At 46.3% G+C, this 71,379-nt stretch overlaps 1 protein-coding gene across 3 annotated transcripts; it reads left to right on the top strand.

The window, feature by feature from the left end:
* Nucleotides 1–14,746: 14,746 nt before the first annotated feature.
* On the top strand, nt 14,747–30,982 carry CBLN4 (cerebellin 4 precursor). Of its 3 annotated transcripts, XM_043480454.1 has the most exons (5): nt 15,693–15,973; nt 16,019–16,054; nt 18,953–19,069; nt 21,418–21,553; nt 29,936–30,982. In XM_043480454.1, exons 1-5 carry the CDS (start codon nt 15,764–15,766, stop codon nt 30,016–30,018), a joined length of 582 nt encoding a protein of 193 aa, XP_043336389.1. In that variant the 5' UTR covers nt 15,693–15,763; the 3' UTR covers nt 30,019–30,982. The 3 variants fall into 3 exon arrangements, with proteins under 3 accessions (XP_043336388.1, XP_043336389.1, XP_043336387.1); XM_043480452.1 differs by having other exon boundaries at nt 15,693–16,054; XM_043480453.1 differs by lacking the exon at nt 29,936–30,982 and having other exon boundaries at nt 14,747–16,054; nt 21,418–22,726.
* The last annotated feature ends 40,397 nt before the right edge of the window (nt 30,983–71,379 follow it).

The following is a 71,379-nucleotide window of genomic DNA, read 5'->3' as shown; positions in this document are numbered from 1 at the left end:
GGAGAAATAGCAATAACTTCATATATGCAGATGACACCACTCTTATGGCAGAAAGCGAAGAAGAACTAAAAAGCCTCTTGATGAAAATGAAAGAGGAGGGGGAAAAAACTGGCTTAAAGCTCAACATTAAAAAAACCAAGATCATGGCATTCAGTTTCATCACTTCATGACAAATAGATGGGGAAAGAATGGAAACAGTTAGAGACTTTATTTTTTTGGGCTCCAAAATCACTGCAGATGGTGACTGCAGCCATGAAATTAAAAGATGCTTGCTCCTTGGAAGAAAAGTTATGGTCAACCTAGACAGCATATTAAAAAGCAGAGACATTACTTTGCCAACAAAGGTCCATCTAGTCAAAGCTGTGGTTTTTCCAGTAGTCATGTATGGATGTGAGAGTTGGACTCTAAAGAAAGCTGAGTGCCGAAGAATTGATGCTTTTGAACTGTGGTGTTGGAATAGACTCTTGAGAGTCCCTTGGACTGTAAGGAGATCCAACTAGTCCATCCTAAAGGAGATCAGTCCTGAATATTCATTGGAAGGACTGATGCTGAAGCTGAAACTCCAGTACTTTGACCACCTGATGCAAAGAACTGACTCATTTGAAAAGACCCTGATGCTGGGAAAGATTGAGGGCAGGAGGAGAAGGGGCTGACAGAGGATGAGATGGTTGGAAGGCATCACTGACTCAATGGACATGAGTTTGAGTAAACTCCGGGAGTTGGTGATGGACAGGGACGCCTGGTGTGCTGCAGTCCATGGAGTTGCAAAGAGTCAGACACAACTGAGCGACTGAACTGAACTGAACTGAGATGCTTTAGGCTTCCCAGGTGACTCAGTGGTAAAGCATCTGCTGGCAATGCAGAAGATACAGGATATGCAGGAGACATGGTTTCGATCCCTGGGTTGGGAAGATGCCCTGGAGAAGGAAACAGCAACCCACTCCAGTATTCTTGCCTGGGAAATCCCATGAACAGAGGAGCTTGGTGGGCTACAGTCCGTGGGGTCACAAACAGTCAGACACGACTGAACGACTGAGCACAGCACATGCGTTCCCAAGCCAGCCAAGAAGCCCAAAGTCAAGTCAGACCCGAGGCCCAGATGTGCTGAGTGCAGTGAAGGGGCTCCACACAAGTTGCTGTCAGTCTTTGGAGAAGGCGAGAGGAACTCTGGCCAAGGAATCGAGGAAACCCCAGGGAATGAAGTCCAGCCCAACAAGGCTTGTCAGAGTCAGCACTCATGTCCCTAATGCGCTTTCTGGGTACTAAGTGAACTCCATGCCCCAGTTTGAATTTTTCATTCCTGGATTTAGTTCTGAACTGCTTGTTACAAAGCTCTTCTCCACTCGCAGATGGACCAAATGTGCTATTCATCCTCCCATATTGTGCCTGAACTTGTACTGCGGTTGTGCCCTGAGATCCTGCTGCTGTGACCTTGACTGCCTTTGCCAAGGTCAAGTCTACTTCAAGCTGTCTTGCCTAACATCTGTCTTGATGTGATCTCCAGGACATTTCAGTCTCGGTTCTTAAGTCCTTCTCCAAAGGTATCTTTTCCTCCTCATTTATTCCCTGCACCTGCTTTCCCCTGCCCCCATCTTGAGGGCAGAGGGCTGGATAATATTAATCTGGGGCCTAACAGACACTTACATTTTGGATAAGTAGAGATCTGTTTTTGTCATGCAGATTTATACTTGTACACTGAACAACACAGCAGGCTGAAGCACCAAGGAGTTTTCCTTTAAGGGGTTTACAGCTAGACCATCAGTTTCCAGAACCTATTTGTTAATTCACTCATTTACTCAACACAAAATTATTGAATTCCTACTGTATGGTAGGTATTGTGCAGAGTAGAGGAATTATCATTCTAAACAAGACAGATGTGATCCTAGGTCTTACAGAGTTTGTAAACTATCAGAAAGTAAAATATACTGATGAGTGGTAATTGTGGCAGTCAACAAGAAAACCAAACCGAGTATGTCTGGGAGGTGCGGGCACTCCAGGGGTGGTGAGTGGACTGGTGAGGACTTCCGGTTTTATCTCAGAGGTAAGGGGCTTCCCTGGTGGCTCAGTGGTAAAGAATCCACCTGCCAATGCAGGAGTCACAGGTTTGATCCCTGGCTCAGGAAAGTACCCTGGAGAAGGAAATGGCAATATACTTGCCTGGGAAATCCCACAGAAAGAGGGGCCTGGTGGGCTACTGTCCACGAGGTCACAAAGAGTCGGACATGACATGGCAGCTAACGGGCAAGTGAGACGGTCTCATCAGGGGATGAAACCGTCAGACTTTGGTCTTCTGTCATCAGCGGGGGAATGGCAGAGGGGGCCACCCTGGATTCAGGCCAACCAGTTAGAAAGCCTCTCAGTACCCAGTTGGGAGACTTTGGTGGCTTAACCAGAATGATGGGGATGAAGACAAAACATAGGTGAGGACCTGTCTTCAAGAAGAAAGTCTAGGGGACCCTTAGAAATCAAGTGCCCACCCCTACTTCTAGAAAAGGCAAATGTTTCAGTTCTGCCCACGTTTCATCACAGCATTAGACACTCTCTTGTGGAACTATAATGCAGATACCTTATTTAGTCCCAAGAAAGTTACAATTTCAGAACTTTCTGACAAAGAAAAGAAAAAAGGGAAAGGAGACTTCAAGTGCTTGAGAAGGAGGGGGTGTTCAAGGGAAGGGGGAGAGTGCTGAAGCCAGGAAGGGAACTGGGAGGGGTTCCTCCCTGAAAGACCACAGCACGCTTCCTGGCGCTTTTTCTCCTCCGCATCTCATCTGTCAAACGAGAAATGACTTCTGTAGCTCCCCTTCATGGAGATGTGGTTAGCCATTTCCTTTTGGAAAAAGCTATTTCACGTAAATCTGCAGTCCAGAGGATGAGCATCTGCATGCTTCTCCCAGGATGTGTGTGGTGTGTGTCTGTGTGTGCATGTGTGTGCACCTGCACGCGTGCTCACACATGGTCATGCAGGTACAGATGTAACAATTTGTATAGAACTTGAGAGTCACTCCTGTGGTTTTCTTTCTGTTTGACAGGAGAGTGTTTCCATAGCAATGTGAACAATGTGAACTTGAGTTTTCGAGAGGCTATTCGATGGGGCTCTGGCAAGCCATGTAAAATCACTAATTGCACGCACGTCTGGCTTCTTCAGCATCCACTTGTTGGGGGAAGCTCGCGGGAGGCTGGGTTTGTGTCTGTGTCCCATGTGCAACTGGAAACGCGTTCTTTCTCCCTTCAGTATCTAAGGCTCAGCTTCTTCTGTCCTCGCTGCCCTTGCCAGCCTCAGAGCCACTGGGATTTGAGCAGAAGGATTGGCTTCTTCTGTCAAAGATTCAGTAAATAAGGGTTCTTTCAGGGCTTCTTATTGATTCAGTCTCATCATTTTAATTGCCTTTGTTAAGAGCAGTTTTTTCACAGCTCATTTGGACTGAAGTCCTCACTGAGTCATCCTCAAAAGGTCCTGGACACACAGCTCCTTCTCATCACTCATTGCATTGGTTCCTCTGTTAATACTTTCCTTGTGCTTAATACTTAAAATTTTTTTATCTATTTATTTTATTTTTGGCTGCACTGGGTCTTCACTGCTGCTCAAGCTTTTCTCTAGGAGCAGTGAGGGGGCTCCTCCCCCATTGCAGGGCTTGTTATTGCAGTGGCTTCTCTTGTTGCCGAGCATGGGCTCCAGGGTGCTCGGGCTTAGTAGTCGCAGCACATGGGACCCTAGAGCACAGGCTCAGCACTTGTGATGCACGGGCTTGGTTGCTCCACAGCATGTGGGCTCTTCCTGGACCAGGGATGGGACTCGAATCTCCTGCACTGGCAGGTGGATTCTTTACCACTGAGCCTTAATCCTTAATTGAAGCATCTTCTTAGGTAGAGCTGAGAGTCATAAAACGTTAGTAGGCAAATGTGTATTTCACATTGGTTACCAAAATACAGAAATTTTATTTGCCCTTGTCACCTTTTACTGTTTTCTGTTGAAAGCAAAAGACAACCCTGTTATTTGGGAGGTCTTGGTTGGCACAGGCAGACATTCAGCCTGATCTGCTCTGAGTCTCAGAAGGACATATGGGCTTTGTTGAACAAGTGGCCTCAGTTGCCTGTCCCCAGGAGCAGAAGGCCAAGAGGAAGGATTATCTTCCATTTTAAAGGCTAAAGATGCCAGGAATGCATAGTCCAGCCTCTCTTGCATTTCCTGAACCTGTTCTGTGAGGCTGGGACAGTAAAGGGCATGGCCCGTGGCCGGTGAGAGCCAGGCGTCCCAGCTGGAGCAGGCACATCGGGAGGAGGCTCAGATGTTTCCCTGAGTCAGAGGTGATGTCTGAGCTGGAGAGGTCATGCGAGTCTAACCTCTGACCAGGCGGGTGGTGGGTGTGAGCGGGGCCACCTGGGCAGCTGTGATGGTTTGGAACCAGCACTGTTACTTCCCCTTCAAACCAGCCTACTCCCCAACAGTTTTCTGTCTGTGAGGTAGGGCTTCCCTGTTGGCCACGAATGCACCTGCCAATGCAGGAGACACGGGTTGGATCCCTGGTCCAGGGAGATCCCACATGAAACTAAGCCTGTGCACCACGACTACTGACCCTGACTCGAGAGCCCCTGAGGCACACCTACCAAAGCCCGCATGCCTAGAGCCCCTGCTCCACACCAAGAGAAGCCACACAGTGAGGAGCCTGGGCATCCTCATAAAAAAGAGAACATCCTCGCCATCAGAGAGCAGCCCCCGCTCACAACCAGAGAAAACCCAGCAAGGAAGACCCAGCACAGGCAATAAATAAATCTGTGAGCTAGTCGAGCGCCTGTAAAGTGTAGAGTTTGAGTGGGAAATAAGAACATTACAAAACTTCCCTGACGGACCAGCGGTTATGACTCAGCACTTTCACTGCTGGGGGTGCAAGTTTGATCCTTGGTTGGGGAACTAAGATCCTACAAGCTGCTCAGTGAGGCCAAAAATCAAGGTTTTTAAAAAAGCACTGCACTTCAAAAAAGGAATATTACTTCAAAGAAGCCTCTCCGTCAGATATTCTGAAATGTTTCTTAAAAATAAAAAACAGAACAAAACAAAAAGCAAAACCAAAAACACCACAAACACATAAATGACAAAAATACAAAGTAAAGAGAATGCAGACTGGCAGTTCTGGAGCTATTTGTAGCATACAGTCATGTTTGTGTACCTCCCAAACATTTTTGGACGAGTTGCTAACATCTAAAAGTGAAAGTTTCACCAAAAAATCAGAACTTATCTTTTTTTTGAAAAATCAAACATCTGGCATTGAACCAGGTTTACTAGCAGCTGCCTGTTCAAGATGAGGTGGAAATGATCTACCTTTCCATGATTCCCTCCTTCTGACATCACCCATTTATGGCTCCTGATTAGCCCCAGTGTCCATCTGGACTCACACTTGCAAGCAATAAGAGCTGACTGACTGATTTGGTAGAAAAGGAATCTATTAGAGTATACTCAGTGGTTTGATACTTCCCAGGTGGCTCAATGGTAAAAAATCCTCCTGCCAATGCAAAAGACACAGGAGACAGGAGACATGAGTTCGATTTCTGGGTCAGGAAGATCCCCTGGAGGAGGAAATAGCAACCCACTCCAGTATTCCTGCCTGGGAAATCTCATGGACAGAGGAGCCTGGTGGGCTGCAGTCCTATGGGGTCGCAGAGGCAGACAGGACCGAGTGCTGAGCACTCGCATCCAGTGGCTCATAGGCTCTTAGAGAACGGAAGCCTGGGGTTGGGACTGATGCACGCAGAGGGGCACACAGCTCTTCCCCCTCAGCTGAGGCTGCTGAGACCTGGCCGCAGCCGTGGCTGCCTCCCGCAGACCCAGACATGGCCGCCTGTGCATGTGTCACCTGCTCCAGGCCCGAGGTGCTGTTTCTGCCCCAGAACAGTGGCGCCAGCTTCCTCTCTCCCCAGAAGGGGTTCCGTGAGTTCCCTGCTGCCCCGTGCAGACTTGTAATTCAATGGCGGCTGGGGGTGTCTGACTGGCAGAATTTAGGTCACGAGCTTGTACCCTAGCTGCAAGGGAAGCTGGACACAACTATCTGGTGCTCTCAGCTCTGCTCCTTGAGGAGAAGGGTCCCAGAGGTGAGAAGGGGTTTCTACCCTTGAGTAACCAGAAAGAGTTGCAGATGCCGGCCACAGCCCTGACAGCACTGGAGTTTCCACCCTCGCCCTAATCAACGCCCTGTGTAAGCCCTAATTACCTACTGGCTGAGTGGAGTGTAAGACTGGGAACTTGAGAAAAAAAATATAGGAAGAGAGTTAGAAAAGCAGAAAAGTGGAGGATGTGTGGATGGTAAAAGGGAGACAGAATGAGACACAGCTACAAGGGGAGTGCGGTGACCCATGCTGCACAAAGCCGTGCTCTGAAGCACAGCCCATCTATTTCCTCATTCACTTTGCTTTTCTTATCTCTTTTGCTTTATAAAGACTCCACAAAGCTCATTCAAAGCCCTGTGAATTCTTTTTTTTTTTTTTTTTTTTTTGTGGTCAGGAAATATTGGACCCAACCCAGAAGCTGTTCAGCTCAGTCAATCTCTCAAACACCAGCTGCCTCAGTGATAAGTTGGTTTATCCAAGAGGTAGTTATTTAGCCAACAGACAGATGGCCAAGAGTGTCAAGTTAGTTGGTGTATTGTTTGTCGTTCAGGATGCCCACAGCCAGCCCAGACAGCCAGAAGCCAGAAGCCAACGGATTCAGAAGCCATAGCCTCTCACCTTGGAACTGTTCCTAGAATCCTGCAGGTACCCAATTAGTAGGCAAAGGGCAGATTTTGCTTCATTGAGCCCACAATCTAACAAAGAGGAGGCATTATCAGAACCCCAGGGGCAGAAAAGAAAGTGGCTGAGCCAGTAGCTTGGCCAAAACTGAGACACTCACGACCCAGCATGAGGAAGGGAAAGCATGGCAGAGCTGTGAAGACGGGTGTCCAGGGAAAGGAAGGGCCACTGAACGTTTTCCCTGAAATGCATCAGATTTCCAGTACAGAGGGTGGGTTATTACAGATCATGAAGAACGCATGAGGATTAGAGAAAATGTAAGTAAATTTTTGAAACTAGTGTTGTAATTGGAAATACACTCAGAGAAGGTAGCCAAAGTTAGAATCTATGCCACATCGCTTTATTCTTTAACTTCAACAAATATCTAACACATGTGTACTATGCGCCAGGAACTGTTGTGAGAAATCAGCTATATTATGGTGAGCAAAAAGCAGTTCTTTTCTGCCCTCTTGGAACTTACAGCACGATGGGGAAGAGCATTTGAGTCACATGAAAAGACAGTGAATGTGAAATTGCAACCCTGGGGATCACTGTAAATGAAACGCACACAAAACTCTGAGGTCATGAGCTGATCTGACCATGTATCTAATGACAATATCTAATGTATCTAATGACACATATAAACATTTGTTATTTAATTCATTATATATGTTTATACACACACATATACCTATACCTCTCCACCTTGGGCTTATGGTCAATAGCTTTTATTAGAATTCTGTGATTTGAGATCTGTCTTCTTATTCCTTAAGTTTCATCCTTGTTTGTTCTCTACTGATATTAATACTTCTATAGATACAGTCAGTTTCTCTTCTGAATTTGGTTCATCACAGGCAAAAAATTAGTTCTGAACATACCAAAAGCTCCATTGCCCTTTCTTTTCAACCTTTCTTATATGGTCTTATGGGAAAGACATGAAGACAGGTGTCCTGCAATCAAATCCACCCCTTCTGCAGCAGCCTCTCAGACCCTCTCTTTCCTCATCTGTGAAATCAGGGTGGTAACATATCTCAGATAAAGATATAGATAAAGATCTATATCTCAGTTAAATGGGAGAATTTATCAGCAATTGAGGCTTCTTCAGACATAGAGGGGAACCAATGGAGTTGCAATGTATTGCAGGGTTAGACTCTAAACTCAGCACACAAAGGGAATATTGTACATGCGTGCATGCTAAGTTGCTTCAGCCATGTACTTTCTGTGACCCCATGGACTGTGGCCCACCAGGCTCCTCTCTCCATAGGATTCTCCAGGCAAGGATACTGGAGTGGACTGTCATGCCCTCCTCCAGGGGATCCTCCCGACCCAGGGACCAAACCCATGTCTCCTGCGTTGGCAGGCGGGTTCTTCACCACTAGCGCCACTCGGGAGGCCCTGAGGGGAGCACTGTTCAGATCAAGTGCTCCTGGAACTCTGACAGTGGCAGCTGACACAGCTGCTCCCAGGGAGCCCACCACCAGTACATTTTCCGTCAGAGTCAAAACAGATTGCCGTTTTTTCAGCTGGGAGCCAGACAAAGTGGTTGGCTTGCTTTCAGCGGCTGTGTTGTAGGAAGATACCTCTCTTTAAACACGAGGTCACATGCAGCCATGAGAGAGGCTCATCTGAGAGACGCAATGGGGGTGCAGCCAGTCTGCTCCCCGCCAGTTCAGGCCGCCTTCCCCACACTGCCCCCAGGCAGGTGCTGTGAAGGGCAGTAGAGATGAGGGTGACCTTGTGGACTGAAGCTTTCTCCCTCTTCCCCCTCAAGATGGATAGAGAAGCTCAGGGAAATGAAAAGCTTCTAGGACCTTCAACTGCCAAGTAAGTAGTTGGATGACCAGCTCCTCAGGACACCTCTGTCTGGTTCCCATCCCCACATGGCTTTCCGGTTCCTCTGACCTTGATGGCTGTTTCCCACCACCCGTGCTTGACTTTCATTTTCACTAAACGCATCTCTCAGATACTCTGAGTGATGAGACCCCATGATTAAGAGAATGGGGAAGGAAGAAATAAAAAAGAAATCAAAACTCTTTGACCATTCTTGCAGGAAGCTCACAAGTTGCCTGGTGCCTTAATTTTACCTAAGAGCTTTGTGGTTGTTGTTCAGTCACTAAGTCGTGTCCGACTCTCTGTGACCCCACAGACGACAGCACGCCAGCCTCCTCTGTCCTTCACTGTCTCCAGGAGTTTGCTCAAATTCATGTCCATTGAGTCAGTTATACTATCTGACCATCTCATCCTCTGTCGTCCCCTTCTCCTCCCGCCTTCAATCCTTCCCAGCATCAGGGGCTTTCCCAATGAGTCAGTTTTTCACATCAGGTGGCCAAAGTATTGGAGTTTCAGCTTCCACATCAGTCCTTCCAATGAATATTCAAGGTTGATTTCTTTTAGGATGTACTGGTTGGATCTCCTTGCAGTCCAAGGGACTCTCAAGAGTCTTCTCCAGCACCACAGTTCAAAATCATCAATTCTTCAACACTCAGCCTTCTTAAGTTGGGCTTTAGCCAGGTAGAATTATTGCAGCTTAACTCTTGTCAGCCTCATCGCTCTAAAACTCAGGCACTCATCTAATGGCAAAAGCTTGCCCATAGATTGACTTTGGTTATTGTGTCTGCACTGGGCATCTGGAACTTGAGTCTCTCCTCTGCTTGGGGAAGCTGTGTTCTCTCCTGTTATAATGTCAGTGAGGTTCAACTGTGACCGCTTCTCGCCAACAGTCAATGAGCCTTGGTCCAGGGTGCTGTGGTGCACCCTTGCCTTTAGTCATGAATAGATACCAGAAATTAATGATAACAGTCACTACTCTTAATTAAGCACTTCTTGTGTTCCCAATACTGAGCTAAGCACCCTGCTTATGCTTCCTTGTTCAATCCCCACCATGAACTATGGACTGAGTATTTTTTTTTTTTTTATAACTGCAGTTTTCCTGACTGAAAGAAGGTCTGTAACTTCCCCTGTGGTCATAGAGCCAGTAGAAGATGAAGCTGATCTAAGTGCCCTATTTTCAACCAAAGGAATAATAACCTGACTGCATAAGGACCCTTGGGGGATGTACCCCACCAGTGGCATCTACAAAGTCACAGTGCCATCTGCTTCAGGTTCACCCAGGTGTTGGTTAAGAAACAGATTTCCAATTTGTGAGAAGAACCACCATCTCAGACTAGGGCCAGAGGATCTGCACTGAAGATAAGCCTCCCAGCAGATTCTTATGAGCAGCCACTGATTTGGACGCTACATCCAGATCCTCCTTGTGTCTGCGACAGAAATAAACATGACCAGCACAGGCTGTGGTTGTTCTCAGGTGCTGACACGTTCTATGAGGAGCTGGGCTCAACCAAAACGTAATCAGCTATTTTGATACTACTCATGAGCTTACCAGTTGCAATGTAATTTTTTTTCTTAAATGTGGACTGGGAGGCTTTATATGTCTGGGTGTCTTCCTAGACTTTGAGTGAGTTATTTTTTAGAGTTGGATCAATATGACAAAAGAAAGGAAATTGTAGTTCAACCAATTCAGCTTATGAAAAAGAATGTTAGTTCTTTTTCTCTCCAAACTTTAATTAAGTTTAAATTATAAAAAAAAAAGTCAATGTAGTAGATTTCTATTGGGCATTCTTTCCAGCACCCTTTTCCTTTAAAAAAACAATATTAAATGTGAAACACGAGGTAATATATGATTGCTGTGGCCATTCAAATCATAAACTGATGAAGTAAAATTTATTTTCCTTTTACTTTGTTTCTCTACTGTTAACAATTTGCCATCTACTTTTTCATATTTTTCCTTTGAATAACAAAAATATCCATATCTATATACACTTGCAGTCTGCTAACATGGAATCACACATTACAGACTAGTCTGTCTCTGGCTCCTTTTCCCTTCATCACGCATTACTTGCAGGAGTTTTCAGGAACTGTACTCTCCTCTGGAGCCTGCTCCCGTTCTGCACACACCTAGCTATGAGAATCACCGTGCGTGCACTACGAGGGGTGCGCATGGTCCCAGGGGCAGGGCGTCTGTTCCCTGAGATTCGGGGGCCCCTCTGGGGGGTTGGATCTGTCATGTCTACAGTTTGGGGGTGTCAGTGGCCACTGTCTACTATGTAAGCTTCAGAGAAAGCTGGATTGCAGTGAGCAAAACCTGGGAAGTTGTGCCAGAAAGAGAGAGACATGGAGATATAGATAGATGATAGACAGATAGGTAGATGATAGATCTAGATATTTAGTAGTAGACAGTAGATAAGTTGATAGATAGATGCTAGATAGACAGAGGAAAGGCAACATTCTGGGTTATCCACAAGGCTTTGCTACATTCCCAAGGCTCAGTTTTGCCCTTAGACTTGTGACATATAGCCCTTCCACTAAATCCCCTTTGTCTCATTAGCCTCCCTTTCTTGGACCTAAGCATGGATCAAAATTTTCAAGATCTCTCTTAAAAAAGCAAACAACTCAATCAAAAGATGGGCAGAAGACTTAAATAGACATTTTTCCAAAGAAGATAAGCAGATGGCCAATAGGCACATGAAAAGATGTTCAACATCACTAATTATTAAAAGAAAGAAAGTGATAGTCACTCAATTGTATCCAACTCTTTGAGACCCCATGGACTGTAGCTGCCAGGCTCCTCTGTCCATGGGATTCTCCAGGCAAGAATACCACAGTGGGTTGCCATGCCTTTCTCCAGGGGATCTTCCCAACCCAAGGATCGAACCAGGGTCTCCCGCATTGCAGACAGACATTTTATTAGAGTGGATTTGATCCTGATGATTTATCGTTAATTATTAGAGAAATGCAAATCAAACTACAATGAGGTATCACCTCACACCAGTCAGAATGGCCACCATCAAAATATCTACAAATAATAAATGCTGGAGAGGGTGTGGAGAAAAAAGGGAACCCTCCTACACTGATGCTGGGAAGGTAAAGTGGTATAGCCACTATGGAGAACAGTATGGAGGTGCCTTAAAAAACTAAAAATAGAGCTACCATATGACCCAGCAATCCTACTCCTGGATATATACCCAGAAAGTGGAAAACTCTAATTTGGAAAGATACCAGTGTTTGGAAAGCACCCCAGGATTCCCAGTGGCACTATTCACAGTAGCCGAGACATTGGAAGCAACCCGAATGTCCGTGAATGTATGGATGAATGGATAAAGAAAACAAGGTACATAAATGTAATGGAATGTTACTGACCACAGGAGTATTACTGTCCTATGCAAGAATAGTTCAGGTTTTAATACTTCTAATAATTTACTTTACGATGTGCACAGATGCAGAGAAGTGAAATTGCTAAAGGTCTAGCAACAGAATTCCTAGAATCAAATGCAGCCTGGGAATCTCAGAAAAGTGACACATTTGTGTCACAGTCACAACTAGGATTTTTAACAGTACATCTGCAACAAGAAAGAAAGAGAAAGGAGGTAGGTAGAGAGGGAAGGAAGAAGCAGATGTGTGTTGTGGCTGGAATGAAACTTGGATTTGATCCTGTTTCTTTCCTCCTGGGGATGCTGGGGCTGGAGAAAGCTTGGGGAGCAGGCGATGCTTCTGTTCCCCAAATGTTAGGAAAACATGTCCCATAGGCAGGGAATTGGATTTGGTAATGTCTTTTGGCAGGAGATGCAAGGGCTTGTGTGGTATGATTTCTGGGATGTAGTTCTAATGAGGATCCTGAATGGTGAGGAACAGTAGTAGGTTACTATAACCAGCTCAAGTGAAATGAGTTTTATTACAAGGATGCAGGAGCCTCTCAAAAAACTCAAGGTTGCTGGATGTCTTGTGACTAGGAGTGAACAAGCTGGAGACAGTTCGCTCCGTCACTCCTTCCGTGTCTCAGAAGTGCAGAGAACTGGCTTCTGTCCACCAGAGTGGTCACCTCCTGTTTCCTCCAGCATGCCCATCTGCTTAAACTTGCACATGGCCCGTGGAAAGCCAGCTCAGGAGACGACAGGCCTCTCCTCCGCAGGACCCAGCGCTTACTGGAGACCATCTGTGCCCCACTCAGATCCCAGAGAAAAGCACCAGCCCCACTTTATCTGGTGGAATCAGGACACAGAAGCATAGGCTTCTGGTACCGAATGGACTAACAGCCCTAGAACCCAGGGCCTCCCCTTGTTCAATCACCTGTGATGGGAACGGGAGACAAGGCCCTGTGATTTACCATGTCAGATTGCTTCTCCAGTAGGAGTCAAAAGAAAATGCAGTGTTCCACATCTTTAGAACCCCCTAAATAGGGGACCATCTGTTAGTAAGGAACCAAGACTTTCATCTCCAGTTACCTAGGAGGCATTGCATTTAAATTTTACTGAGAGAGATTCATTTAAGCCAGTTTATATTATAAGGTGAATGGCTGATACTGACATTCTCTCTGGCGGAGTCAGTCATTTCACAATCAATTTCTGAGTCCCTAATATGATCACTACGCTGGATTTGGGGGCTACAAAATGAGTACTTTGTAGAGAGGAAAAGAGGGAGGGAAGAAGTTTCTTTAAACCCCGAGTTCTTGGAGGAAGAAAGACACCCAGAGAAGACAAGGATGCTGGGAGAATATACTGGGGTTGCAGGGAAGACAACTTAATTGACTATTTAAAACTGTTGTAGTCAACAGAGCTTTTTTTCCTCAAAGTTCTTCCAGCCTGAAATTGAACAGCCCAGGTCTTAGTTACTAAAGAACTGTTTTGGACCAGAAAGGCAGAGTACTCCTACAGGAGGCAAAGGGGAACCACATTAGATCCAGTCCCTGTCCTCAAAAGGCAGCATCAAATGAGAAGAAGCTGCGGTGGCTCTCGCAGCAGATTGTGCTAAAAGCCAGGAGGGAGGTGCAAAGTGCAGCCAGGGTTCAGGTGAAAAGCTCCGCTAGGCTTGGGGTGGCTCAGTGACTCGACAGCTGACAAACAGCAGGGCACCGGGCCCCACGCTCAGAGCTGATACTGGCCTCGCTGGAGCACCCTCTGCGGGCCCCTTTGGCTCCAGGAACCTTAGTTGCAAGATTATATGGAGGTAGGGGCTGGGGATGTACCAATTGGTAAAAGTATTTCTGATTTTAACAATTGGAGCTGCAGTGCGATGCTTGTGGCTCAACACATAGCCCTCTGGAAGGACCTGATGAGGGGACAAGCCTGGAGACACAGGTCTGACTTCTGTTTGGAGCAGCTTGAATTCAGGCTGAAGAGGGTGTTCTTCGTTCAGGAAGGAGTAGGACGCCATCCACCTGGGGAACATTGCTCAATAAACACTTTCTGTTTGATTAAAGACCTAGGGCCTGTCCTCTGGGACACCTGGGCAGTTGGGAGTCTGAAAGGAATTTGGGAGGGGAGTGATGACCCCAAAGCGTCACAGAAGTGGAGGGCCCGTGGGGCCTTGATTAGTGGAGCCCCTCCGTCTCAGAAAGATGAGTGACTTGGTCAAGTTCAGGCAGCGGGTCACCAGACAAGCCTTTCCCTCCCAGCGGGGGCTGCAGAGGAGGCCGCTAAACCGTGCCAATCAGAGGCCAAGATGGCACTGGGCAGGCACAGGGCGAGGGCGGCACACGGAGAGGTGCAGTGTTCTCGGGGGGGGGGGGTTGCCTGTTGGAGGGCTAAGGCTCCGAGGACTGATTCTTGCTGAGTTAACTCCCTTTCTCTCCTGGTCTTGCCTGGGATGGACTGGCGGTGTGGGGGGAAGGTGCACCCAGAGGCTTGTGAGGCCCCCCTTTCCAGAGCAGGAGGCCTCGGGCGCCTGCTCCCAGCGGCTCCGGCTTACCCCAAGGCTCCCCGGAGGTCTCCGGGCCCTCGGGCTTGGCGAGACCCGCGCTGCGCTGGGCGCGGTCGGGCCGGCGGCGCGGGCCCCTCCCTGGGTCCCCAGCCGCGCGCCGCCGCTGCCGCCCTTCGCTCCGCGGGCGGGGCTGGTAGCGCCGCGCTCCTCTCGGCGGCGAAGTCCCGGGTCGCCTCGGCCCTCTCCGCCAGCCCGCACCGAGGAGGGGGCTAGCGGGCGCGGAAGCTGGGCGGGCGCGGGGCGCTGGGCGCCTGTCCCTCGCACAGTCTAGGTGCCGCGCGCCCCCGGGGCTGGGGGCCCTCAGACCTCGGCGGCCAGCAGAGCCGTGCGCCTCGAGTGCCGGGAGTCTGTTCCAGGCCAGGCGGGAGCTGCTTAGCTAGGGTCCCCGGCCGTCTTCCCCTTCCCGGGGGGTCGGCGGGCTGAGAGGCGAGCCAAGCCCAGCCCGCGTGCGCTCCTATAAATAGCGCGCGTGTGCCCGCCTCGCGCCCCCCGGCTGCGCGAGGACACGGAAAGTTGTGCGCGGGGGCTCGCGGCGCGCGGCGGCGGCGGGCAAGGGCTCTGGGGCCAGCCGCCCGTCGCCGTGCAGCGGATCCCGCGGATTTTTGCCTCCTTGCTGAGGACCCGGCTAGCCGCTGTCGCCCTGCCGCCTTCCGAGAGACGCCAAGCTCTGGGGAATTTTTTGACCAAGCGAGATCGAGAGTCGCTAGAGACCTGGCCATGAACACAGCCGCGGGTTCTTCCCGCTCCGGGAAACACCTTCGGCTTCTGTAATCCGTCCCCGCCGCCAGCCGGAGACGAACCGGGACGACCCTGGCCCCGACCGCGGGGCTTCTCCGAGTCCCCTTGGTTTTTCCTGCTGCGCGCTTCACCTGGGGGAGCTTAGGTTTGGGGTGAGGATTTCTGATCATTTTCCTCTTTGAGGGGTGAACGGGAGGGTTCGGCGACTTAGATGTCTAGGAACAAGGGTGGGTGCGGGGGTCCCAGGCAGGGCTGATCTCGGGCGGAGGAGGGCGGGGGAGGGGGTTCTGCATGAGCTCCTTAAAGGACGAAGGTAGCAGAGCCAGCGAGACAGCGCGAGGGGGAACTCTGACTTCAAACCACGGAGCTGCCGGAGGTGTGCGCGCCGCCGCCGGCCCCGCCGCGTGGTGCATCTAGCCGCCCGCACCGTCCCCAGCGCCGGGGTCCCGGGGAGGAGGCCACGCGGGCGCGAGGGAACGCCGGCGGGCTGCGGCGGCCCCCAGCCTCGCTCGCCATGGGCCCCGGGCGCCGGCCGCCGGCCGCCCTGCCGGCCCTGCTGCTGGCCCTCACCCTGCCGGGGCTGCGCGTCTGGGCGCAGAACGACACGGAGCCCATCGTGCTGGAGGGCAAGTGCCTCGTGGTGTGCGACTCGAACCCGGCCACGGACTCCAAGGGCTCCTCCTCCTCGCCCCTGGGGATCTCGGTCCGGGCGGCCAACTCCAAGGTCGCCTTCTCGGCGGTGCGCAGCACCAACCACGAGCCGTCCGAGATGAGCAACAAGACGCGCATCATTTACTTCGACCAGGTCAGAGCCCCGGGGGCGCGGGAGGCCAGGGCTCGGGTAGCGGGAGGGGCGACGTGCAGGCGGCTGAGCCCCGGGTCGTCTGGTCAGGCCGAGCCGCCCTGATTGCGGTGCAGGGAGCCTGGTCTGCACTGGCGTCTCCGTGCGTCGGGATGTGAAACTTCTGAGGTCTCCCCCGCCCCAGCCCGCCACCACTCCCTCCTGGCCTCCGGAGAGCTGCTGGGGCGATGGGAGAGGGGCTGGCAGCGCAGAGCCGCAGGGAGAGCTTGGGACACGCTGAGCAGCAACAGGTCTGCCAGAGCCAGCGGGTCCTGGTCCCTGCACCTCGCAGTCTCTGGGCGCGAGCCTGGCGCCCAGCCTCCACTCCTTGGCGGTGGCCGCGGAGGCAGTCCCCCGGCAGGCAGGGGACTCTTTGCAGGGCCGAACAGATGATAGTGTTCCTCCCGGATGGAGAAGCTTCTCCCTAGAGGGAGCCCTGGGCGGGGTGGGTTGGGAGGGGTCCACACTCTGCACAGACCCCGCAGGGGGCTGCGGAGGCGGCAGCGGGGGCCCGGGTCAGATCTCGCCCCCTGTTCGGTCCCAGGCGCGGCTGCCGCAGAAAGCCCTCCTCCGCTACTTGGAGAAAAGTTGAGAGGAGGAGAGAAGCAATGGGCAGCGGCGCTGAGCTCCTGTAGGGAAGTGCCAGGAAGCCTTTCTCCGTCCCCCGCTCCTGCCCTTTCAGAGACCCGGGAAGTAGTGGGGAGAGAGGGCTGGGGGCTGAGGACAGGGGACAGGGAGCGACTGATGGCCACTGGAGCTTCATCTTCGCGATCGGAGCTCGGGGGTCTAGCTGCTGAGAAACCCCAGGATATCGGCTGAGGAAGGAGTCTTAAAACTGAAAACAGACTCCAGGCTGATCATTTCAGCCTCTGCTGCACCCGAGTCTTTTAAATTCTGAAGTCCTGTGTGTGTGGTTCACAGTGGCATGCCTCATGGGCACGGGCATGGGTTAAGTGGCGCTGCAGGATGTGCCTGGGGAGCGGTGAGGTGACATTTCTCTTCCTTACTTAATTGTTACTAAGTAATGTACTCTCCAGCAGGTCAAAGACAGAGAATGCCTCTCTGGGGCTTCCTATGGAAAAGCCATCATTTTAAAAGAATTAAGCAACCCCTTTGGGTTTTGGTGCAGTATTTTTCATCTTGATGGAAATAAAGTCTAGCACGACCCCTGGTCTGTATTTCAGTGCATTAATTAAATACTGTGGACCCTGCACGGTCCTCTGTACAGTGCATTATGTTCAGTGACCTTTCTGTCATTTAGAAGAGGAGAAGGGTTTGCTCTCCTGTTCTGGGTCCTCTTGCATCTTAGAGACAATAAGACACATTTGGTAATAAATCTCGAGGTGCCTGGGCGCTCTAATTACAATGTACAGTCAACATTCAGTCTTATGTGTAGTCAACACTAATCAGCTAGCTCCATTATTGCTAATGAATTATGCTACTTGCATCTGATTCAGGAAGTCCCTGCTAAGTACCTCAAATTATTTTAAATGTGCCTAAAGAAATCTTTGTAAAACCTCTGTTGGGAAGTATTGCATAGCTGGTGATCTGTTGCTGAAAGACTGTCGATCATAGGGTCAGGGAAAGAAATCTGATGCTTACTTGGAAAAAGGAGTAATCGCAGAATAAAATGATATACACATATGCATTTTAAGTTGGGGGTTGAGCGTGGTACATCTACCTGACCGTCACCATATTATGATACATTGCTCACAGGTAATAGTATGTCTAGGGAATTACGCAAAGGGCTTAATATTAGCCTGAATGTAGTGTTTAAAAGAAACAGTAGCGGATTGCCATTGATATGACGGAAATGTATTTTTGTAAGGACATCTGATTTTTCTGAATGCCACTTCTAGATTTATTTCTGGGAGAGAAATGGAAGAAACCTTAGTTATACCCTGCCTGCTACCCCCATCCCCAATACGCACACACACACACACACACACATTCTCTCACTCTGTCACATGTGGCATTTAGTTTAAGAGGTCATCTATTGAAATGCAGAGTTAATTTCATAATCAGTAGAACAAAGCTGAACATCTCAGAATATAGAATGCACTGCTGTTTTCTTGGGAACCAGCACTTTATTTCAGTCTTCCTTTTTGTCCCTTGAACTTTTAAACAAATAGCAGGCAATTGATCAGGGCACGGATGCTGACTAACACTGGGGAGAACAGAGAATGCCACCTGTTTCACAGTCTCTACTCCTTGGCAGCCTGCAAAGGCTCCATCATGGCCAAAATATTTACAGTTAAGACCTGGGTGGCATAGGAAGGGAACGCGTGGCTGTGGATCTGAGCTGAGGCTTGGCGGAGGCTCAGAGGAGGGCCAGGCATTCGCATTACTTGGGCACCAGCTGTTCAGTGTCACGGATCACGCCGCCTGGTGGAGGGGGCATCCAGACCTCTGTGTGCGCATCCAGGAGGGCCTGTAGAGAGCCTGGATGCAATTGGCTGGCCTGGGAACGCCATCTCTGGACATGTGAAGGCTCCAGAGGGTGGGCATGTAGAAGTGGGGCTGATGCCTTTTTCTGACTCTGAAGGTACAGCCAGTATTTATAAGCCCCACATGTTCAAAGCCAGCCGGCCTTGCTGGAAATCGAGGCATGAATACAAAGCTCTGACTTTATTCTTTTCTTCTAACATTAAAAAGACCAACCTTCCAACATACAAATCTGTTTTCCAAGTCACTAAAGAAAAAGGGAATATAACTCCATGTTTTATTTTCTGTGGTTTTTTAAAGCTAGTTTTCTTTGTTAAGAAAGAAAATAGGAAGGAAAAGAAAAGGGAAGGAAGAACACTGATTTTATTTACAGAGAGTATTGTAATAGTTGACTGTGTTTATTCTTTTTATTTGTAGATTCTAGTAAACGTGGGTAATTTTTTCACCCTGGAGTCTGTCTTTGTAGCACCCAGAAAAGGAATTTACAGTTTCAGTTTTCACGTAATTAAAGTATACCAGAGCCAAACAATACAGGTATGTCTTTTGACCTGTTCCCTCTCTGAAATGACACTGTTTATCTATAGTGGGCTATGTATTTAAGTATTTATGTGTTATCATTGTAAAAATAGCCATCTTCATAGTAGTTTATTTTTAAAACATGTAATTTCAGTAACGCCTTCTATGAAGCATAGAAGCATGTAGAAAAATATGTGACAAGAAGCATATAGAAAAATACACAGTTGAACTTATTACCTTAATAACAACAAATCACTTAAAAAGCATAGTTTTTAAAGCTACTTTTCTTTGTTAAAAAAGAAAATAGGGAGGAAGGAAGGAAATAGTAAAAATTCAGTGGCACAAATCTCTTTATAAGACCTTGGTTGCTTTTAATGCATGTGCAAAAATTACCTGAATTTTTAACAACAACAACAAAAAATACTAAGACTATTAGAGTTTTACAAGTACCTACTAAATAAAACAAATTTGCTGTCATTGTTAAAAATTATGAACTGCAGTTAACAACTAAGAGAAAATAAATTGCTGAAGGAACAATTATTCAATATACTTTTAAAGAAAGGATATGCTATGTTTATCTTCTAAGTAGTTTATCCTCAGTTACTCTGAAATTAGTGAATTCTTACCAATTGCAATTCCACAGTTAATATATTTTGTGCTGTGCTTTCTTTTTTTTTTTTTTTATTGCTTATATTTTTTTTTTTTTTTAATTTTTTTATTAGTTGGAGGCTAATTACTTCACAACATTTCAGTGGGTTTTGTCATACTGTGCTGTGCTTTCTAAGGAACAAGCTTGAACTCACACTCAAGTACAATGATGGAGCTAATTCCTATAATATTCAAATATGCGGACACTCAGTAATACCAGTATATGTCTATGGAATTCTGGGATACTTTTTAAATTATCTGTTCAATGTTTGTATTGTATATTGGTGATGGTGGTTTAGTTGCTAAGTTGTGTATGAACTCTTGTGACCCCATGGACTGTAGCCCGCCAGGCTCCTCTGTCCATAGGATCCTCCAGGCAAGAATACTGGAGTGAGTTGCCATTTCATTCTCCAGGGGATCTTCCCAACCCCGGGATCAAACCCACGTCTCCTGCATTGCAGGCAGATTCTTTACCACTGAGTCACATCGTGTCCAGATGAATGTTAGATTACACGTCTACCACTTTTACATATCTTAGTGAATGGATAAATTGATCAGCCTCATAATTTATTCAATATTAATTTTTGACATAAAAGGAATGAATATCTAGTAAACAAATCTACTCCCATGGAAAAGCTTTTCCCAAACTCCAATATTTAGAAATTTAGGTAATATTTGACGGAGTATAATCAAAATTTTACTATGGAGTGAAGGTAATAAATTTGATTTGTTGCTAATTATCCATCATTAAACTCTTCAGTGGTAGTAGTGATTATTATTTTTAATGTACATTTCTTATCAGGGAAAATACAAGAAGAAATCACAGTGGACACTCAAATTCTATAATTTCAGCTGATGTTTATCTAGCACTATGCATGTCTCAGCTGCACAGTCAACCTGCAGAGATGTTAGTAGAGCCTTGCTGTCCCCGAACTTCTCAGAGCAAAGGGCGGGGTAATTCTCACTAATGCACTGGGAAGCCACAGGCATGTGTCCTCACCGAAAACTTGCTGTTGAATATGAGAGATAAATAAAGTAGGAGGCCTGATTTATGTCCTGAGGGGAAGTCAGGTTTCACATGGCTCGATTTTTCTCTATGGATGGTGATCTTCTGTGAGCATTTAAGGAAATTTTTGTGGGAGAAATTAATTTTTTTCAAGTTAAAAAGATCAGCTCAGTAAGATCACACTAAGCCTAGCCGTCACAGCTAGCTAATTTGAAAGGAAAGGGATGTATTCACTGGACATCAGATACGTTACCAGGTTGATCATCTTAGACATGGCTTCCTCCCTTGACCCTGGACCCTTGTAGATGTTTTGTAGAAAGATGCTTTCTTTCTTCCTTCCTTCCCTCCCACTCCCCCCTCCCTTCTTTTCCTTGTTTCTTTCTTTCTATTGCAGAATAGTTGATTCGCAATATTGTTAGTTTCAGGTGAACAACATAGCGATTCAATATTTTTATAGATTACACTCCATTTAAAGCGATTATAAAATAATGACTGTGTCTCCCTGTGCTGTACACATATATCCTTGGAGCCTGTTCATTTGCTACACAGCCAGTGTTACCTCCTAATCCCCTCCCCCTGTCTTTCCTTCCCCCTTCCTTCCCCTCGCTGGTAACCCTAGTTGGTTCTCTATAACCGTGAATCTGTTTCATTCATTCATTCATTCATTTGACTTTAGAGAGAGCTCTTCGGTGTCTTGTTTTCTTCCTTATAGGTTAACCTGATGTTAAACGGAAAACCAGTCATATCTGCCTTCGCCGGGGATAAAGACGTGACACGTGAGGCTGCCACGAACGGGGTCCTGCTCTACCTGGATAAGGAGGATAAGGTTTACCTAAAACTGGAGAAAGGTAACTTGGTCGGAGGCTGGCAGTACTCCACGTTCTCTGGCTTCCTGGTGTTCCCCCTATAGGATTCGAGGTCTCCGTGATGCTCGTCCGGGGAGGGGCGGCCTGCCCCGACTTCCTAAGGATCACTTCCGCTTCACGGGATTCATGTCTTTCACTGGTTTCTCATGGGCGAATGTGGATTCTCTGTAAGGATGCTAGGCCTGTCTGAACCAGTACCGAGCTCCACAGATTATTTTTGTGTGTGTTTCAGTGTACTCGGATTGGGACTCAACACAGTTGATACCCATCTATGCTTCAGTGTAACAATTCAAAGCTGTCTGCAAGGTTTATTCTGAGTTTAATTTCCTGGAATCACTGAATTTGTTGCAGATGTGGCATTTTATTTAGTCAGTTTTCAAAGACCGGCAACCGGGTCTGATAATTAGAGAACTCTATATATATAAAGTTCTGACTTCAATCAATGATTCGTGTGATCCTGCCAAAGAATTGTGTGCTGTGTCCATATACTGGTTACACTTGTTTTTATTCCTTTGAGATTAGTTTGTTTGGTTCTCTTAAGGTAATTTCTGACTCTGTGTCTTCTCGACAAATAGGGTAATGGCTTGCCCGCAAATTTACTCTATGAGATCACCCACACGACTTCCCTTAAAAAAAAAAAGAATGCTTCATAGTTGTATTTTAATTATATATGTGAAAGAGTCATATTTTCCAAATTATATTTTCTAGTAGGAAGAATAGATCATAAATCTAACACAGAAAAAGTTGCATATCCGAATTCTTCAGTGCTCAATCCTCAAACCTGCACAAAACAGCTCTCCTCCATGGGAAATCTTATACTTTATTGCTCATTTTAATTAACATGATTGATAATAGCCACTTTATTAAAACCTAAGGGATTTTTTTTTCCTCAGACATGACTACTTTATTAACTGGAGATGGGATGCCCTTGTTTTTAATTATACCTATTTTTCAAACCTTCTGTTGTGTTTGAAGTATCATCTGGTTTTTGCCTTAACTCCTAAGATTGTTTAGATTTATCTGTTCAGCTAATAGTGAATCCAAATATTCCATATCTGAACTTAGTGTAATATCTTATTTTGTCTTTTGTACAGGTCATATGAATTCATAAAGTTATTTATGTCTCTGTTACAGAATAAAGATTAATATATGTTAGTTGAATTGTTTGGTCCTTTCAGTTTTGGAAATATGGATCTTACATGATTTATTCCCTCTCTCTTACCAACCCTCTCTCCCTCCCTCACCCCTGTCCTTTCTTTCTTTCTTTCATTTCTTGGTCTTGGAGCTGAAGAAAAGCTTTCTGGATTTCTAGAGAATGTCCCTCAGCTGGCATAGGAAATCTTTACCATGTTTAATTTGTCCAGATTCAGGAGTTGCGAGCTTGGCAAAAGAGGATCAATGAACTTAGTAAAATCTTCTTTCAGAATAACTTACTGTTAGGAAGTTAAGTTTTAAAAGATTCACTGAAGCATCATGAAGGGCTCAGTGAATGAATGAGTGATGATGCAAATAAAGATCAATATTTTCAAGCAACAGACTTGAGGAAGAGTTCTGCCCTTTACTCAGCACTAATGGGCAAGCGGAAGCCCCATTTCTTTTTAGGAGAAACTATAATGACAGATGTCTCCTCTGGAGGTTTGGCTCAATTTCCTGGTCAGTTGTCAATTAAAACAAATTTGGGTGCGCCCTTTTGTAGTCTGTGGCATTGGGGAGGCTCTTGTAGGATTCTGTGGGAGGAGAACTGCAGGCAGCTCCCCCAGCATAATTGTGATTAATCACCACGTCAAAACGTTCGTTCATCACAGGAAGAGATTCTCTTTCCGAGAAGAGTTATCTGGAGATGTTGGCAGTGGATCGCAATGTTTGCTTGGCAAGTTATCCCCCAGCTGGCGTTCCGTCAAAGATCTTCCCTCCTCTGTGACTGTGTAACATGGGAAACAGCCTTGCACACGGGACTTGCACCTAAACTGCATCCTCTGCAGATGTGCTTGGTCTCACGTGACCTTCCCCATAGCTCTGTGTGTGCAGGGTTTGTGTCTCTACATTGCAAAAGGGTGAACTGTACCTGAATAAATATGCTGTTAGTCATTGTTTTGGCAAAATGGCTTAAGAGTATTGGGAATTTCCAAGAGATACCTATGATAAGACAGAGAAAGTTTGGTGCTTAGCAAAGTAGACTGATGTAGAGTATCTATTATAAACTGACTTATGGCCAAGCTTTGGGGCTTGCCCTTATTTTTCTAAACCTAGAAGAACACTGGCAAAGGGTTTGACTTGAATTCCTAAGGGCTTCCCTGGTGGCTCGGATGGTTAAGAATCCACCTGCAATGCGGGAGACCTGGGTTTGATCCCTGGATTGGGAAGATCCCCTAGAGGAGGGCATGGCAACCCACTCCAGTATTCTTGCCTGGAGAATCCCATGAACAGAGGAGCCTGGCGGGCTATATATAGTCCATGGGGTCGCAAAGAGTCAGACACGCTGAAGTGACTTAGCTTGCAGCAGGCACACAGGCCAAGCAGGGCAGTAGGGAGGGTATTAAGATTGGAACGGTAAAAGGAAGAGGATTGAGTGGGCCGGGTGAAAATTGGGAGGCAGTGGCGTCAGAGTATTCCCATAAATGGAGCCAGATGCTCCTTAGGCTTGAAAATACTTTTCAGAAATTGCTCGGTCCACAGAAATGGTAATTGAGCACAGTGTTCACATTGGCCTGTCTGCATTTATTAATGCCAGTGCACTCCCTTCCTAGATGTTCCTTATCTCCTTTGACTGTTCCTTGATCTATTGATCAGCAAAAGCAAGCAGTTTTCTGTAGCAAGCATTTTCCCAAGATAGAATCCGATGAAAATGAAACTGAAGGAAAGGAGCTTGTGCGTAGGATTTCCTTGATTCCACATGCTTTTGGGGGGTTCCTTGTGGTCTTGAACTCTGTTAGAGCCTGGTTATCTTGTTAAAATTTTGTTTTAACTCTTTCTTGTTTTCCATTTTTGGATTTACAGATGTTTTCCCCATTCTTTTTGGTTTCTAGATACCTGGATAGCTGAGTGTCTCTTTCTTCTTTAGCAAGTTACTGCTTTTACTCTTGGAATAAATCTCTTCAACCAATATTGTTTAAACTATCCTTATAACGTGTTACATGCTTTGCTAGGTACTTAGTTTATAGAAGTGGTGACGGCTGCTCTTTTTAGAGCTCCCTAGACAGTAAACACAGCTAGAAACCTCACAAGGAGCAACAGAGGTCTAAAAGTGTGGTCCACTTCCTCTTCTGACCGAGGGTCGTGGGCTTTACCAGTCCACCTTCACTGCTTAAACCCTCTGTCTGCAGCCCGCAGGGAAGGCTGGTCAGTTACGCGGCAGCCTGGAGGGAGAGGAGTTTGGAGGAGAACGGGTACATGCACATGCCTGGCTGAGTCCCTTCTCTGTTCACTTGAAACTATCACAGCATTGTTTGTTAATCAGCTATATCCCAATACAAAATAAAAAGCTAAAAAATAAGTGTATTTCTATGGACCAATAGCGCCCTTATCACAGAGGCTTCTTAGGGAACCCAGGGAGGGTCCAGGCTCCCCCAGACCTGCTGAATCAGCGTCTGCGTCTTTAACAAGGTCTTCTGCCCCTCCCACCCGCACGGTTCACGGACACAGTAGAGTCTACGAGGCTGTATCTTGAAAGAAAACCCGAAGACCTCCTGCACCAGAATAGCGTCTGGGCTTCAGACAGTTGAACCAGATCCCCAGGTGATCCTTACAGCCTCAACCCATTCAGGCGCAGCTGTTTTCTTTGCAGTGATCCTCGAGTCCAAGCACTCGTTTACGATCCTCCCTGTTCTGACGTGGGGAGCCCGGGGCAGGAAGCACGAGGCCTGCGCGCAATCTGCCCGAGACTCCGCGCTGTGCCGAGAAGGCCGCGGAAGGGCTGCGGGGGGACCACACCTCGAGGAGCGGGGGGAGACCCGGCCTGAGACGGAGGTGAGTCACCACGAAGGCGGCGCCTTGTGGGGAAAGAAACGGTGATAGGCCTCATTTCGTCAGCATTTCTCCTGAAATAAAGGTGTAGTAGCAGCTTGATTTTCTTTATGGTATGGCTGAAGCGCTCCTTCTCCAGCGATTGTAGGGCCTGCGTCTCAGTGCACTTGGCATTTGGCTTCAGAAGACAGTGTTCGGCTTAATAAAGTGTGTGTGTGAGAGAGAGAGAATGGGGGAATATATTCAGGAGGATCCAAGATGCGAGCAATTTCTAGGAGGCTGGAAAGTACGTTTAAAATCCATCCAAGAGTAGAAGGCTTTCTCAACAATTTTTTGGTCTAATTGTTGATATTTATTTAATGGAGGAAATGTATCGTCATAGGCACTGAGCTAAGGAAGTCTTTATCTCCCACGGGGTTACCTTGAGAACATGAATGTTGACCCTCTGACTTTCCAGGGGCTGGGTTTTTGAGGAAACCGCCGAGGGTTTCGGTCTGCTAGTCCCTGGGAGGATGAGGAACTCGGACAAGCAACTGTCGCGCCTGAGAGTTGAGGGCAGTGTCTCTCTGGCTAGTGTTTTGTTGTTTTTTTTTCTCTGCTTTCGTTTGCCGTGTTGTCGTGTTTCAGCTTGGATGTCAGGGTGCGATCAATAGGGGGAAGAAAATGCAGGGTGATGAATGCGGGCGGTCGCTGTTTTTGCATTCCTTTCTTTTCCTTCAGGACAAGAGGAAAACATGTCTTGAGATGATCTGTCTGTTGGCGGGTTTCTTTCCTAGCCTTCCAGAGGGAAGGGGATGATGCAAGCAAGAGCAGGCCTGCTGCCCATTTCTGGAAGTCAGGGGAGCCCCCTGACCTGTGCATTCAGCGAGGCTGCAGCTCATCAAGCTGAAAACGGGTTCTGGTGTCTGTGTATCAAAATGGCCATCCCCTGGCAAGGATACAGCTTTATCACCTGGGCTAGGGTGTTACCACACAAGAAAGAGGGCTGTTACCTTTGGCTACGGAATTTAAGGACTGCATCTCCACTAAATCCTCAGGTCAGGAGGTACCTGTAGGCCCTGAGTGAAATAACACAATTTTTCCTCATTTTGTAGTCTGCAGCCCACGGTTCTGACTGGATGGTTATCCTGTTTTCAATAGCGTGATTCTGCCCTCGGGCTGGGGTCAGGGGGCTTTGATCATGTTCTGAGTTTACACGAACGGACCCAGCTTCCTTTGTGAGTTGTGTACAGCTCTTTTCTTCTCAGTTCCTTCGCTATTTAGAAACACATGCGGTCATGAGTGTTTCATTTAAAAATAGCTTGGCTTTCACTTTGAGTGTGAGCGTTTTTTAACACTGCAGTGAAAAGGTATCATGTTTTTTCTCTCACCACACCCCAGCCACAGTAAAAAAAAAAAAAAAAAAAAACAGCAACTCCAGGCATAAGAAGCATGTGGTCAAAGAAGTAATGTGCAAGGATAAAAACAAATTCAATCCAAACCCAAGAAAAAACAAATGGTAAAATCTCTTTGCTTTTGACATGACAATCAAGTGGGAAGGAGGGAAATCGATCCTGGTTTCTGTTCAAGTGTTGTGTTTTTCCTCCTCTCTCTCTGGGCGCCGAGGCAAGTTCTCTGCAGGTAAAAGGATTCTGTTGTGAAGATCCCAGCCCCTTTACATCAGCATGACTTTCTGAACCACGGGCAGTGTCAGAACGTGTACTGGTACTGGATTCTGCCCTTCTGTTTCTCCATTAGCTTGATTGGGAGAGACATGCTGCTGGAATAGTCTGGTGCCCTCTCTCTGGGGAGAGGAGAAACCCGCTTTCTGTAATTCACGGGCACTGTGTCCAGACTTGGAAGGAAGCCACGTCCAGCTCCCTCTGCCTAAGGATTCAGCCTCAGAACCGGAGGCCCTGCGGGGCTTCAGCCTTTAGAAGCAACTTCAGAAGCACCTGGGGCTCATCTCTGGGGAGCTAGGACTTTGTCCTTTTACCCACTTGTGAGAAGATGAGACAGTATTTTATGAGTATTCGTAAAGGAAACTATAGGATCCATTTGCTGTTCAGTTGCTCTGTCGTGTCTGACTCTTTGTGACCCCATGAACTGCAGCACGCCAGGCTTCCCTGTCCTTCACCATCTCCTGGAGCTTGCTCAAACTCATGTCCATTGAGTAGGTGATGCCATCCAACCATCTCATCCTCTGTCGCCCCCTTTTCCTCCTGCCCTCAATCTTTCCCAGCATCAGGGTCTTTTCCAGTGATTTGACTCTTCGCATCAGGTGGCAAAAGTATTGGATCTTCAGGTTATGGAATCTATAAGAGCCATTAAAAAGTCCTAGTTTGCAAAATTGCCTTTTCCTTGATTGAACTGGTTTTTAAAAATGAAAAAATACCAGATCCTCCCTTACTACTAGAAGTTGGCACAATGCCACGTGTTGACGTTGGCGAGAATCACAAAAGTCTTCCATGATTTTCTGAGAAAGGCCATGTTTGTTAGGAAATAAGGCAGGGGCCTTCTCTTGGGGTTTGAGCACATCCATTTTCTACTCAGTAAACAATCGCACCTTCTTGTGCACCTGCTGCATGCCACATATTCTATAAATGCTGAATCTGCCCTTCATCATTGCTACAAGTTGCAGACCTCTTTGTGAATGCTGCTTCACTTTCTGGGTGGAAATCCTGCAGTCTGAAAAGCAGAGTGTGGGGTTCATGTTTGCTGAGTCCAACAATCTAAGAGCTTTGAAACAGCAACCTACTGTATGTGACCTCCTCATTGCTTTCACTATAATATTCTTTCGAGGTCAAGTGCTATTAAAATGATGAAGAATGATACAGGGCTGCCCATGTACAGTTGTGGGGGTTGTACACTGTACTATTGCAGGAGTGCCACATCTGTCATAGACAGCATAGAATTACTTTTATATTTCCATAATTTTCTAGCAGAAGACAGTAAACTGTCATATTCTAACAAGCATATTATGACAACCTTCTGATGAAAGTATCTTTGGTTAAAAAAAAATCCCTTTCCTTCAAAAATAGGTATGGGCAGAAATAAATTAGGAGCTTGGAATTAACATATATACAATGCTATGAATAAAACAGAAAACCAACAAAGGCTGAATGTGTAGCACAAGGAACTACATTCAGTATTTTGTGTTAACTTAAAAGGGTTAGGGCTAAGAATCTGAAAAAGCATAGATTCATGTATGTGTATAGCTGAATCACTTTGCTGCATACCTGAACCTAACACAACATTGTGAATCAACTATAGTCCAATTTAAAAATTTTTTTTAATTTTTTTAAAAAGAATAAAAATAGATATCAACAAAAAAGAAGATTAAAAAAAAATTCCTTTGCCTACTTTGCAGAAAAGTGCCTCACAGGTTAGTGATAGAAGAGACAGACTTCCTTTCCTAAATCTTCTCTGTCATTTCTTATTTCTAAAGAATGTTTTGTCCCAATGCTGGGAAAGATTGAAGGCAAAAGAAGGGGGTGGCAGAGAATGGGATGGCTAGATAGCATCACCAACTCAGTGGACAGAACTTGAGCAAACTCTGGGAGATAGCAAAGGACGGAGGCCTGGCGTGCTGCAGTCCATAGGATGGCAAAGAGTTGGACACAACTGAACAACAACAAAGTCATCACAAAGAGGAGACATTCCTAAACTTTCTTTTTGCCCCAAAAATAAATATCTTAGACTGTTTTTTTAAGGAATGCCATAGAAAAGATTTGTATTTCTTTTGGAACTTTATTTTGGTTAAAATATAAGATCATCTGTTCAGGCTTAGATATCTTGTTATAAAGAGATTTAGTGGTTTAATGATAAATTGATTATTGTAATTATTTATTACAGTAGCAGCAATTCCTGCAAACTCTATTTTTTCCTCAAAATGTGAATTTAACTGCTGTATTTAAAATGGATAGTCAACAAGGACCTACTGTATAGCACAGGAAACTCTGCTCCACGTTCTGTGATGGCCTGTTCGGGGAATTTGGGGGCGGATGGGTAAATGTACACCGCTCTGCTGTTTACCTGAAACTGTCACAGCATTGTTATTTTGTTATACTCCAATATAAAATAAGTTTTTAAGATAAACGAGCCCCCCCCCCCCAAAAAAAAATAATGTCTTTGGTTCTGGTACGCTGGGGCCTGAGGCCTGTGTGCCCCTGGTCAGTCTGATGACTCAGCATCCTTCAGAGCTCATTGTTCGGAGCTCAGGTGTCTGGTTCCATCCAGTCTGTGAAAAGTCCCCAGTGACCCTGGAGTTGGAAGGTGAAGGAAACTTTCTCCACTTTTTGTGAACTTGCGCACAGCTTCCTGAAAAGCTTAGCAGGTTAGCTATGAATCTATACATGTAGGTTTTCGAGGAAAACTGTTCTTCAAAAATCTTCTATAATTCCACTGTGTTTCTGCCTCCAGGACCCCACCCCCATCCCCAAATCTGGACTGGCTGGTGGAAAATGTCTCCCTCCGCGGATCAGGACAGTAGGTCTGAGGTCTGATAACCTGTGGGTGGGGAGAGCTACCACAGTCACAGCTTCAAGTCGGTGGTGGCTGAGGTCCTACAAGGTTGGCAGGTGATTTCTTTTCTTCTTCTTTTTATTTATTTTTAATTGGAGTGTAACTGGGGGAGGGAAGCCAGAGCATTTTACTTTGTCCAAATATTCTGCTGCTGCACTGGCGCGTGACCACGCAGGCAGTCGCGTGCCTGGCGCATGCGGCCCCGGCTGCGGCTCGGGCGGCGAGGCGCCCGTGTTCCTGCGGCCCTGACCCATTCCTAAGCTGTGCGACTTGCCGCCATGCTTCCTGCCAAGCGCACGCACATCTCATCGTCCTGTTGAGTTTGGACTCCCAGAACTGACCGCATGAGGGGTTAGGTCACCTTGGAGAACCCACCTTCCAGAAAACATTCCCCATGGTGCATCTGAAAAGACTTCCTCATAGTCCAAGCGAAGTATAATTTCTGGAAGAATCTGGCTCATGCTGTGTTGGGGAGAAAGAGCTTCCTTATCGTTTGTCTTCCTCCTCAGATGCTTGGTCGCTGTCACTTGGAAGAAACTTCTGTGTGAGCTAGGGAAACTTTACGGGATCTGATTCCAGCAAACTCACGGGCAGTTGTGCCACCCTGTGGTTTTGCGGGTTCTTGGAAAGTGGGGTAGCGGGAAGCATCTCCCAGTTCACCCCATGTGACCTTGGGCAAGTAAGTGGTCCTATTTGCCATGCCTGTGAAGGGTCAGTATGCTCTCCAGGTGTTCTTGAATTTCCTTCTGCACAAGAATCCCTTGGGATGCATGTTTAAAATGTTCTAATATTGTCCCCCATCCCCAGAATTTCTGGTTCCATAAGCATGGAGGTGGGGCCCAGGAAATCTGGATCTTTGATCAGTATCACTGGGAATTCTGATGCTAGTTGTTTCTGTATTACCTGTTGAGCATTATTATTTAAATAAAAATGCACCATTCGTCACATGCTCAGTCATGTCTGAATCTTTGTGATCCCATGGACTGTAGCCCATCAGGCTCCTCTGTCCCTGGGATTTCCCAGGCAAGAATACTGGAGTGGGTTGCCATTTCCTCCTCCAGGGGATCTTCTCTTCCTGGGGATGGAACTCGCATCTCTTATGTCTCCTGCATTGCAGGCAGATTCTTTACCACTTGAGCCACTGTAAAAAATAAAGTGCCTTGCTCATGTGAAGAAGATTATTCCTGGTACTAAAATTAGGAATTACTAACCTTGCATTGTCCACTGTCTTTTCAAGGCAGCCAAATAGATGAGTTTCAGGGTGTGAGATTGCTCTTTAAATTCCCCACCTGAAAAGTCAAATCTGTTGGAATAATTTTCATGATGGTTTATTTTTTCTTCCTTATGTTTTCTGAATTACCAAGTGAATGCATGTTTGCTTAAAAAAATTGCAAAGGATGCTGCCTTGTGTAGGGTGAAAAAAGAAGGATCATTTCACTCTCCCTGCCAATTCCTCTAGCATCTCTGACTTACTGGGGCCCATGTGATGGGCTTTAGAGCCCAGAAATCTGTCTTATTTTTCAGGTTCCCCAGGTGACTGCAATAATCAGCTACATATTAGAGATGCTCTGAAGTGACTTTTCAAATATTGTCATCATTCAGTCCCAAACAAGAAGTTGACTTTAACCCATCATTCTATTCAAAATTCATGAAAATCTCTGCCCCAGATTTGATAGGACTCATTAAATCTCGTCGCAGTGCTGTCAGTGGAGGCTGCATCATGCTGACCGGGGAGGGAAGCTTCATTCTGCAGCTTTGGGGGAGCAGCCAGACGCGTCTCTCCCCAGTGATCCTCCGGGTGTGAGTGATGGGGGAGAGGGCAGCTTGCTAACAGTCCCGGCTTCAGCCCCGGGGAACAGACTGAGCAGAGGCCCGAGGAGCACCCCTCCTGACTTCCTATGCTCTGGAGCCCCATGTTGATTATGTGCAGGTCTTAAATTGCTCTGAGAGTCACCCAGAGGGCTGTCCTGGGAAACCAGTGATTGACGCTGGCAGTATCCAGCACTGCTGGTTGTTTGGGTGAGATTCTGGAGAGGTTCTGAGCAACGGACGAGATTAAACAAACCTCTGGACGTGTGGAGTTCCACTGTCTCTTGGTTGCTGTGTCCTACTTTGCTGCCTCTGAATCCTTGAGCTCTGCAAAGCTGGGGCTGAAGAATCAAGATACTGGGAGAACCCAAAAGAGTGCTGGGATCGGTCAAGCCAATCAACTCTTTTTTTCAACACTTCCTCAGCACAAAAGGAATATGTCCTCCTGGTAGCAAATTTCAGATGATTTGAAGAAGCAATAACAACAAAAATTCAAGACTCAATCTTTCCACCTGAAGATGGTCACCATCAATATTGTAGACTTGTGTGTGTGCTTGCATTTTTTAAAATTTTATTTTAAATTGAAGTATAGTAGGACAGGGAAGTCTGGTATGCTGCAGTCCATGGGGTTGCAAAGAGTCAGACATGACTTAATGACTGATCAATAACAAGTAGTTAATTTATGCTGCATTCCTTTTTTAAAAAAACAAAATTGGTCATTGTCTTCTTTGGGAAAATATATCTTCATCTCCTTTGCCCAGTTTTTTGTTAGGTTGTTTGTTTTTTGTTGTTTTTGTTCAGTTGTACAAGTTCTTTATGTATTTTGGACATTAACCAACCCCTTATCAGATATGTGATTTGCAAATATCTTCTAAATACTGTATGACTTCACTCGTATATGAAATATAAAAAATGAATGAACAAATGAACATACAAAACCATTAAAAAACAAATGGGTAGGCACTTCCCTGGTGATCCAGTGATTGCGAATCTGCCTTCCAACACAGGGGACACCGGTTCCACCCCTGCCTGGGGAGCAAGATCCCACATGCTGCAGGACGACTAAGCCCTCACGTTCCAGCTAGAAAGAAGTCTACAAGCCCAGCAGAAGAGCCTGCGTGCTGCCAGCTAAGACTGGATGCAGCCAGAAATTTTAAAAAAGTAAATATTAATAATAAAAAAGATGGGGAGGTAAAGAGAACAGAGTGCTGGTTACCAAAGAGGAAGGGATTGTGTATGTTTATGCTCAGCCACTCAGTCATGTCTGACTCTTTATGACCCCATGGACTGTAGCCCATCTGGTTCCTCTATCCATGGGATTTTCCAGGCAAGAATACTGGAGTGGGTGCCATTTCCTTTTCCAGGGGATCTTCCTGGCACAGGGATCCAACCCATAGCTCCTGCATTGACAGGCAGATTCCTTACCACTAATGCCACCTGGAAAGAGAATAGTGGAATGAAGGAATGGAGGCATGTAAAATGGATAAAGGGGGATCCACTCGATGGTGATGGAAACTCAATTTGTGGTGGTGGACATGCTATAGGACACACAGATGTAAGAATGTAATGTACACGTGAACCTTACGTGACATTAGAGACCAATGTTAGGAACTCAATAAAAATAAACTTTAAAACTTGGAGTTGAACCTTTCAGGTCTGTAACTTTCTCATTCTTAGTGTATTAATACATTTTCATTCCTTGTAGTGTAACTTTGCGTTTGTGGAGTCATTCTGAGACAATAAAAACTTGTAACATTCACACATACAGGACTAAGTCTTTTTTCTGGAACCATTTGAGGATCAGTGTGTCTGCTCACCCCCCAGATACTGTGGTATGTATTTCTTACAAACGAGGAAGCAATTCTACATAATCATCATACAACCACATGTTTGGTGCTAAGTTGCTTTAGTCATGTTCAACTGTTTTCAACCCCATGGACTGTAGCCCACCAGGCTCCTCTGTCTTTGGAATTCTCTAACCCATACTAGAGTGGGTTGCCATTCCCTCCTCCAGGGAATCTTCCCAACCCAGGGATCGATTCCGCGTCTCCTATGTCTTCTGCATTGGCAGGCAGGTTCTTTACCACTTACACCACCTGGGAAGCCCATTTATAATTCTCAGATTCTATTCCAGTTGCACCAGTTGGCCCAACAATGTCTTTTATAGTGAAAGCTTCCAGGTCAAAATCATACGTTGCTTTTTGTGGTCATGTCCCTTCAGATGCCTTTAGTTCAGGATGTGGCCTCAGTCTGTGACCAACTCCTGTGACCTGCACACCTCTGAGAATGACAGGTTGGTATTTTAGTCTGTACCATGTCCCTCACTTTGGGTTTGTCTGATGTCTCCCCATGATTGGATCTAGGGTGACCATCTTCACCAGGGATATCCCAGAAGTGAAGCTGCCTTGAAATTTAACTCTATCCCGTCACTGGTAATGTTCCGTCTGATGGTTAGATTATGGTAGGGTCTACCAGTCTCGTCCTCTGTAGTTACTCTTTTCCTCAATGGAATTAAGAGGTATTTCATAGGGAGGAGTTTTGAGACTGTGTAAATATCCCATTTATCACTGGACTATTTGCCTGCCTGCCTGTCTGTATGGACTCCTGGTTTCCTACTTTATTCATTGGATTGTAATCCATTACTGTCATTATTTATTTAAATTCTCACGTTGTCCTCAGTGTGGTAGTGCAGTTGGTTAAGAATCCATCTGCAATGCTGGAGACTCAAGAGACACTGGGGTCAATCTCTGGGTCAAGATGATCCCCTGGAGTAGTAAATGGCCACCCACTCAGTATTCTTGCCTGGAGAATCCCATGGACAGAGCAGCCTGGTGGGCTACAGTCCAAGGGGTTGCGAAGAGTTGGACATGACTTAGCATACACGTGTGTGGTCTGAGGGAGCCCTCTCAGTTTGGTTTCAGTTTTTTGAAAACACATTTCTATCATTTTCCTAGCACATTCTTACACAAAAAGATGTTCCAGGATTTTGTACTTTTTCTTCCCCAGCACAGGAAGCTGCCCTTTCTCTGAATCTCTCATTTCTTGTTGTGGATATGGATACATAGGAGCCAAGATCTGGGAGCTAGGTTTGCTGCGTGTCAGGCAGTTTCTTTTCCATAATTGCTTTACAATCTTGTGTTGGTTTCTACTGGACAATGAAGTGAGTTAGCTACGTGTGTGTGTATCTATATCTATCTGTATCCGCTCTCTCTTGAACGCCGCAGCACCTGCCCCCCCCACCCCATCCCATACCCTCACCCCACCCCTCCAGGTCATCACAGAGCGCCAAGCTGATCTCCCTGTGTACACAGCAGCTTCCCACTAGCTAATCTGTTTTACACATGGTCGTGTATATATGTCAATCCTAATCTCCCAATTCACGCCACCCTTCCTTCCTGCCCTATGTCCACATAGCCATTCTATACGTCTGAGTCTCCATTTGTGCCCTGCAAATAGGTTCAGCAGTGCCATCTTTCTAGATTCTGTAAATAAGTGTGTTAATATACAATATTTTTTTTTTCTTTCTGACTTCACTCTGTATGACAGACTGTGGGTCCATCCACATCACTACAAATGACCCAGTTTCGTTCCTTCTTATGGCTGAGGAATACGCTGTGTGTGTGTGTGTATGTGTGTGTGTGTGTGTGTGCCGCATCTTTTTTAATCATTTCCCTGTTAATGGGCGTTTATGTTGTTGCTTCATAACATTTTCATTGCATGGTTTATTTATCTACTGACTTACATTTTTTTGCCTTTCTTTTTTGAAACATAACTATTATCATTGAGTGACTTTCTCTTGTCACTGCAACTCGGGACTCAATAAATATGACTGACGTACATGAAAGCCATTTGCCAAACACCACAGAATCTTGTTCTTCCCATCAAGTGGCCATAGAGATTGAGGTTGGCCATTGAGCACTTGTGGTAGACTTCATTCCTGCTGCCCCACACAATTTCTGGTTCTTCTCCCTTCCGGGCATATGGGTGGGCCACATGGTGAGTCTGTGGTCAAACAACATGCCAGTAAAATAAGAGTAGACGTGATCTGTGTCACTTCCATGAAGACACTCTCAAAGCCCATGTGCAATCTACTTTCTTCTCAGCTTTTCCTGTGGTGAATGTAGAAGAACAGATGGAAATATCTTCGTTGGTAATAAGATCTCAGTCATGATGAACAAGTCTCCCTACTGACCTATGCTGGGCATGTAGCGTGACACAAAATAAACATCTGATAAGTTTCAGGATTTATATTTTATTGTTGCTGTTGCATTCTCCAGACTATCCTGATGAAACATTGCTTAAATATAATAAAATAGATTATGACATCTCAGTGCTAACACTTCACTTCTGTTTGCAAGAAGCAGCTTGCAGATGAAGAGAGCAGAATTTGGATGATGACCTTTTAGACAAGAGACATAAAGGAGCAAGTGTGAACTGACCCCCAGTTTTCTCCAGGCATGAAAATAATTTCATCCAGGAATGTCATGAAACCCCACAAAATATACCCGCTAGAGACCCATGCAGTGTAGGCCACTGATGAACTGGACGGCCTGCCAGGCCTCTCATTTCCTCCTCTAATTTCTGTGATTATCAAAATGATGAAGTGCGGCCAGTTCATTAAAATCTCTCTTTGAAGGCTGACCCGAGGCTCCTCGCACGTCTGTGTCTCTGTCTGTGTCTAAGTGATAAATGCCCATAGCATCCTTCACGAGGCCTGGCTCAGAGGCCAGTTGGTCACGTCACATACTGTTGGCTTCTTTGGCCAGCCCTCTGGTGACTCAGGCAGTAAAGAATCTACCTGCAATCTGGGAGACCTGGGTTCGATCCCTGGGTTGGGAAGATCCCCTGGAGAAGGGAATGGCAACCCACTCCAGTATTCTTGCCTGGAGAAGCCCATGGACAGAGGAGCCTGGTGGGTTACAGTCCATGGGGTTGCAAAGAGCTGGACACGACTGAGCAAATGTCACTTTCACTACCTTCACTGATTTTGAATCTCATCTCCTCAGAGTTCTTTAATGCTCTTGCTTTTCATGTGCTGGACATTTAAAGGGCCTATGAGGGGTGGATGGACATGACAAGGCCTGTCTGATTGGAGGGATGGCAGCCCGCTCCAGTGTTCTTCCTGGAGAATCCTATGGACAGAGCATCCTGGCGGGCTACAGCCCAGGGGGGTGTAAAGAGTCAGACACGACTGAGCAGCTAAGCTCAGTGGGTGGGGCAGGAAAGTGGTGGCTGGATGGGAGACTGCCCCGGGCCGCTCCCCGGGTAGGCCAGCAGCGCTGCCGTGTTCCATCTCTGAGTATCATCCCTTTTCCCAGAAATGAAATTCCCATTTTCTAATCAATAGGCTCCGTTCCCTTCCTTGAGCTTTTTCATCCGACGTCACACGCAGCCTCAGTCAGCAAGTCTGGGTCTTCACCCTTTCCCGAGGCTCAGGCATGTATGAAGGCTGAAGGTAGACCCCAAACAGCAGAGCCCTGCTTCTCGACTTTGATGTGGTCTTGTGAGGATTCAGATGCCTGCCCAGTCAGTCTAGGGTGGGACCTGAGAATGCACATCACTACTGTGGTCTGCTGACTGGTTCTGATGTTGCTGATTCTTGGACTCCACTTTGAGCATAACAAACCAGAGGAGGAAATTCCCTGGCAGACTGGTGGTTAGGACTCCATGCTTTCTCTGCAGAGGGCCCAAGTTCAATCCCTGGTTCGGGAACTAGGATCCTGAAAGCCACATGGTGCAACCAAAAAAAAAAAAAAAGAAAACAAACAAGCGAAAAAAAAAAAAACAACAGAGGAATAGTCCCTGTTCTGATGGATGCCAGCATCTTGAGGAGGAGATGAAGAGCCACAAGATTGGAGATAGAAGCACATATGTGGAAACAGTAATGGAAGTAAACACGGTTTTAGGCATTTTTGCACACTGTCCTAGGAGTCGCATTTTAAGCGGGGCCTCCTTAATGGCAACATCACAAGTTGGGTTCCCCAGGAAGCAGATGCTGGGACAATCTGAGGTGTAAAGTATTTATGAGAGACCAACACGTGGGAAGGAAGGGCAGAAGGAAAGGACAGAGATGCAGGCCAGCAGAGCTCAGTTTACCCCAGGGAGGAGCTAACGTTACTGAGTGCCCAGCACTGGGCCCAGTGAGCAGGCGTCCGCACACCCACCCGACTGTGCCCAGCTCCGGGGAAGGGCGTGGCCCCCACCGAGGCAGGCAGACCCCGGAGGCACTGCGGCTGGAGTCTGGGGCCGCTGCCTCTGTGCGCCTGCGTGCTTCCGGGAGGTGGGGTCTGGGTGCTGCATTTCTGTGTCCACCACGTTGATATTGGATGAGCTAGGGCAGAACTCTGCTCCCGTGATTAGAAACCCAACTATCTAGTGGATAGTTTTGTGTGGCTTCTCATAGCTGGTGAATAGAGCCATGGATCAATCAATTTCCAAAGTGGGATTTTCCCACAAGATGTGACTCCTCAATCGTGTAGACTTTAGGGGGATGAAGGCTCCCATTTAATGGTGATAAGTAGAGGAGAAATCCAGGCAGGCAGACCCCTCGGGGAATGAGATACCCATGCCCACTCCCGGGAGCTTACCCTGGCTGAAGAGGCTGCGGCCAGCATGTGGATGTAGCATGTTAGCTAGGAAAGCCTAGGGGCTTAAACAAAATCCAGAGAAGTGAGGGTGTATGTAAGGTCTTCACAAACAGATAACTCAGAGACTGTTGATCTGGTTTCCAGAAGTTTCCTTAGGCTCAGTAAGTCAGCAGGCCCAGTGAGTGGCAGCCAGTGGTTCGCTTGGTGCGGTTCCGCTTCCGTGCGTCTGTTCAGCATCGCTCAGCACCTCCCATCAGGCCACACACCAACCAGCACAGACGATGACACTTCACAAGGATATTAGTTTCTAGGTGTATCTGTTGCCCCAAACTTAGTGGCTTAAAATAACACATACTTTTAAAGATTTTTTTCCATGTGGACCATTTTTAAAGTCTTTATTAGGTTTGTTACAATACTGCTTCTGCTTTATGTCTTGTTTTCATGGCTGCGAGGTGGGTGGGACCTTTATCTCCCCCATCAGGGATCCAGCCAGCACCTCCTGCCTTGGAAGGCTACATTTCAACTAGTCGACCACCAGGGGAGTCCAAGGTCCCAGCACGAGCAGATTAGGAATCTGACTACAGCCTAGCTTGGGGTCTCTGGCCCAGAGTCTCTCAAGGGGGCAGTCGAGGTGTCAGCTGAGTCTGATGCCTCGTGTGAAGGCTACACTGGAGAAGAAGCCCACTTAGGTGGTGGCTGGAAGGATTCATTTCCTTGAGGGAAAGGCCTTGCCAACAAGGCAGCTTGCTTTATGCAGCCGCTGAGATGGCCGTGGGGACACAGGCCAGCGTGACGAGAATCATAGGTTTTTACAGCCTGAAATGGCATCCCATCTTTTTTGCCACATTCTACTTATTAAGAGGGCTTCCCTGGGGACTCAGTGTTATTAAAGAATCCACCTGCCAATGCAGGAGACTCAAGTTCAATCCCTAGGTCAGGAAGATCCCCTGGAGAAGGAAATGGCAACCCACTCCAGCATACTAGCCTGGGAAAACCCATGGACAGAGGAGCCTGGTGGGCCACAGTCCATGTGGTGGAAAAAGAGTCAAATGTGACTTAGTGACTAAACAACAACTAATTAAGAACAAGATCCAGAGATTCAGCCTGTCCTCAATGAATGGGGTTACACAAGAGAATACTAGTAAGTGGGGATTACTGAAAGATATTAATAAAAAAAATTGATTCATGAAAAAATAATAAAAACAGGTTTTAGAAAACTGTCAACATTCAAGGTGAACCACTGAAAAAGAATTCTGATGAATTCATGGTGGTAACTGGCATAATAAAAGTGGTCCTCAAGGACATTCCCTGGTGGTCCAGTGGCTAAGCCTCCACACTCCTGATGCTGGGGGCCCAGGTTCGAACCTGTTAGGACACTAGGTCCCACCTGCTGCAGCTAAGACCCTGCACAGGTCCTGAGGGTTAACCAGGTCTGAGACTCCAGGGCAACAAACACATCCTTACTCTTTGGGGATGCTGAGTTTGAACATTAAAACTTAGAAGTTTCCAACTGGTAACTTTTCACTTAACTTCCCAGAACTTCACTCAGTGACAGAACTTGGAATGTTTGAAAGAAATACTTTGATCAGCCATTAGCACCGGGGATTAAACTCTGGGCAGCCATGGCTCGCAAACTCCCTTTGGGTTCTTGCTTCTGTCGGTGACTTTGGTTTTGATAAAGGCTAGAGGACATGTGTGGGTACAGAGTGGAATTGTCCCAGGGTCACACAGTGCAGAGAGGGAGTGCAGTTTCTTGCTGGCGGGGAAAACCACCTGAAGAGGGGCTGTGCTGTGGAGAAGGAGAGAGGAGCCATTTAAACGTCTCTCTGCTTTAGAAAACTATGGGGAAGTTTCTCAATTATTCACCAATGTGTTGTGGAAAAGGAACCCTCTGGGAAATGTAGCGAGGAGAATGAGAGGGAAGCTTTGGAGCCATGTGGATGCTCCCAAGATGGAAAGTAGGGGAAACGGAGTGTCTTGCCTCTTGTCTTTTCACTTACCCTTTCTCAAACAAATTTAACATTTTTCACCAACTCCCTGTGTGCTGGGGATGCAGAGACAGAGAAGATCAATATCATTGCTACTTTTTTAAAAGAGATTTTTAAGATTTTTTTCTTTTTTTAATGTGGACCATTTTAAAAGTCTTTGTTGACATTGTTAACATTGCTTCTGTTTTATATTTTGGTATTTTGGCCACTTGGCATATGGATTTTAACTCTGGACCAGGGGTCAGACCTGCACCCCCTGCCTTGGAAGGCTAAGTCTCAACTACTAGACCAGCAGGGAAGTCCCACTGCTCAGCGTTAACAGAAGTGTCAATAGACTAAAGGAGGTGAGGAAAATGTCCCCAGATTTATTGATGAGTCATGAGCTGAGGCAGACACATGTGGCTGGGGAAAATACCATCAAGGAGCCAGGCGTGCCCACGTGGGTGCACGCATATTTGTGCGCATACGTCGGTGCGTCTAAGGGACTAGACCAGCTCTTTGTGCCGGAAAGGCTTTATCGAGCTCCCGAAGTGGCCTTTCCTGAAGCCCTAGGGCGCAGATGAACCCCTATGAATGGCCGTGGAAGGGCCTTTGGACCTGCCACGTCTTCGCAGGATTACTGGGCGTTGTTCCCAGACCTCGGCTGGCAGGTGAGGTGATGAGAGGCCTCTGCTCACCGCCGCTGCTCCAAGTATTTGCACAAACCCAGGGCTGACTTTTGCCTCCTCTCCGGAAGACCGAAGTCATACATTTTTAATTGGAGTTTTTCAGCCAAAGAACAAACTGGCTTCCTGCCCAATTTGTGGGTGAAGATGTCGAGAGCAAGAGCCCTCACCTTCTGTCCTGCTGGCAACAAATGAAAACAAACCTCTTTTCTTCCTCTCCTCCACAGGCAGACTCTGTTTAAAGCGCTGACTCCGGCCCGGGTTTGAAGCCAATGGACAGGAACTGTCTGGCTGGGCCTTGTCTTTCTCTGGCAGTTTAGGCTGGGACTGCTTTCCTCTCTGCTATTTCTCATTAACACTCTGGCAGATTCAGCGTAAAACTTTGTTATTCTAATTGTGTGTGTGTGTGTGTGTGTGCGTGTGTGCTGGGGGGATCTAAGGCTCCCCCCAGAGTAATGTCAGCATCATTTAAAACCATAGGTGATAACATTAATTTCTAATTCTTTGAAGTCTTTAAAAGAAAATAAAGCCTACAGCCTCCACACCAACCCCACAGGGACAGTCTTTATTTGGCTCAGACTGGTAATTCAATTGTGATAGGTAAAGTTGTGCAGTCCTAGCAAAAGAGAGAGGAGAAAAAAAAAGCAAAAACAAGGGAGGAAAAGAACCTGCCAGCAGCTGTCATCTATCTTGTGAGAGGGAAAAAGTGCTTACCCGTGTCCAGATAGTAAATCCTACCTGCTTTATTAAATAAATGTAGTATTTCACTCAGGAAAGGAGACCTTTGGAATATCTGGAAAATCTTCCAGGCTTTGAAATGGAATAAAGATTGATTTATATGGAGGTTCTCTAGTGTGTGTGTTTTTCTTTCCCCTGACACAAAGAATGGTAACTGAGACACGAGATTCATTTTAAAAGACCAAGAGAAGGAATTGGGTATTGGGCATTTCAATGCTTTATTTTTCTTTCTTAGAAGAAGAAGGACCATAGTGTTTATTGAAGAAGAACTTATGGCTCAGGTGTCGCAATATGTGTGAAGGGTCTGTCTGGAGCCTGTCACATAGCAGGTGTTCATAATGGCAGCTGTTTTGTGTAATGAAGGATTTGCACCCAGGTTTTTAAAAATTGCTTATGTTGTATTTATTCGTATTTTTGGCTGTGCTGGGTCTTTGTTGCTGTGTGGGCTTTTCTCTAGTTTCAGAGAACAAGGTCTAGTCTTTAGTTGTGGTGTGTGGGCTTCTCACTGCAGGGGTTTCTCTTGTGGACCATGGGCTCTAGGACACTAGGGATTCAGTAGTTACAGAGCATAGGCTTGATAGTTGTGGCACAAAGGGTGAGTTGCTCTGAGGCATGTGGGATCTTCCCGAATCAGGCATTGAGCCCGTGTGCCCTGCATTGGCAGGCAGATTCTTTACCACTGAGCCACCCTTGAAACCCCTGCATCCATGGTTTTGAATTAGTTTTGTTTTCCTTGTCTTGAACCAAAGGTAATTTGGTTCTTCCTATTATTATAAGTCTTCCCTATTATTCAGGATTATTTCAACTGTAAATGATAGAAACCCAAATAAAACTGGTTTAATTAAAAAAAAAAAAAAAACAGTTGGCTTGAGAAAGTGAAAAGTTCATAGGGTAATGAATGGCTTCAGGTACGGCTGGATCCAGGTTCTTAAGTAGTAGCAATGGGATTCTTTCTCCATCTCTTAGCTCTAACTGAGTATTATTGGCTTGATTCTAGTAGACTTCTCTCTTGTGGTGGCCCCAAACAATTTCAGGCTCCATCCTCTAGCTTTGTACATCCACTGGTACATCCCCAGCCAGTGAAGGAGAGTTTCTCCTTAAGCAACACCAAAAGAGTTCAGGGATCCACTTGAGTTGGGTCAGCAGAGCTCATGAACCAGCCTGAACAATTGTTATGGCTAGTGGGATGGGATTATGCTGACTGACAGTCCCCCTCCCCCAGCTACAGAGGCAGTCAACCCTGCTCAACTTCATAGACAAAGAGTGGGGAAAGGGGCTCCTCAAGAAAAATGCAGGTGTGGCTAACCCAACGGGACAAAAGCAATGGAGGTCAGCTTCCGCGGCTGAAACAGGTTCTGGGAACTTAACATAATCTCTTTCCTTCTTTTGCCACTGTCTACTTTTTCTTTTCCATTTCTCTTTCTTCATTTATTTAATAACAATTTGAAGGCCTTCCATATGTCAGTTCCTAAGTCTGTACCAGAAGTACAACAGGCTGTTTCAGAAACTGACATTTTATTCCCTCAAGGATTTCATAACTGAACCCACATTTAGTAAGTACTTGCTATACCCACAATTTCAATGTTCCCACCTTTGGGCTGAGCCCAACATTAGGCCCAGCAAATTTGGAAAATTCTTAAAGAGATGGGAATCTCTTGCCTGCCTTCTGAGAAACCTATATGCAGGTCAAGAAGCAACAGTTATGGGCATGGACCAACAAACCTTTTCAAAATTGGAAAAGGAAATTGGAAAAATTTGGAAAAGGCTGTATATTTTCACCCTGCTTACTTAACATACATGCAACTTAGAGTACATCAAGTACATCAGGTGAAATGCCAGGCTGGATGACTCACAAGCTGGAATCAAGAATTGCAGGGAGAAATATCAGCAACCTCAGATATGCAGATGACACCACTGTAGTGACAGAAAGCAAGGAGGAATCAAAGAGCCTCTTGATGAAGGTGAAAGAGGAGAGTGAAAAACCTGGCTTGAAACTCAACACTCAAAAAACTAAGATGACGGTATCTGGTTCCATCACTTCATGGCAAATAGATGGGGAAACAATGACAGATTTTATTTTCTTGGCCTCCAAAATCACTGTGGATGGTGACCACAGCCGTGAAATTAAAAGACGCTTGCTCCTTGGAAGAAAAGCTATGACAAACCTAGACAGTGTGTTAAAAAGTAGAGACATCACTTTGCTGACAAAGGCCCATCTAGTCAAAGCTATGATTTATCCAGTAGTCATGTATGGATATGAGAGTTGGACCATAAAGAAGGCTGAGCACCGAAGAATTGATTCTTTCGAACTTTGGGGTTGGAGAAGACTCTTGAGAATCACTTGGGCTGAGATCAAACCAGTCAAATCCTAAAGAAATCAACCCTGAATATTCATTGGAAGGACTGATGCTGAAGCTCCGATACTTTGGTCACTGGATGTGAAGAGCTGACTCTTTGGAAAAGACGGATGCTGGGAAAGGTTGAGAGCAGATGGAGAAGGAGGCAACAGAGGATGAGATGCGTGGAGGGCATCATCGAGTCGACGGACATGAGTTTGAGAAAACTTGGAGAGATAGTGAAGGACAGGGAAGCCTGGTGAGCTACAGTCCCTGGGGTCGCAAAGAGTCAGACATGACTTAGTGACTGAACAATGACAATGTTAGGCACAGGTGAAAGAGAGGAAGCGGGGAAGGAATGCCTTGAACTTAGCCCCCGGGAAGGAAGCAGTGGCCATGTAGCTGCTAACACTGCTGTGCCGACTGGGTATCTGCCCTGGGCTGAGTGCGTGCGTGTTTGTTGTCACAGAGCCCTGGGGAGTGTGTGCTGTTGTTGTGCCCGCCTTTCAGACGAGGAGGCTGAGGCTCACGGAGTGTGAGTTTCTTGTATGAATTTACCCAGCTGGTAACTGGTAGCCTGGAGTTCCCACTAGCCCTGACCACGCTCGGTACTATTTTGATGTTAGGGTCACATTATGTGACCTCAGTATTACAGCACTGATTCCCCCCACCCCTCTTTCCCAGAACAGACTGAGGCCAACATGGGCCAGGCTGATGGCATGAGGATGGCAGAAGGCTGGTCACCAGAAACGCAGGAATGTCTTAGCCTCTTTCATCGTCTCCCTGCCCTCCCCCCCACTAGGGGCAGGACCATGGAGAAATATTTCTCACTGCAACAGAAACAGCAGAACAAGCACCATGATAAATAGAAGTGAACCTTTGACTTTGGTTAGTGATGGAGAGATATTAGGGAATGCTAGAGACTGGGGCAAACTTGGCCTTCACGCCATCTCAGTGGGGCAGCTGCCATGTAGGAAGGTGAGATTTCTGTTGTCAGAGCATCTGATTTTTTTTTTTTTTTTTTAGGAATACTATAGATACTAAAAATATTTTTTGATGAAACCTCTTAATTTGTAAATGTTGGTAATCCAAAAGATCTCAAACCATTTGTGGGACAAATGAAACACATCTGTGATGCTGCCATCTTGAGATTTCTGAGCCAGAAACTTCTTAAAGACAGAGTTCCAAAGCCTAAATTCACCAGCATGTGTGATGATCTGAGGTGTCCTGAATAAGCACACCTTCAGCTTGATGGGACTTTGTCTTGCTTGAACACGTTAAAATTCCACAAATTCCTCCCTGGCCCATCTGGATCTCCTCAGTGTCCCAGGGACTCGTGTTGTCTGGACCAATGTCCAGACATGGTGGTGGGCACACCTCAGGCTCTAGACGGGCACCATTCAGACACGGCCTCTCACCCCCCACGTCTGATTCCCCCCTCCTGCTGGCTGGCAAGGGGTCTCCCTGGTCCTACAGTTGTCCTGAGTACATTCGGGGGAGATGGCCTCCTGGCATCCTGACACTCATTTGACACATGCTGTGGCCAGAGGGCTTTCAGCAGCCAGGGCAAAGGGCCTCCTGGTTGGGTGTCCGTGCTCCCTGGGGATGTGGTGGTGGGAGCTGCCCCTGGTGGGGCGCTCGCTGGCCAGATCCCTCAGCGTCTCCCGCATTTCCTGGGCGGTGGCTCCAGCCCTGGACCTGGCCTCCTGTCTTCTTCTGAATCTTCTCTCTGCTTGCATTACCCCCTCGACCCATCGCATCAGAGATCCCTGCGTCTCAGGACTGGAGGCAAGTGACAGGGTGTCTCGGGCGCATGAATGAAGGGGCTCCTTCCAGAGCTGAGCCGGAGCTTGCACGACCAGGAGGGGAGCACCTCCTTAAGTTCACACTCCTGTGCTGCTCTGCCCCACCTCCCCCTCCTCCCTCCTCCCCCTCCTCCCCCTGTTCTCCCTCCTCCCCCGGCTCCTCCTCCCCCTCCTCCCCCTCCCCACCTCACCCAGACCCTGTGTCTGTCTTTCCCCTCATATTGGCACTGCAGAGTCGATCAGGAAGGGCTTTGATTACCCGGGAAACCTGGGTTTCCAGTCATTAACAGTGAGTGGGGCCTTCCAGGTGGCACTCATGGTGAAGACTCCACCTGCCAGTGCAGGACCACAGGTTCCAGTTTCGTCTCTGCATCCAGAAGAGCCCTGGGGTAGGAACAGTCCACCCCAGCATTCTTGCCTGGAGAACCCCAAGGACAGAGAAGCCTGGCAGGCCACAGTGCACGGGGCTGCAAAGAGTCGGACACGACTGAGCGACTGACGCTCACACAGCTGAGCACCTGAGCAGTCTTTCTTGAGGGGAGGCAGGGTTCAGTCTGAAGAAGGCTCCACGTCTGATGGGTCTCTTCCCTTCAGTTTTCATTCTGTCCTGGAGAAGGAAAGCACTGTGGGCTGGAATTCTTCATTGCAGTTGAAAGTAGTTAGTTTTCTTTAAATCAAATCATGCCATGCATGCATAGCCTCCTGTGCTTGCCTTGTAAGTCACTGTTGAAATGGCTGAAAATGTCAGATTTGAAGCCACATGCTTCATTAGAGTCACGGCCTAACCAATTATTGGCAACATAACTTTGACAAATTAATTGAACCCCAGACTGTCGATTGCTCAGTCTGACTGGTTATATCACTTTATAGAATTGTCCAGGGGGTCAAATGGAACTCAGTGATGTTCATAAAGAATGTGGGACAATGCAGTCCTTCCAACGCAAAGTACCAATGAGCAGTCGTTCAATGCCACATGGATTTGCCGTGAATCCCCACTGGACAGGCTTTGCTCTCCATTCTGGCGTCATAGCTGTTGCCGGTGTACATCAGGTCTCCACCCTCGAGCCGCTTTCAGTCTGGCGAGGGTAAAGGAGACGAGAGGTGACTAAGTGTCCTGTAAGGAAAAACACTGATGTCCTGGTGGCTTAAGGTGACATCTTCCATCAAACCTGGGGAACTGGGGACAGTTTGCTTTTTAATATGATTCCTAAGGTCTCAGCCAAGGCTTCCCTGGTGTCTCAGTTGGTAAAGAGTCTCCCTGCAGTGCAGGAGACCTGGTTTCGACTCCTGGGTGGAAAGATCCCCTGGAGAAGGAAATGGCAACCCACTCCAGTATTCCTGCCTGGAGAATCCCATGAAAAGGAGCCCGGCGGGCTACAGTCCACGGGTCGCAAGAGTCAGCCATGACTCAGCAACTAAACCACCACTACCGAGGTCTCTGCCAGGACAGGGGAGTTGGGAGGAGAAAGACAGAGGGAATGGTCCGGGCAGAGGGGAGAGGCTGTGATGAGAATCCAGGGGACGGCCCTTGTAGGTTTTGCCACTTGAATCTGTAGGGACAGAATCTGTTCCTTTTAGTTTCACTTTAAATAAAACCGCTAATCATGGGTGATTTCCAAGTGTATCTTCTGTTAGGGCCTTTTCAATGGCACTATTTGACAGGTGGTTTTTCAAGAGACAGAGTGACATTAGCATATCTAAGAGAAATTCCTTTGGGAGTGAGTTTGGAAAAGTCATTAATATAACAGAGAGGAAGTAAAAGGCATTTCTGAGCAATTTCCAATTTCAGATCCACTTTTCTGCTAGCAGGATTTTGACCTTTCTGTTCTATTTATTTAAAAAATTAAATTTTTGACAGAATTCAGTCCTCCACAATGGGGAACTCTATTATTGCTGACCCGAGTCAAAGCACAGTTCAGTCTTTGGTCTCTTGTTCTCTGCAAGTTGACATGACAGAAACGCACAGCCTGTGTCCGCAGCTTCTGTACGTTCTCCAAAGATGCACCCACCAGCTCCCAGACTCCCAAGTTCACACTGGAATTCTCAATTCATAATTGGTGATTCTCCCCACTTTGAAATAGCAATAGTGTATTAACAGAAGCTGTCACTTGTTGAGTCGATGACCTGCTGTTTGCTTCCAGTGTCCGCTAGGCAACTTTCCACTCGGTACGGGGTAAGTTTCACAACATCTCGCCTTTGCTTGTATGATCTCCACGTAAAACACCCTATTTCTCCAGCAGCCAAGATGTCGAGCACAAAAATTCCTTGATGTGCAAAAAAGCCTCCTGAAGACAACTTTCCTGCCTTGACACACACTGATGATCGTGTCCTAGCTATACGTGCCCTCTTGTCTTTCCTGAAGTGGGACTGTTCCTGTCTGCCTCAGGGCCTTTGCACATACAATTCACCTGACTTGGGTGACCAACTATCTCAATTTCCTGGGACTGAAGAACTTCCCTTCTGTGGGATTTCCAGTGCTAAAACCAGGAAAGTCTGGACAAAGCAGAACAATGTGACCACTGTACCTGCAAGGAGAACTGTTCCCCTGCTTTCCTCTCTTCACTCAGCTAACAAACTTGCTCTTCTATTAGCTCCCAGCTGAAGTATCACTTCCTCCAGGAAGCCTTTCCTGACAACTTGGACTAGATTGGAAGATGCAGCCTGCCAGGATGCTATTATTTTTCTCCAAAGCATTTATTTGAGTTTTTAATCTCATGGTCACACAAATCCAACCACTAATCTGCTTTCTGTCTCTGTGGATCTACTTATTCTAAGTATTTTATTTCATATCAGTGGGATGGGTACAAGCTTCCATTGTGGGGCGATGAAACTTTTTTGAGATTTATTCACTATTTTATGCTCCGGTGAGTCTCTGCTGCTGCATGCAGGCTACGGTTGCACTGGTCAGGGGTGCCTCTTCCGTGCGGTGTGTGGGCTGTCCTGTGCCAACATGTGTAGATTTTAAATGCCATGAAGGAAATAAACAGGATGATGTGATGGACAGAGGGATGGGAGGAGGGGCCGTGAAGGCCACCAGGGTGTGTTGTCATGTGACAGAAGCCAAGGGGAGAAATAGATGTTCGTGTGTTTCCATCTGTAGCCGTTCATTTGTGCATAGCTGACACATTACGGGACACATAGACAGAAACGACAGTGGTTATTTGGGGGGGGAAGGTAAACAGGATCTGACCCGGAGTGAGAGGAGGAAAGTTTACGTTTTATTTCTGTGGGTTTCTTTATTTTCAGAGAATTGTTTATTATGGACAAATACAAACACACACACAGATAACAGATAACATCATGAATCATGATGTAGCAATTGCTCAGTGAGGGCAGGATTCATTCATTGCCAATCTTGTTTCATCTATGTTCCCACTGAATTATTTTGAGGCAAATCCCATTTTATTTATGCATATTCTAGTTTGTCTCTCAAACACATGGATTTGTTTTAAAAATGTAAAATTTAGGTGCCATAATAGTGTGGCTAAAAATAATAGTGTTACTTTTTATTGTATATTTGCAGTTTGACTATTTGAGTAAAATTATCGTTTAATATTTCATTGTTTTAAAAGAAAGCTAGGATCCTTTTTGTTTCCTTGGTTCTTTTTCCCAAATGTGATCTGCTGAGGGGCTGAGTAAAATGATCGCATGACCCCCGGGCTGCTCAGCCCTGTGAACCAGAATGCAGGGCTTGGCCTTAGATAACGCCAGGCTCAAACCTCACCTTTCCTGCTTGTTCTCTGTCTGACGTGGACAAAGTCCTTAGCCTCTTGGAGTTGTCCTTTCCTCATGTAAAGTAAAGTAACTGAAATGAGTATCTGGCTCACTGTAAGAGTTATATGAAATTTTGCAAGAAAGGATGATAGCTTTTAGCACTGTGGTGAGATAGCACACACACTCTATTGTATTCTGTATTCTGTAGCTGTATTCTGTATTCTGCTGTATTCTGTAGCTGTATTCTGCTGTATTCTGTATTCTGCTGTTAGGTATTCTGTATTCTGCTATATTCTGTAGCTGGCTGTCCTGACATGTCTTGGTTGCAAGTATGGATTCTGGAGCCTATGTCCCTTTCTGCTAGCTGGCTAACTTTTAAATTTTAATTTAATTATTATTATTATTATTTTTAACATTTATTGTTACCCTGACAGATGCTCAGACAGCATGCTCTTAGTGTTCAACAAATACTTCTTTTTGTGGCCCCCTGCACCCCCGCCTTGGGGTTTTAGTTCCCCAACCAGGTATTGAACCACCGATGCCCTCTGCAGAGGGAGCAGAGTCCTAACCACTGGACCACAGGGAAGTACCTGGGTAACTTTTTAAAAGGGATCAATATGTACATATAATATGTTCCACTCAAAATATGGTAGTTATTGCTATTTTAGCATTGTTACTTTATACTGTTGTTGTTTAATCACTAAGTTGTGTCTGACTTGTTTGTGATCCCATGGATGGTAGCCCACCAGGCTCCTCTGTCCATGGGATTTCCCAGGCAAGAATGCTGGAATGGGTTGCCATTCCCTTCTTCAGGGGGTCTTCTCGACCCAGGGATCGAACCTGCATCTCCTGCACTGGCGGGAGGATTCTTTACCATGGAGCCGCCAGGGAAGCTCCACTATACCTATACATAAAAATTTTATACCACAAAATTAGCTGCACCCTAGTTCAGGATGGAAGAGCATAAAGTTCCCCAAAGATGTTGAGGTTCAATTCCCACAAATAGCACTGTCAGATTGAAAAATAAGGGTGCACATTTGCTCTTGACTGGAGTCTGTGCCTACTTGTAGTGATAGGATAGAAGAGGGGGTCAGGTCAGCTCTCACAGCATTCTAGCCAGCTCCCCTTTCCCTTGGGGGAAGGGTCAGCTCGTGCAGTAAAATGGAAGGACCTTTTTTTCTGTAGCTTTGCTGAGCAAAGGATGGAAAAATGCAATAAGGGCTAAAACTTCTGGAATTCTGTTCAACTGTAAACTTTAGAAAAATGTTTACCATCTTCCTTTCTTCAGGTATCATCGCTTTTATGTCCAGGCATGGCTCCCCAGGCAGCTCAGAGGTAAAAAATCCTCCTGCCAGTGCAGGAGGCACAGGAGATGCAAGTTCAGTCCCTGGGTCGGGAAGGCCCCTTGGAGAAGGAGATGGTGACCCACTCCAGTGTTCTTGCCTGGGGAGTCCCATGGACAGAGGAGCCTGGTGGGGTCCAGTCTGTGGGGTCCCAAAGAGTTGGACACGACTGAGCACATGCACACATATGGGGATTGCTTGTCTGAGAGGCACGTCTTCAAGTGAAAATGTGTGTCAAAGCCTTTAGCTCTGATGCAGAGTACTCCTGTAGAAAGCACGTTTTTGTTGTTACAACTGTCACTGTGACCATGGTATGTGCAGAGGTAACTGTGACACAAGGCAGAGACCAGTGAGCCTCTGGTGGACGTGCAGGAGAGGATGGAATGGGCGCTTAGAGGAGAAAGGACTCGCTTCCAGCTTGAAGGTGGGCGGCGGGAGTCCTGAGAAAAGCAACTGACAATGATGCTAAGAGGGAGGGGAGTTTCAGATGACCCTTGAATGATGGGAAGTGTTTGGACATGTGGAGATGAGGGGAACGTGGAAGAAGCCAGCGTGAGCAGAGATATTATGGGATATGTATAAGAAGTTTGGCTTTTCTAGAGTGTGGATTACATGAAGAGGGAACTGTGAGAATTAATGTGGGAATTACAGATCCTGACCGAGTCATGGAAGGCCTTGAACTCAAGGCTAAGGGATAGAGAATCTAATCCCTGGGTCAATGGCTCATAAACTACTTCTGTCCTGACACACCCAACGGATGGTGTTCATGTATGTGACTCTCCCTTTTGGGAAGAAGCAGGGTTTTGCACAATCCAACGTAATTCCCTTGCTTCCTCTTCTGTTTAAGAGAATGTATCAGAAGGCAAGTGAGTGAGAATGACATTTTTAGAGAGATGGACCCCACTGATTCATTTTGAACACATTGATCATTATCAAACGTTGTGATTCTAATTGTAATTTAGAAGCAGTAGATTTTATGCTGGTTAAAAAAAAATGGGGCCAGATTACTTGGGTTTGATTCCCAGGTCTTCTGCTTACTGCCGGGATGACCTCGGGCATGATACTGAATCCCTCTGTGCCTTTATGTCCTCATCTGTCAACTGGGGAATGAGTGCCTACATCACAGGGCTGTTGGGAGGACTAAATGGAGAGGTGCCTGTGACATGCTTGGCATAGAGTAAGCGCCTTGAAAGGGTTAGGTATTACAGTTTGTAGGTCACTGAAGACTCCTGGGTGGTGGACACCGTGGCTCTCAACTGTGGGGCTTTGAGCAGAATGACGGCAGGTCAAAGGTGCAGAATGATTGAACAGCACAGAACAGTGTGAGGGGTGGGCTCTGAAGTCCGCCTGTGTTTGAGCCCTGTGTTACCTGCTATACGGCCTTGAGTCAGAAGAATAAACTCTCTACGCTTCAGGCTCCTTTCTCTTCTATGAGTGAGTACGCTGATATCACAGCCTCGCTGGGAGGGCTCAGCGAGACGAGGCTGGGGGCCTGCCGTGGCCCCCGGTGCACCTGTTAGCCGTCTGCTGATGTAACGGGGACCACGAGCTCCGCCCTTGAAGCAGCGTGCCATCTCTGTGGGTGTCTCCTGCCGGTTCTCCACAGGTTGCAAGCCAAGGGGTCAACAAGGGCCGGGTTTTCATCTGAAGGCTTGACTGGGGAAAGATACACTTCCACATTTTTGTGACTGTTGGTAGAATTAGTTTCTCGCTGGCTGGCAGCTGGAGACCACTTTCAGCTCCTACCTATTAGTAACTGTTGACCTCAGGCACCCTCAGTACCTTGACACAGGGGCCTCCCTTGAAATGACCACATGCTTCACCAAAGTCATCAAGGGAGACAGTCTCTTCCAAAGTGGGCATTGAATTCTTATTTAATATAAGAATATACATGTAATCACATCATTCTGTCACTGCTGCCATTTCTATTGGTTAAAAGTGATTCACAAGCTTCCCTGGTGTCTCAGTAAAAGAATCCACCTACCAAGCAGGAGGCATAGGTGTGGTCCCTGGGTTGGGAAGATCCCCTGGAGAAGGAAATGGCAACCCATTCCTGTATTCCTGCCTGGGAAATCCCATGGATGGAGGAGCCTGATGGGCTACAGTCCACAGGGTCTCAAAGAGTTGGACATGGCTGAAATGACTGAGCACACGTGCTTGAAGCCACGCTAGAGGGCAAAGCAGTGTCACGAATCATGCTCTCAAGGGCAGAGAGTCGGGTATATTTGGAGACAGGCACTGTTGACAACCCCAAGTGGATAGTGAACAGAGAAATCAGAGAGTAGTGCTTCTGACTACTCAGAGGTTTCCCTAAGTGGTCTGGACACCTTCTGACTCCACACCAGTTCTCCCCTTATCCTTGGTTCTGTGCCCCTGAGTGATGACCTTCCCAGAATGCATCACCTAGACTCACGCTAACCTCTGGTTTTCAGTTAGATTCAGCCAAAGCGGGTGGCTGTAGGAGTTTGGAGGATGAAAACCAGATATTTAGGTTATGTATCTTCCTGCTTTCCTTATCCTCTGTCTCTATCCACAGCTAGGTTAGGCGGCCCCTCCCACAACGGGAGCTTTCCGTGGGCCCCACGAACAGCTCCATTCATCCAGCACTTCTCTCCTGTGTGTGTGTGTGCACGTGTGTGTGTGCACGCGCGTGCATGTGTGTGCGATGTAATGAAAACTGTGCTTTCCTTCTTTTTCTCAGCATTTATTTTTAACTTTTCATTTTGTATTGGAGTGTAGCCAGCTAACAACGCTGTAATGGTTTAGGTGAACAGCAATGGGACTGGACCAAAAGTATACATGTATCCATTCTAACCCAAACTCACCTCCCTCCCAGGCTGCCGCTTACATGGAGCAGAGTTCCTTGTGCTATACCGTAGGTCCTTGCTGGTTATCCATTTTAAATAGAGCCATGTGTGCCTGTCCATCCCAAACTCCCTAACTACCCGTTCTTCCTCCCCAACCCCAGCAACCATAAGTTCATTCTCTGAGTCTGTGCGTCTCTTTCTGTGTTGTAAGCTCATTTGTATCATTTCTTTTTAGAGTTCACCTGTAAGGGTTGTCATGCGCTCTGTCTCCTTCTCTATCTGAAGTATTTCGCTGAGTATGACACTCTCTGGGTCCACCTCTGTTACTGCATCTGGCACGATTCCGTTCTTCTTTATGGCTGAGTGGTACCCACTGTATACATGCACCACATCTTCTTTATCTATTCCTCTGTCAGTGCACATTTAGGTTGCTTCCATGTCTTGTCTATTGTAAATAGTACCACGATGAACATAGGGGTGCATGCATCTCTTCAAATTATAGTTTGTCCTGATATATGCCCAGGAGTGGGATTGCTAGATCATATGGCTACTCTATTTTTAATTTTTTAAGGAATCTCTTTACTGTTCTCCATAGTGAGTGTGTGCTAAATCACTTCAGTTTTGTCCAACTCTTTGCAACCCTATGGACTGCAGCACAGGAGGCTCCTCTGTCCACAGGGATTCTCCAGGCAAGAATACTGGAGCAGGTTGCCATTTCCTTCTCCAGGGGATCTTTCCAACCCAGGGATCAAACCTGCATCTCTTATGTCTCTTGGATTGGCAAGCAGGTTCTTTACCGCTAGCGCCACCTGGGAAGTTCTTCGTAGTAGCTGCACCAGTTTACGTTCCCAGCAACACCACTTTCCGCTTAAGACCGCACTGTTCTCCTTGGCTCCCTGGTGCCTAGGTGACTCTATCCTTTGATGCCTCTGAAAACTCTGCCCACAGCCTTGAGAGTAAACTCTGCTGATCTCTCTTACGTTACCCCTTGGAATGGGCTGTCCTCACTAGGATCCTGACTGAAATCCGACATCTCACCTTTTGACCTCAGTGGAATGATGTAAACACTGTCTTTCCTGTGGTTGACTTTTAGGCCTGTGAATTCCTGTAGAGTTATATGCAAGCCACTTGAGAATGATTAAGTTAAAGAAAATACTTTGGCTGGAAGCTATGTCAATGTCAGTTCTGGATTTTGGGGGGCGGGGGGACGATCCTGTTGAAAATCTCCAAACTCCTTTCTTATTTGATTGCTTTTATGATGCACCTTTTCTCTTGACAGTAAACTCAGTTTTTAATATCTGGATTATATGTCTGGCTTTTCTGAGCTTGAAGTCAATTGGAAAGAATTCGGAGGGTTAGAGAGGCGTGTCAGTTGCACGCATGCCCCCAGGCTTCGTGTCCGCCTGCGTTCATGCCCCGCACGGCCCCTTTGCAAGTTATTTTCTCTCAGGAAGCCAAATGTGCTTCCCTGCCCCAGACCTTGCTTCTGTCTATGTGATTTGCTTTGGCAAACAATGTCAGTGGCTATAGTGCAAAGTCCTGTAAAACGCTTATGAGATGGCCCTGGCCCCTCGCCCCTCAGCCATCACCATGAGGACAACATATCCAGGCTGTGCTGGGGGCCAGGAAGAAGGCCAACGACAGGCTCAAGGAACAGGCAGGCCCCAGCGACTCCAGTCCTGCTCTGCTGACTCTGAGCGCGGGGGGGTCTGCGGACTCACGCGGCGGAGCCACAGCCCACGCGGCTGGGAGGCTCCCCAGTCAGTGGCTTGTTGTGCAGAATTACTGCAGCTGCAACTCATCCAAGTAGAGTTGAGAAGCCAGCTATTTCACAGCTTATTCTTCTGATAGTTCCCCTCACAGGACTAAGAATCTGCTTCGTGGAAGGCCCTGGGGGCAGTCATGAGTGAGCCAGACGGGTCCACAGCCTTGGGCCCTCCCTCAGCTCAGGCACTGCCGCTCAGGTGTCGCAGATCCCCACAGCCGTGGACCCTGCACTTTTTCCTTGCAGCTGCATTTCTTTAGGGTCTTTTGATTGTAAGTGATAGAAACTCAATCAAATTGACTTCAGCATAAAAAGGAAAAAGACATATTGACTCCTGTAACTGAGAAGGTTAGGGAGGGTGACTCAGGCACAGCTGGATTCAATGTGGTGAAGACTTGATCCATGTCCCTCTGGTTCCTGTCTTAGCTAAGAAAACAGTTGAAGTATATAATGATGCTTCAATCATATATATATATATATAAAATCATTATATGTATAATGATGCTTGAATCATTAATAATCCTTGAATGCTTACTATCTGCCACTCCTTGGAAGAAAAGTTATGACCAAACTAGACAGCATATTAAAAAGCAGAGACATCACTTTGCCAACAAAGGTCCATCTACTCATGGACCGTGGTTTTTCCAGTGGTCATGTATGTATGTGAGAGTTGGACTATAAAGAAAGCTGAGCACTGAAGAATTGATGCTTTTGAACTGTGGTGTTGGAGAAGACTCTTGAGAGCCCCTTGCATTGCAAGGAGATCCAACCAGTCCATCGTAAAGGAAATCAGTCCTGAATAATCATTGGAAGGACTGATGCTAAAGCTGAAACTCCAATACTTTGGCCACCTGATGCGAAGAGCTGACTCATTGGAAAAGACCCTGATGCTGGGAGGGATTGAAGGCGGGAGGAGAAGGGGGTGACAGAGGATATGGTTGGATGGCATCACCGACTCAGTGGACATGAGTTTGGGTAAACTCAGGGAGTCGCTGATGGACAGGGAGGCCTGGCGTGCTGCAGTCCATGGGGTCGCAGTCAGACATGACTGAGAGACTGAACTGAGCTGAATATGCCAGAAACTACAAAGTGTTTTTAAGGTAGATTCTTACACCCTCATGGGACAGTTAAATGTACCACGCTGTGCTGTGCTCTCAGATGACCTGCCGGGGTTCCAGGGTCAGCACTCCATGGGGCAGAGACAATGTAAGCTGTACAGCTCATGCTGCTTGCCACTCTAAGGAACGCATCTCTGCTTGGAATAAGCATACAGTAAACGAAACTCATTTCCTCTACTCTTTGTCTATTTTATCATCTTCAAGTGTCTCATATAATCATTCTGGGACATGCCGATTTATATATTTCATATGGCATGCCCACTAAATGTAAGTGGTGTCTTTATCTGGAGCTCTGGTAAAGAAACAGTAACTTTTTCCAACTCTAGAGGGAAGATCTATGTTGGACTTGGTGAGACATGTGGGGGATCATTTGATTTTTTTTCATCCAAAGCAAGACCCTTTTGATAGTAAAAGGAGATGCTTTTAAGAGTTATATAGCGACAAAAGTCATTGAGTTGTACTCCTCCAATCAGACAGGGACTGCTCCTCTCTGCTGTTCTCCACGTGAGGGTGTGATGGGGATGGGATCCTACAGACTAGAAAGAGGGTCTTCACCAAATCTTCTGGCACCTTGATATTGGACTTCTCAGCCTCCAGAACTGTGAGAAACAAATGATTGCTTTAGCTCTTGGGTTTGCTGTCTTATTTCTCCTTATTTAGTTTAGTTTTTATTGGCAGTTTAACTGCTCAACCCTGGAGACCAGTTCACCAGGCCTCTGGGAATTATTTGCTACATTACAGTTTTCATCCCACTTCACTTTCATTTAGAGATATGAAAATTGGCTGCTGCTTTTTTTTTTTCCCTCTAGTTCTTTTTCAAGGTTCCTCTTTTTCCTGGCATCAGATTTAATGAAAACCTGAATAATTGGATGAAAATACTGCCAGGTTATATTATGAAGGCATAAGCAACATAAAAGCCTCACACCTCCATATAACTAAGATAAACCTGAAATTCCATCCTGATGGTTCCCAAAAAAATCATTTCTTCTGTGAGGCTTCCTGGAGGATCTGTCTTACACATAAGTTTGCCAGGAGCATCAGGTCTTGAGAACAAATATTTCCCAAGCAGCTTTGGTTGACTTTCACAAATCTGCACTACTCTTAAAAAACCAAATTCTTTGAATAAGTCTTTATGCACCATTTTAAGCTTGGCATTAACACTTTTGTTTCTGCATAATTTATAGCAGTTCATGTGTTTAAATAGCCCAATGCACACCTGTCTTGGGAGTCAGGTGCCCCTTTAGTTATCGATAATCAGCCTCCCTGAGACTGATAAAACTATTGAGACCAAAATTCAGTGCCAGCCTGGAATGATGCTACTAAAATTTGAAAGATAATTCCCTAGCCTGTCAGCCTTACTGTCACTACTAAATTTCCTCCCAACGAAAAAGGTGTAATTCTCCAACCCAGCCGCCTGGAGACTAATGACTGCCTTGCAAATCTAGATCTGGAGCCCATGTGGCCCCAATCCACCTAGACTGATTACCTTGGTGTCTTTTAAGGTTCTGACACTAATTTAATTGACTGCTGTGTGCAGCCCCAGGAAAGGGGGCTAAAAATTCGTTCACATCCTCACTGTTAAAAAGAAAAACCCTCCAGGAAATTACTGACAACTGAGGGGCTTGCAGAGAAGGATCACCAGCAGAGACCTCACTCAAAGCAGTTGCACCCCATTCCCTTGATAAAACGGGTACTTTGTTAGCTTCCCCACTGGGTAGCCTGGTTATCGCGTTTGGCCATAAAACACACACAGTCATTTTTATATGTTTTATTTCAAAACCATGTTTTGTAGCAGTCAGATCTGTAACGTGTTCATATGTGGCTGCCTTTTTTGGACTCAGTCAATGCCATCGATTTCCCTTTAAATGTGAAGATTGCACAGTTCAGTTTTAATTGAGGATGCAGTTGCAAGGGCTGTCTCAGCGCCAGGCAGTTCATTTTCCCCCTGATCAATCTCCTTTCACTGATGAACACTGGTTGGGTTGGACCCGCCTTGGTTAGCACTTCCGCCTTAATGTCGGGCACGGAGGGCTATGAACTTGCGAGGGAGAAGCACAGGCAAGTGGCTGACTGAGGGAGACATTTTCACAGGACCCTTAATATCTAGGTTAGGTGTTTTGTTTATGTCTTAATAAAGGAGTTGAAGCTAAGGTTAAGCTAAAGTGCCCTGGGGAACCATTTTAGCAGGGCGTGACTGTGCTTGAGTTTGTCACATAGGACCACTTGCCTTAAGGGGAGGGATGCTTTGGTGTCGTTGATGTTCTCAGCTACTGATAGAGACCCTCTTCCACCTCCGGGCCTTCCCCCAGAGCATCCCCGGTGCCGCCTCGCATCACGCATGCTCAGTCGGAGCCGACTTGCTGTGACCCCGTGGAATGCAGCCCGTCAGGCTCCTCTGTCCGTGGGCTTCCCCAGATGAAAATACTGGAGTGGGTTGCCATTTCCTCCTCCAGGGGATCTCCCCAACCCAGGGACTGAACCCACATCTCCTGGATTGGCAGGTGGGTTCTTTATCACTGCGTCACGGGGGAAGGCTCCGTTGCTTTATTTGGGTCTGTTTGCTAACTTACTGATTCATTGACCTAAAGCCAAAACTAAGTGAGTGAAGTGCTGGCTTGTTAGCTGTGTGACCTTAGGCAAGTCTTCTTATCTGTATTCCTCACGAATCAATTAAGAATAATCCTAAGTATTAGTACTTCCTGGAGCTTTACCAGGGTTAACTTAAAGAATGCATATAAAAGGCTTGGATTGATGCCTCCTAATAGGGAGGTCATGTAAATATTGTTGTTGTCCCTAAGGCGTGTTTGACTCTTTGGCAACTCCATGGACTGGAGCCCAAGAGGCTCTTCTGTTCCTGGGATTTCCTAGGCAAGAATACTTGAGTGGATTGCCACTTCTTTCTCCAAGGGATCTTCCTGACCTAGGGGATCAAACCTGCATCTTCTGCGTTGGCAGGCAGATGCTTGAGTGCTGAGCTACCAGGGAAGCCCCTAAACATTAGCTGTTATTGTAGAGTGTCAGTGGCAAGGGGAGAAGTGACCTCTGTAACTTCCATTCCTGAGTAGCCATGCTTAGTGGAGCCTGTGTCTCAGGTACAATTCTATGTGTTTTACAAACAAGCGTTCCTTCAACTCTCAGACCAAGCCCACAAGGGAAGCACAGTTATTATTGTCCCATTTTATGGATGATGAAACTGATGAGAATATTGTCTACAAGGGTACAGAGCTGGGCAGGATCCTAGGTGACCTCATGGGAGAGGGGTGTCCCAGGAGAGGGAAGGTCAGGGGTGCAGGAGAAAGGGTGTGTGATGCTAGGTGAAGTCAGAGGAGAAGGTTGGCTGTGAGTGGGGGTCTAGGAACATGGTTATCCTGTGAGGCATCAGAGACCTTCAGGAAGGAAGGAAGGATCCAGCTGTGCTATTCAGGAAAATAACTCAGGCAGCAAGGCTGCTGGAAGGAAAGCTAGGATTTACCAGGAGTCAGTAAACTTCTGTGAAGGGTCAGACAGTAACTATTTCAGGTTTTGCGAGCCATCCAGGCTCGGTCTCCACGACTTACTTCTGTGGAGGCATAAAAGTAACCTTCAGCAATGACGACTGAACGGACATGCTGGTGTTCCAGGAAAACTTCATCTATAGAAACGGGCAGCAGCCTGGATTTGGTCACTGTGCCATAGTTTGCCAACCCTTAGTATTCCAGTAGACTAGTTAAGCATGATAATTAATTATGGTGATTAGTTTGGTCTCAAATTTAAGAAAAATTAAACAAAAGATTTAAAGTTGTTCTTTATTCTTTACTCTTAGCAGAGATACGTTCACAAACTAAATCTTAGAATCTCTCAACTCTGAATTAAATAACAATATTTGATAGGGCTGACTCTTGACACAGTTGCCAAGATGTTGGAATAATCTCTATCATTTTTCTCTTTCTGCACCAGCTCTTCTGATTTCTGGGTCTTCAGCACTCTGGAACCTCCGAGGTGTGTGGTGGCTGAGTTTCACAGAGCAATGGGTCTCTGAGTTTCTTTGCAGGAGAGAAGGAGAAGGAAGAGGGCGCCTCAAAGAGGGCTTGAGAGAACGTGTTCTGAAGCCATCTCCATATAGCAAGCATGCTGTTATATTTACAGTGTAAGCATGAGGAGGCTTCAGAGGGCCTTTTGATAAAGATTCCGAGTGATAAAAGAATATTAATGTAACAGTTTGGTGTCATTTCAGGGGTTCCAAAGAACTCCAGTACCTTAGTCCGTTATATCTCAGTACAGAAAAGAATTCAGCGCAAGGCAAAGTGGTAGATAAGAAGTGATTCATTAGAACAGGACTTGTGAAGCAGGCAAGGGGTTGCTGTGCCCTGGGAACTTACGGGGCCATGGTTTTGCAGTCAGAGGAAGAGTGGGGAGGGGGAGCACGTCTTCGTCTTTCTTGAGCAGACCTCGTGCTTCCATCAGCAGCTCCTCCTCCAGCTTGGGCAGGGGGGTTTTCCTGTCCTTATGTGGTCAAGCCAGGTCCACAAATTATTGTTTCTGTGTGTACAGATAGCATGTCCTAGGGATCATTAACTCCCTGAGCTCACTGGGCAGGATGTGGGGCTCATGCCACCCTCGTTTTATTGTTTGGGGGCCTGTCTCATGCTCTGGATGTGTTTTTTGCTAAGCAAGCCTGCTTGGCTTTGTGGTTAAGCCAGCCTGCTTTCTTGAGCGATCATCACCTCACTGTGGTCCCCATGTTTTTCCTACTCACAGTTCCCTGGTGGGATTGACTCTTCACTCACTGTTGTATCTCTCTCCTCTGTCCCCGTCATTAATGATACGGCAGATGTCAGAGATTCCCCCTTCTTGCAGGCTAACAAATGCCCTGCTGTGGTTTTCTGGATGTCGTTGAGGACGCAAGACTTGGGTTGGAGACAGAGGGCAGCTGGGTACACACAGTCTCAGTGTCAGCATTTGTGCTGCCTCCCAGAGCTCTGATTCCCACAGGGTGAGACAAACAGGGCTGGCGATGCCTGCAGAGGTGTCCTGGTGTGGGTTTTGCTCTAAGAGAGGGACCCCAAATTTGGGAAGCCCCAAATCTTTTATAATGGGCAGTATCTACCCTCTTCCCCAGAGGGAGGTGTTATCTTTATCACTGTGGATGGTACACAGACCCTACCATTGCTCTGTGTCAGGAGACAACCCTTCTGTCTTCCAAGGCTGTTTGTTGTGCAAAATTCTTAAACAAATAGCTTGTTGCAAAGGCAGGCAGTGCTTCTGCTCACAAGCCAGGAAAAATGCAAGAGACTCCTGGAGAACCATCTCCCAACAGCAGGGTTCATAGCTTGCATTTTAATTAGGCTCAGAACAGAAAGCAGAAGGAACTCTGCTGTAACGACAGCATTTTCAGCGGTGATGAGCAAGCCAGTGATGTGCTCCTTTGAAGAACCAGAGCTTCCCCTGAGCCCTGCACGAGTCCCTTCACGTTCACTTTGTCTGCTTTGACCTACGGCCGACTGTGTAGAGTCTGTCTGCTTGTTTGGGTGGTTAGAATTATTTTTATCGAGTTAAGGGCTGTTTTCACACATCCTGAGTTTGGAGAAAGACCTTTGTTGTAAACAGTCTTGATGAATGATCCCCTAACATGCCAAAGAGTTCCCACCAAGAATGAATCACTTTTGAAGAATGCTGCTGCAACATGTTTCGGGAAAATAGCCTTTCTTTCTAGACCTGGGTGTTAAACCATTACAGAGTTATCATGAGTTATGGGGACCTTTGACTGGACATGAGGTAGAGGGACTGTTGTGTGGTCAGCATGATTTCTACAGTCCCAGTGACATGGGCTGTACACTTTTATCACAAGCCATTAACAAATCATGATTTCTGGGTGAGTATAAAAGATAGAACTCAATGAAATCAGTTTTGTTTTTTTTTTTAACCTTTTGGAAAGGTGAGATTCTCTTCAAGTCAGGGGAGTTCTCTCTTGAAATTTTAACAGATTCCTGAGTTAGAAATAGGTTTGGAATACTTGAAAGCAGAGAATGAATTTAGTTATTTATTTTAATATCTTTATGGTCTATGCCAGGCGTGGGTGTATTTCTTGGTATATGAAAGCTGCTCAGTAACTGGTTGCTACAGTCAATGGATTCCTGTTTGGCAGTAAACAAGCGTGTTAAGTTCCTACCAAGTTCAAGTCCCCAGGAGCATGGGGTTCAGGAACATTGCTTTGCATGTGCATTCGTGGTATCTGTTCCTCTAACTAAGGAGTTTAGATCCATCGATCCTATTGATCGTTCTTCCTCTGGCTTTGCCGGGCACCCTGTGCTTCTGATTGTATGTGATCTGGTAATCCTCCTGAGAACTCAGAGGGGCGGCTCCACCAGCATGGAGATTTTACAGGTGGGAAACGGGTCAGCAGAGTTAACCGCCGACCAGGCTGCCACTACCTGTTAGAGGCAAAGGGTGGATTTAAACTACACAGGCTGCTACTGCAGTTATTTTGCGTGCATGTGTGCATGCTACGTGGCTTCGTGTCTGATTCTTTGTCACCCCATGGACTGAAGCCCGCCAGGCTTCTCTGTGCAGGGGATTCTCCAGGCAAGAACACTGGAGTGGGCTGCTGTGCCCTCTTCTTCCCAACCCAGGGATCGGACCTGCATCTCTTAAGTCTCCTGCATTGGCTGGCAGGTTCTTACCACTGGTGCCACCATCCTGCTTCTGTAGCTCAGGTTCTTACTTTAGTGCTAAAACGTGGGGTGTGAACAGTGATGTTTTCTCTCCCTTGAAAATGGAATAATAGTGAAAGAAGTATATTTTATCATAATAGATTCCGACAGTGTCCAGCTTATTGGAATTGTCCCAGGTATGGTGGCTGAAAGCATACACTTCATGAGATTCTTGGGTTTGTTTTTGTTTTTAATTTTTCAATTCTTTTTTTTCTTTTTTTTAAACTGGAAGATAATTGCTTTACAATGTTGTGTTGATTTCTGCCATACAACATGAATCGGCCATAAATATATATACGTGCGCGCACACACACACACACACACACACACACATACATATATATATATATCCCCTCCCATAAAGGAAGGACTTTCCGAGGATGGGTATGAAAAAATGACAAATGTCTCCTACGCAGCAGCTGAATGCAGTGGCTCTCTGCCCGTCAGCTCTTTGTTGAGTTGTATCCTGTTTACAACCAGTGATGCTATTTTTTCACTTACAGTAGTGCTACTTTGTAAATTAAATTTATTTAGGTGAAAAAATCTCCTATTGATTTACAAAGGGATGAGAAATTAATGGCAGTGTATTGGTGCTATATCGCTGTGGATGGACATGCAGTGGTTCCCAGATATGGCAAGCATCATAAACATAGGAGACAAATGTCCAGGATCCAGGCAGAATCCAGGAGTGTTTTCAGACTCTGCAATTCTTTGCATTCATAGTTATTTGTTTGGAAAGACTTAGAAATCAAGAGTCTTGAGCAATATATATCTATAATTCGGGGCATCACAAAGAACAAGAACAGACAATTCATAAGCTTCAGAGATTTTAGCAAAGCACTGAAGTTCCTGTGTATTTCAGGTGAGTTTTCTCACCTGTGCTGTTTTAACACAGTCTTTGGACCTGGCTCCTATATCTCTAATAACTACTGGGCATTTTCAGCTATACATCCCACTGGTACCTTACGCTTAGCAGGTAGAGAAACAAGCCCATAATTATGTTCCCCCACCCCCAGCCTGTGTCTCTCTCCTCTTGACTTTCCTGACGTGTACCCTTGACTTCCCAGCTGACGCACACCTGCTATGCCTACAGCCTTGGGGGATGTCAGGTGTGCGCATCTCCAGCACCTCCTAAACGCATCTAGTCGCTGCATCTTAGTGACTTTTCCCTGGGGAGTGTCTTGTGTCTCTCTTTCCTTCCCGTGGCTGCCATTGTTTTCTAGGCTTTCGCCTGCTCTTGTCCACTAGCTGGAGCCTCCAGCCCTCCCTCCCCGTGATTCATGCGCATCTTTAGCTTGACTACAGCTGTCTCTGGTCTCTTCACCATCAGTCATGCCAGAAAATGACAGGCACGGAATTTAGCCCGTTTGATAATTTCCAATAGTCCTATAAACCTGAGGGAGCAAAAATGGTCTGAGTCACAAGAGTGCGCTTGACTTATAGACACAGCTTCGGTCCAGTTCTCTTGTTCAGCCTTCCAAACAAACTGCCGCTCTCCCGTTTTACCTGTATGGATCCAACTTGGCCCCGTATTGTCCTTTAAGCAGGTCACACTTATGACTTTCTCTCTTAATCCAAATTTCCTCCTTCTCTCCATTCCCTTAACTTCTTGATCTATACTCTTACTAATCACCAAAAGGTATAGTATGAAAAGAACATTAGCTTCAGGACTTCCCTGGTGGACAAGTGGTTAAGACTTCACCTTCCAATGCAGGGATGCAGGTTTGATCCCTGGTCAGGGAGCTGGGATTCCATGTACCTCATGGCCAAAAAGCGAAACCTAAAACAGAAGCAATATTGCAACAAATTCAATACATACTTTAAAAATGGCCCACATTAAAAAAAAATTAGCTGTGAACTCAAAATTGATAGGCAATGTTCAAACTTTTCTCTTTCCCCTGTGAGTCCCTGGAGTGTGTTGTTAAGATAGAAAAATTTGAGTAGCTAAACATTTGCATTTCTTATTTATTTTCCCCCATCCCTTCCAAGTTCATTTGAATTAGGATACATCTGTTAAGCAAACACGCCCAGGACCTCGGACCACTTACCGCCCTAGGTGAGCTAGGCAGGAACAGTGAGGAGCATCTGTTTGCCCTGAGCTAGTAGATTTCCGAGGTTTAGTGTGGGGCACCAGCTGTCTTGCAAAGTCCTAATTTGTCACTGACTATGGAAAAATGTTAATGATCCAAAAATGACTAGAGCTGTCAAGGACAAGACGGGAGTGGAAAACCCTTTGGACAAGGGGCAGAGATGGTACCAGCCTGTTTCTCAGGAAAGTTTCCCTCCCGTATACCCCCTCCCCATCTCATTCCAATTCTGGGTTGACCTGGGAAATTGTCAGAACTCCTTGGTATGGACGGTAGTAGAGAGAATAAAATGTCCTCCTATTTGACAAACAAATGGGCTCTTTAATTTTTACATTACTTCAGGACCAGAAGGCCATCATTCTAGGTAGTTTTGAGTAGTTTTAACTGATTCTGACCTAAGGTTATACATCCATTCTCCTCCATAGGGTTGTTTCAGAATGTTCCAGACCTTATCATGTCTCATGTCTCCAACTTCTGTAACTTTACCCTTTTCATCTATAAGCAAACCATTTGTTTGGCCTGTCCCACTGGAAGTTCTTTGGTCAATTCAGCTTGACCAAAACCATAAAATTCAATACTTAAATTGAATCTTTACATTCCACAGATTCTGTCTCTTCAAATAGAATGCGCCATCCTTAATGGCAAAGATTATGGCATTTAATTCCATGTTTCTAATAGAGTACTCTGTCTTCCTGTGAACTCAAAGTGCTGGACACGTAGCACCGGATTCCATAAATGTGTTTCTGATTGATTTATTCCACAAAAAGTGTGTCAGACCTTGAGGTTGGCAGTGGGTCTACAACTGTAAACAGGTAGAGATGATTCCTGCTCTCATGGAAGAGGTGGGTAATGGCAAGTAAACATGTGGGTGGTACAGTCAAAGCTTGGGATTGTGCTATGAAGGAAGTAAGCCTGTTGCTTCAGCAGTCTGGAGAGGTTGTCAAGGAGGGTTCTGCTTGGAGGTGATACCAAAACCAAGACCCGAAGAGGAAGAAGGAATTACAGATGCAAAAATCCAGAAGAGGAAATGGGACAGGAAGAGGTTATTCTCTAGGAGACCCTAGAGGCCCCTGTGCTGACGGTGGGGCAGGAGCGTATGTAAGGTCAGAGCTACGCAGGCTCCGCTGCACTTCCCAGGCGGCCCTCTCGGTAGAGAACTTGCCTGCCGTGCAGGAGACGCAGGAGACACAGGTTCGGTCCCTGGGTCGGGAAGGTCCACTTTGGTGGCAGCCCACCCCAGTGTTCCTGCCTGGGGAGCCCCACGGACAGAGGAGCCTGGCAGCTACAGTCCACAGGGTTGCACAGAGTCGGACACGACTGAAGCGACTCAGCACGCACACACACGGGTTCTGGCCCTGCTAGCGTGTGAGGAGTTGGGGTTTTGATCTAAGGGTACTGGGGGGCCGTTGGAGGACCAAAAGCAGGAGAGTGACACTGTGGAAAATAGAGGAGTGAGGATGGGGGGGGGGGCAGGTGAGGAAGGCTCTGCCCCGGACCAGGTGAGAGGGGGTAATAGCTCCTATATGGTGATGGTGTGGATGAAGGGAAGTGGGTGGACTGGGGAGAAACTTTGAAGATCACACCAATAGGTCAGTGAAGGATGATGTGGAGGGGACAAGGAGGAGCCGGGATGAAGCCCACATTGCTGCCTTCTGAATGCTGGGTCACTTACTAAGATAGAAGAAGTTAGAGGAGAGATTTGGGGGAGAGACATTGGTCTTCATTTTGGACATGTTAAGTTGAAGGTGCAGATGAGTCATCAAAGGAAAGATGTCAAAGGGGACATTGGTTTTCTGATTCTAGAGCTCAGAAAAAAGAGATCTAGACTAAAGAAATGAATTTGTGTTGCCGAGAAGTGGTATCTGAAAGCCACGAGAATGGGCAGAAGTCAGCCAAGGGGACAGGATGAGCTGCCATGTGGGCTGGGGTGATGGGGGAGACCTTCAGTTATTCACGTGGGGTGAGTCCAGCAAAACCATATTTTGGATGCAATGCTCCAACTCCTAAGAATATTTCCACCATTAATGTCACATTTCAAGGACATGATGCAGACTACGGATTGAAACTGGGTTAAGGTATTAGATAAAAAAACAACAGAACTCATCAGTGTCATTGTGAAAATTTTTTTTGAAGAGGAAAGCAAGTTGATGATAATTTCCCAACAACATGCAATGATTGTGCCAAACCTGTTTTTCATGTGGCAAGATCATTCAACTGGGTGATGGCACGAGGGAAGGTAATTGCCCTGTGTATATGGGACACAACTAGTTAAAAGCAAAATAAGTGAGTGAGTAAAAGTGTTACAGGGATGGGGGGAAGAAAGGAGAAATGCAATCAGCTTGTTTATCACCCTTTTGTTCTACCTCCGGAAGTGGGTGAAGGTGTCTTTCCCTGTTTATTCCTGTTTATTTTAGCACCAAGTATATCAAACAAGTTACTTTCAGTTGCCTTCAGTGTTTCCTTGCTGTTAATTTGTAACCACATCAGTAATTCATGACCAGCTTTTCATTAGAAATGAAAACGTCGTAGACATGGCTAGTTTCTTTCCTGACCTCTGCACTCAATTCATTCCTCAACCCGCGGGTTTCATGTGTCCTTCAGCCTTTTTTTCAAGAGCATTCACATGTGTCTTCTTTGGAAAGAGACGCATGTATCCTTGGAAATATATACTGGTTTATTCTTTTATTTTTTAGACATTTTTACTTTTAATGTGGACTGTTTTCAAAGGCCTGATTGAATTTGTGACAGTAGAGCTACTGTTTTTGTGATTTGGGCCACGAGGGATCTGAGCCCCCAACCAGGGGTCGAATCTGTGCCCCCTGCACTGGAACATGAACTGTCAGCCACGGGACACCAGGGAAGTCCCCCTGGCTTATTCTTTTACACATATCGTTGTCACATTTTTTTTTTCTGCCCAAAATATATCTTATATTCCTTGCTGTGTCAGGGCATAATGAATTGCATGGCATTTTTTGAATTGTTAGGTAGAATTCTGTGTTGTGGGATGCACTTTCCTCTGCCACGCCTGCCTACTGGCAGATCTTCAGACTGTTTCTGACTCTGTTCATACAGACAGGCTGCTGGGAGCATCCTTGACATGCCTTGTGATCCACACGAGTCTTCCAGGAAGAACTTTCCAGTCAACACTGTTTCTAGGAAGAGTGTGATTTGTGCCTGCAGATCCAGCCTTAGCAAGCACTTGCCAGACTCTTCCTTTGTTCTGGGCTTGGAGTTAGTGTGTTAGGTATACCCACTGTCTCGTCTAAATCTCCAGTCGTTAGTGCAATGGGGTCTGTAGTCGTGTTTATGTCAGGGTTGAGGGAGAGGAGAATTCTCAGGTAAACCGCTGTCTCAAGGGGCACAGTGAGCTGTACTTGAAGCGAGGGATCAGAGCTGACCCGCTGCACCATGCACCGCCATGATGGTCTGAGACAACTGCTGATAGTTATGGGGAAGAAGGGACTTGGGGACATACTCTAGGTCCTGGTTTCAGATCCTTGCTCTTTCCTGAAGGATGGGCCATGACACTTTCTTGTGTCACGTCACCTCTTACAGCTCTGGCTTTCTTACCTGGAAAGCGGAGCTCTGAATAATACCCTGATCAGATGGCGTGTGACCTGTGGTTATCACAGATCCAACATCATGAATGAGCTTCAAAAGGTAAGAATACCAAATATGCAAAACTTTATCCTGTGATGGTATGAAAAACAGTCCCTGGCCTCAAGGGGATTAGGTTGTCTACCAGTAAGGGTTAAGGACAGAGTGGCCTCCAGGTCTCCAGGTATCTGACCAAAGGCCAAAACCCTTGGTTTCTTTTTATCCCTCAGCCCTGAACCCGCTCAGAACTGCTACTGCTTTAAACTTCTCGGGGCCTTTCTGTTAGTTCGAAGAGATCTAAATCAGAAACTGTTTTTTAAAATTTTGGACAGAAACTAGGAAATGGATCCGCTTTCCTTGAATTTCTGGTGATTTGGAAAAGAAACATGTCTTGAGAAAAGAGAGATTTGTGGAGCCTTCCAAAATAATAAGTAGTTTTTAAGTGCCTCTGTTTACCACGAAGTATGTTAAAGCTTTACTTAAGGTACTACTCTAGGTTGCAAGATCCAAAAGACTTGCCTAAACGTTTCAAGAGAAAAAAGAGAATTTGTTGGCTCATAAATCATTCCAATATAGTTCAGCTTCAGGTATGATTGGGGCCAGGAACTTCAACAGTGTCATCAGGCCCCATCTTCCTCCCTTGAGGGTTTTGGTCTGCGTGCCTCTGGTAGGCCTTCTCCTTCATTAGGTTCGCTTCTGGGGGTAGAGATGTGGCTGCCACATGTTCTGAGATGATGTCCTATTCTTTTAGTAACTTAAACTGGTGAGCATCCCTCATTTCCTGAAAAGTAAAATAACTGGAGTTGAGCCTTATTTGACCTGATTTCTCTGCATCAGGTAATGTGTCCATCCTTAAACTGGTTGACTGTTGTCAAGAGATGGGTTATTTCGATTAGCCAGACCAAGGTCAAGCATCTGTCCTTGAAATTGGAGACAGGTAGTCAGGACCCAGTCTAATCACTTGGACTGAGAGGGGGAAGGCCTGAGAGGAGATCAGGAGGCGTGGGAACAGGTCTTGGATTTGCAAAACTCTCATATGCCTCATATGAGTGTCACATTTAGTTCTCACAATAATTCTGTAGAATGGTCCTTGGTTAGATGAAGAGACAGATGTTTTAAGTGGATAATTCACTTGTTCAAGGCCACTCAGCTAGCAATTGGAGAAGTTGGGTTTTGAGTCATGATTTGATTGCATTCTCAGTGGTTTAACTGTCTACATTTTAGCATTACCGTTCTACCCCTTTTCTCCACTCCCACACTGTTCCCTTGCCCCAAAACAGAGGGTGATCCGTGCTAATAGCCGCTGTTCAAACCCCATTAGCATTGGCAGTGCCTGGTTTCCCTGAATGGCACACAGCAAAGGCCAGCACACAGTCGTATCAGGGAAATCTTTACTAAAACCAAGACATTACTATCGGTCTTTTTGACTTCTCAGCAAGTGACCTGCGCTCAAGGGTAAAGCCAGGAGCTTTAAATCACAGGAAAGCTTCCCCTTGATGGGTTTCCATGCTGGGATGTGAAACCAAGTGTTGTTTATTTTGTGTAACTCTACAGTTAGTAAAAATCAAAATGTCTATGCATGCGTTCACTGTAGTAAATTATTAGGTAATTAACCTTAATGCCCCCTGCTCTGAATCACTAACTTACTTTGGCTCTGGAGCTGTTGAGAATATTTCTCAGGCATCATAATATTTCATCGCACAGCAGCTTCATGTTGAGTGCAGCAAAGTTTGAGCAGAGTGGAAGGGATGTAGGATGGACCCATTCCAAAAGAGGGAGGGAAGGGCTCTGTGTACCCTGAAGGAACAATACAGACTTGTGATTGGAATGCAGAGTGGAGAGGGGAGGGGTTCTCTTAGCAATCTCCAGCTCAGACTTCCTTTCTTTCTGCCAGCAAGTTTAAGCCTTATCACGTCACGCTCCGGCTGTTTTAATAGAGAACTTCCGAATGGTCTTTGTCTCTCTCTCCTCACCATTGTGCCAGATTAATCTTCTTGAAGCATAGGATTTATAGCACAGCCTGATTCATAAGTCCTTAGCAACTCTATCTTGCTAATAAACAATATACAAACACCTTCATGTAAATTTTTGATTCTTCCTCAACCTAGCTTTCAAGCCACGTCCTCTGTTACTGTTCAACGTGATGCCTTTGAGCCTCTTGTCTCTGCCCTGCACACCTCTCCTAGGCAAGAGAAATATTTCAGGATTCTCCACTTATCTCCTCCTCTGAATCTTTCTCCTACCTCACTTAATGCATTTACCTCATCATTGAATATGGATGATTTTGGTGAAAA

This window comes from Cervus canadensis, chromosome 10 (assembly GCF_019320065.1).
Source record: "Cervus canadensis isolate Bull #8, Minnesota chromosome 10, ASM1932006v1, whole genome shotgun sequence".
Lineage (NCBI taxonomy): Eukaryota > Metazoa > Chordata > Mammalia > Artiodactyla > Cervidae > Cervus > Cervus canadensis.
The sequence above is the reverse complement of the archived record's forward strand: the minus strand, read 5'-3'. Positions and strand labels throughout refer to the sequence as shown.

Coding starts and splice junctions, on each gene's coding strand:
- CBLN4 (XM_043480452.1), top strand. CDS start 15,764: ATGGGCCCCGGGCGCCGGCCGCCGGCCGCCCTGCCGGCCCTGCTGCTG. Junction 16,055..18,952: donor GCATCATTTACTTCGACCAG/GTCAGAGCCCCG, acceptor TTTTATTTGTAG/ATTCTAGTAAACGTGGGTAA. Junction 21,554..29,935: donor TTACCTAAAACTGGAGAAAG/GTAACTTGGTCG, acceptor TTCTGCCTCCAG/GACCCCACCCCCATCCCCAA.